Source organism: Pongo pygmaeus, chromosome 2 (assembly GCF_028885625.2).
Source record: "Pongo pygmaeus isolate AG05252 chromosome 2, NHGRI_mPonPyg2-v2.0_pri, whole genome shotgun sequence".
NCBI lineage: Eukaryota > Metazoa > Chordata > Mammalia > Primates > Hominidae > Pongo > Pongo pygmaeus.
The window spans coordinates 158,152,298-158,224,386 of NC_085930.1; the positions used below are offsets into that span (position 1 = coordinate 158,152,298).

The 72,089-nt window shown below is 39.3% G+C and overlaps 2 protein-coding genes and 1 pseudogene across 4 annotated transcripts; 1 reads left to right on the top strand and 2 right to left on the bottom strand.

The window, feature by feature from the left end:
• Window positions 1–1,243: 1,243 nt before the first annotated feature.
• Window positions 1,244–1,674, bottom strand: LOC129032938 (small ribosomal subunit protein eS25-like; annotated as a pseudogene).
• An 11,437-nt stretch (window positions 1,675–13,111) lies between these two features.
• TM4SF1 (transmembrane 4 L six family member 1) lies at window positions 13,112–21,913 on the bottom strand. 2 transcript variants are annotated; one of them, XM_054482970.2, is made up of 5 exons: window positions 21,431–21,913; window positions 19,745–19,834; window positions 19,508–19,653; window positions 15,787–15,967; window positions 13,112–13,962 (listed from the first exon to the last, which is right to left on the bottom strand). In XM_054482970.2, exons 1-5 carry the CDS (start codon window positions 21,605–21,607, stop codon window positions 13,948–13,950), a joined length of 609 nt encoding a protein of 202 aa, XP_054338945.1. In that variant the 5' UTR covers window positions 21,608–21,913; the 3' UTR covers window positions 13,112–13,947. The 2 variants fall into 2 exon arrangements, with proteins under 2 accessions (XP_054338945.1, XP_054338946.1); XM_054482971.2 differs by having other exon boundaries at window positions 13,857–13,962; window positions 15,767–15,967; window positions 21,431–21,797.
• LOC129033858 (uncharacterized) lies at window positions 21,838–29,751 on the top strand. Of its 2 annotated transcripts, XR_008501690.1 has the most exons (3): window positions 21,838–22,375; window positions 28,162–28,338; window positions 29,537–29,751. XR_008501690.1 is itself a non-coding variant. In XM_054482972.1 (2 exons), the coding sequence occupies exons 1-2, from the start codon at window positions 22,203–22,205 to the stop codon at window positions 29,721–29,723; spliced, it is 360 nt and encodes a 119-aa protein (XP_054338947.1). In that variant the 5' UTR covers window positions 21,838–22,202; the 3' UTR covers window positions 29,724–29,751. The 2 variants fall into 2 exon arrangements, 1 of the variants encoding a protein (XP_054338947.1); XM_054482972.1 differs by lacking the exon at window positions 28,162–28,338.
• The last annotated feature ends 42,338 nt before the right edge of the window (window positions 29,752–72,089 follow it).

A 72,089-nucleotide genomic window follows, 5' to 3' on the forward strand; every position in this document is an offset into this window, starting at 1 on the left:
AGCCTAAGGCAGTTCCCAGCTACTTAGAATAACTGACACTGAATGTCTACTCCATGCCAGCATTCTCACTTACGTTAGCTGAGCCAGACATTATCATTCCCGTTGGACATATGAGGGAAGAGAAGCTGAAGGATGCTATGAAACTTGCTTAAGATCACAAAACTAAAAAGTGATAGAGGCTGGAGTTCTACCAGGCTGTTCTCACTGCTCCCCTTCCCATGTCACTGCACCTTCTCTAAAGAATGGTGGTGTGGCCCGTCCCTTGGCCTTAAAGGATTTTCACCGCAAAGCAAAAAAGGCAGCTAAGTTGGGCGAGAGTTTTCAGAGACCTCTCAATGTGCCTTTTACATGAATAACATGCTGTCTCTCATCTTGGGAACACAGAGTGTTTCATAAACATTATCTCGTTAGACCTCACAACGCCAGACATTTTCAAACAAACGAGTTAATGTTTGCAGAAAGTCCTTGAGATATGAAGATTGTAGGCACAGTATGAATGTACAGCATTGTCCTAAAGCCTGAACAGCTGTCAAAGGGTCATAGCCTTGGAGAGCTTTCCTATGAAAATGTCAGATCTTTCAAGTCATGGAGATGGAGGCAGGAATGGAGCTGGTCAGGTCCAACAAAGCCATCTCTGGTTTGGGGGATGGAATAGATGTATAATTCAGAGATGCCAAAGGGGATTCCACTGGCAACTCAGATCAATTATTGATCCTGCTTGACAGGCTGAGGAGAGGTGGATTTCAAAGCCTAGGCTCACTGGCAAGCAGAATGAGTAGCGATGTTTGCCATGGGGGTAGAACTGAGAGTTGGAAGCATATGTTCTAGGGATTTACCATTCTTGAGATCAGTGATTCTCAATCGTGGCTTTATACTAGAATCATCTGAAGAGCTTTTAAAAATACTAATACCCAGGCGTTGCTCCAGATCAAATGAGTCAGAATTTCAGCAAGTGGGGCTTGGTCATCTGTATATTTTTTTTTAAGTGCCTGGGTAATTCTAACTGGCAGTTCTAATCTAACTCTAAGTGAGATTCAAATGGTGAGTCTAACCTAACTCTAATTGAGTAGCATTCTCTAGGGCAGTAGTTCTCAGCCTTGGCAGTACTTTGAGATTCATGGGCTCTATTAAAAACTTACTGATGTCTAGGTCGCACCTCATATATCCTGAGGTAACTGATTAGGGGTTTGGCCTAGGCTTTGGGAATTTTGAAAGCTATTGGGTGATGTTTTTAACGCAGACCTTATTTTATTTTATTTGGTTTTATTTTTCCAAATATACAATTGGTTCTACCTGTTCCTGCATCTTCACCAGAAGCTGGAGCACCTCCGCACTAGGTGTTTCTGGTGTAAATTATTTGAGCTCTGTGCACTGAAACTAGTTTGATAAGTCTGTTACTAAATGGCTCCTGAAAGGCTGCCCTGGACAGACAACTTTTAATCTTCAGTCTCTCAGAGACCTCAGTTGGGGTTATAAGCTTACTGCTGGGACTTTCTTACTGAGTTTGTCATATGTAGCTTTGTCAAACAAGACTAGGTTATTGAGCTTGTCCCAAACTTTGCCTTTGGACTGCTGCTTCTTTCTGTCCTTGCTACCAGATTTGTTCATTGGGTCTCTGTCTTTCTTGTCTGACTTTCCAGTGTCTTTCTTCTTCTTGTCGTCCTTGGGCAGCATCGCAATGCCCAGGGGGCAGCAGCAACCACTTTAACCTCACTAAGATGTCAGACAAAAAGCTATTTAGTTTTAAGATCACTTTTAAGTTCACAGCAACATTGAACTGAAAGTAAAGAGGGGTCAGCTCACATATACCTTCTTTCCCCACCCCCAACCCTGCAGCCACCTCCATACACACAAAGTCTCCCTCACTTCCAACATCCTGCATCGGAGCAGTAAATTAGTTGTGATTGATGAACTTCCACTGACACATCATTATCACTAAAAGTCCACAGTGTACATTAGAGTTCACTTGCTGTTGTACATTCTATCAACTTGGACAAATGAATAATGACATATATTCACCATTATAATATCATACAGAGTAGTTTCACTCTCTTTAAATTCCTTTATGCTCCACCTATTCCTCCCTCCCTCCTCACTAACACTTGGTAACCACTGATCTAGTTACTGTCTCCATAGTGTTGCCTTTTCCGTGGCATTTATAGTTGGAATGATACCACATGTAGTATTTTCAGATTGGCTTCTTTCACTTCATAATATACATTTAAGGTTTCTCCATGTCTTTTCATCACAGATCATTTCTTTTTAGTGCTAGATAATATCCCACAGTCCAGAAGTCCAGATGTACCACAGTTTATTTATTCATTCACCTACTGAAGGACGTCTTGGTTGCTTCCAAGTGTTTTGGCAACTATAAATAAAGCTGCTATAAGCAGCCTTGCATAGATTTTAGTGTGAACATAAGATTTCTACTTATTTGGGTAAATACTAAGGAGTGTAATTATTGGATTGTATGGTAAGAGTATATTTAGTTTTGTAAAAAACTGTCAAACTGTCTTCCAAAACTGCATTCCCATCAGCAACGGATGAGAGCTCTTCTTACTCCACATCCTCACCTGTATTTGGTGTTGTCAATGTTAAGGACCTTGACCATTCTAATAGGATTATAATGGTATCTTGTTTTAATTTGAAATCTCTAATGATCTCTGATGTTGAGCATCTTTTAATATGCCTATTTGTCTTCTGTGTATATTTTTTGATGATGTGTCTGGTCAGGTCTTTCACCCATTTTTTAATCAGGTTGTTTGTTTTCTTATGTTGAGTTTTGAGACTTCTTCGTATATTTTGCATAACGGTCCTTTAACAGATATGTATTTTGCAAATATTCTCTTCCAATCTGTTATTTGTCTTCTGATTCCTTTTGATAGTGTCTTTTGTAGAGCAGAAGATTTTTATTTTAGTGAAGTCCAACTTGTCAATTATTTCTTTTATAGATTGTGCCTTGGGTGTTATATCTTAGAAAGTCATCTCCATAGGTCATCTATGCTTTCTACAATGTTATCTTCTGGGAGTTTTATAATTTTACATTTCACATTTAGGTCAATGATCCATTTTGAGTTAATTTTTGTGAAAGGTATAAGTTCTGTGTCTGGATTCTTTTTTCTGGCATGTGACGTTCAGTTGTTTCAACATCGTTTATTGAAAAAAAACTGTCTTTTCTCTGTTATATTGACTTTGCTCCTTTGTCAAAGATCAGTTGACTATATTTATTTGGGTCGATTTCTGGGCTCTATTCTGTTTCATTGATCTATTTTTCTATTCTTTCACCAATACCATATTGTCATGATGACTGTAGCTTTTATAGTAAGTCTTGAAGTCAGACAGTTTCAGTGCTGTAATGCTGCTCTTCTGCAACATCATGTTGGCTACTGCGGATCTTTTGCCTCTCCATATAAACTTTAAAATCAGTCTTGACACCCATAAAATGACTTGCTGGGATTGCATCAAACTAAAAAGCTTCTGCACAGCAAAGGAAACAATTGACAAAATGAGAAGGCAACCTATGAAATGGGAGAAAATATTTGCAAATCATATATCTGATAAGTGGTTAATGTCCACAAAATATAGGGAACTTAATAGCAACAAACAAACAAACAAACAAACAAACCCAAATAGACATGTTTCCAAAGAAGACATGCAAGTGGCCAGCAGGTTTATGAAAAGGTGCTCAGCATCACTAATCATCAGGAAAACGCAAATCAAGACCACAATGCCATATCACCTCACACCTGTTAGGATGACTATTATAAAAAAGACAAGAGATAGCAAACATTGTCAAGGGTGTGGAGAAAAGGGAACCATTGCACACTGTTGGTGGGAATGCCTTTAACATTAGTACAGCCATTATGGAAAACAGTATGAAGCTTCCTCAAAAAAATAAAACTAGAACTAATATATAATCTAGCAATCTCAATTCTGGGTTTAATACATTCAAAGGAAATGAAATCAGTACCTTGATGAGATATCTATACTTCCATGTTAATTTCAGTATTAAGTGTCCATTGACAGATGAATAAAGAAAATATATATGTGAAATATTTTAAGTCATAAAAAAAAATTCTTCAACTTTCAACAACATGGGTGAACTTGGAGGACATTGTGCTAAGTGAAATAAGCCAGATATAGAAAGAAAAAAATACTGCAGGATCTCACTTATATGTAAAATCTTAAAAAGTTGAACTTATAGAAGCAGAGGATAGAATGATGGTTGTCAGGGGCCTGATGGTGGGGAAAATCAGATGTTGGCAAAAGATACAGACTTTCTGATATAAGATAAGTAAATTCTGAGGATCTAATGTACAGCATGGTGCTTACAGTTTATAACACTGTATTGTATACTTGAAATTTGCTAAGAGGGTAGATTGTAAGTGTTCTCACTACACACATACACACACACACACACACACGCACAGAAATGGTAACTATGGGGAGTGATGAATGTGTTAATTAACTTAATTGTGGTAATCAATTCACAGTGTATATGTATATCAAATCATCACATTCTACATCTTGAATATATAAAATTTTTATTTATTCAGTTATACTTCAATAAAGCTGAGAAGAAGAATCCCAAAGTCCTATGAGGAAGGGGAAAATGGGGCAAGAACTAAGGAGGCAATTGTATAACAGAACCACAGTTCTAATTTTTTGTGGCCAAAATAGTCATACCTGACACATAACTTTATAGTTTATGATGAATTTTCATATGGGATCTAATTGAACCATCCCAATCTTGGTATTCAGGTAGAGGTAATATTATAATCTCTATTTTACAGATTAGGAAACTGAGGCTCAGAGAGAAAACGTGACTTGTCCAAGATCAGCAACCATGACCCAAACAAAAGGTTCTTGAGTGAAGCCCAGCACCCTTTCTGTTTCTTCAGTTATTCAAATCGTATGGTTGCTCAGCTACTTAAAGCTAATTTCTATGTACTTCACAGTTGTTATTTAATTCCCTGTGACATTAAGAACACAGTTGTCATTTAATTCTCTGTGACATTAAAGAGAGAATAATTTCCAAAGAAAAAAATTAATATTCACAAAGCCAAATGGGGAAAAAAAACGCCTACTTCTGGTCTACAGGAACTGTTTAGTTTGCTGTACCTTCAAACCTGTTTCTGAGTGTTGCCAGTGGAAGAGCGGAAGATGGGGAGCCATGGAAAGGGTGGTGGTTAAGGAGGACCCAGGGAGCCTCTGCAGCCTTCCTCATTCTTTTTCTCTGTACCTGAGCCCAGTTCTCCCACCTGGCATGGCTCTACAACCATGAAACCCTGATGCCCTCACATGCATAAGGAGCTCTGACAATGTGGATGTGGATATTTCTCTCACTCTGCAAAATGAGACTCACGATGGCCTGCAGTGTGATGCTTCTTTGGGCCAAAAAAAAAAAAAAACACCCGATTGCTTTCAGGTTGCCTGACTCACAGGGCACCTTGATGCTCTGGCCAGGGACACTGAAGACTGAATCACCTAGTTTGCCTTTGCAGAAACTGTTTACTAACATGTCATTTCATTTCTGTCTTTTTCCAACCTTAAGCTTTGTGTGCCCCTCATCCACAGCATGTCCTTGCCCCTGATACCTCTACTCCCATGCATAAAAGGATGCGTAGGCAAATGTACATGGAAGTCTCTTTTCAACCTGTGCAGGGGATTGTAGGTGACATATACTATTGCCCACACCTATGTACAAGGATACCCTATGATAAGCATCATTGGGATTAAGAAATATTGAGTGGTATTTCTATCTCTGAAATTCTGTTGTCTCTCCCACTTAGAGAAGACTCTTACAAGTCAGCTACAATAGGACTTTTTTTCTCCAAATTTGTGACATTGGAAATCAGGACTCCCCTTACAAACCCAGGTAGATGATTTGTTTAAAGGACACATAGTATTTTCCTAGAGAATTGGAGCAAGAACAGCAGGGTAGAAGCCCTGCAGATCTGTTTGAGTGCAGAAGACATGGACAAAGCATATCCGTGTTCCCATCCTTTGAACAGGCAGCAGCTAATAACGTAATGAATTTTCTTCTCTCATCCTAAGCTTTTGGTTGTCGTTGAAGTACTCTTCTGAATTCCACCTATTGTCATTTAATGAGAGTTTGCTATGTTTCCAGCTCAGTGCTTTTTGTTACATCTGCTATTTGTTCTCTTTCCAAAGCTGTAGCCCCACGGTCTTATAGTTAAGTAATTCAGATGTTTTGAGTTAAATAGGTTTTTACAACAAGACTTTTCAGAACTAGTGGAAGGTCCCTGTGTGTAGTGAATCTTTGGGAAGATTTATTTGGTATATATTATTTCCCAGATTTTTTCAACGGCATCTCATAAGACGTGTTTAGTTCAGAAGATGCTACTAAGGTCTCAGAGACTGCTCTCTCTTTCTCTGTTATGAGTTGAGTTGTGTCTTCTTAAAAAAGACATGTTGTCCATACACTTCAGAATGTGACCTTTTTTGGAAATACAGGCTTTACAGAGGTAATCAAGTTAAAATGAAGTCATTAGAGTAAGCCTTAATCCAACATGACTGGTGTCCTTATAAAAAGGAGGAAATTTGGACAGAGAGGCAGACATGAGGGATGACAATGTGAGGAGACACAGGGAGAAGATGACCATCTACAAGCCAAGGAATGTCTGACATTTCCTGAAGCTAGGAGAGAGGTCTGTAACAGATCCTTTCCCAGTGCCTTCAGAGGGAGCATGAGCCTGCTGACACCTCGATTTCAGACTTCCGGCCTCCAGAAACATGAGACAATATATTTCTGTTTTTCTAAGCTACCTACCAGTTTGTCGGACTTTCTTTTGGCAGCCCTAGGAAACTCATATGTTCTTTTAGCTGGGTGGTGGGTAAATCAGGCTGTTTCTCCCCTCTTTACTTCTTTATTTTAAAAAATATATTGGAAAACTTCTATCATAAGTATAAAATTAACAAAAATACCCATTTATCTCCTTTTCCATTGTAATAGAAGTATCCATTTTTATCTAGGCAAATAGCCAGCTACATTAGAAACAAACTTTTTCCGCAAAAGACCACAGAATAAATATTTTAGGTTTTGTGCGACATGTAGTCTCTGTCAACTGTTCAGTTCTGCCATTATAGGGGAAAAGCAACCATACACGACATGTAAACAAATCAGTGTTGCTGTATTCCCATAAAATTCCATTGACAAAGCAGGCAGCAGACCAGATTTGTCCCATGGGCCATAGTTTGCTGACCCCAGATTACTGAGCACCTACTATACACCAGGCACTATTTTAGAAGTTGGCAATGCAATAGTGAGCAACATAGTCAAGGTCTCTGCTCTCATAGATCCTGGAAAATCTTGTTCACAGCTGTGTCCTTAGCACCTTGTGCAGTGCATGACATACAATGAGCAATCCATAAATACTGAATCAGTGAGTGACTGGAAGTCCCCCAGGCAGGGAGAGATGAGCCAAAATTGAGAGTGCTAGGCTAGAGGAAAACTCTGGGAACCCTGGGATGCTAACTAATGCAAAACAAAAGAAGCTTCACTAACAGTTTGATTCCTTGACAACAAACAAACAAACAAAAATCAGTGAGTTCTCATATGCATCAAATGCACCAAAAGACTTGTTCAAAAATGATCACAGCAACATATTTCCTCAGATCCCTGAAAACAACTAAGATCCCTGAAAACAACTCAAATGTCCATCAATAGAATGATGGATATTATTCTACCCCATTGCAACATTTCACACACAAGTTTTGCGTTTTATTTTTTTTTATTTATTTATTTTTCATGTCAATGAATTCAAAGGAATCACACATAGGTTTTTGTGTAGAAACAACCTGTACAGAAATGCTCTACATTTCTGTAAGAGGTGCTTTTTCAAGATATCTATGTTCACTAGTTGTAGCCTACAACTAGAAGGCTCTGTGTCAAACATTCCACTTGCTACTAATTCCTACCACACCCCTCTTTGTTCCCAGAACGTTGTACCCCACATGTACCCCAGAACTTAAAGTATAACAAAAAAAAAATAAAAAATAAAAATAATAATGAAAAAACTTAAAAAAAGAAAAAATGAAAAGAAAAAGAAAAGGAATGGCGAGAGGAGATAATTTTGCTTTGTACACAATCTTAGTGGGAAAGTTTCTAGTTCCTCACCTTTAAGTATTATGTCAGCTGCTTTTTCATAGATGTTCTTCATCAAGTTGAGGAAGTTCTTCTCTATTTCCAGCTTGCTGGGAGTTTTTATCGTTAATGAGTGTTGAATTTTGTCAAATACTTTTTCTATATCTAGTGATATAATCATGTGATTTTTCCTCTATAGCCTGTTGGTGTGATGGATTACATTACTCAATTTTCAAATGTTGAACCAGACTTTGAGAGCTGAAATAAATACTATTTGGTCATGGTGTTAAAAAAAAAAAAGAACAGAAACCCAAAGACAGGAAGCCTTCAGTAAAGATTATGATATGATTGTTTAAGACTGGGGGAAACAGCAAGGCAGGACTTTGAGGTAGGGGGTTCAAAAGCTCTTGAGATATAAACTGTTGATGTTTTCTATTGAGGAGATGGTGGATCTTTCAGAGATCCCAATAATAAAGTCATTTGCTTAGGAAAGAGTCTCCTGGAATAGTAAAACTCTGTTCAAGAACAGTATGGAATAATAAAATCATGAGAATGTTAACAGTAAGCTGTGGAGCAGTTTACGGTTTCGGTTCTCCTTGCCCAAGTTATGTGAGCCTTAGTGGAGGAGGGAGTAGATGGTTTGGGTTCTTAATATTTGTGGGATTCTTTCATGTATTGAATATACGACAATTTATTATATGGATATCATCTATCATCTGAGATAGGAGTGGCCATTTCAATTGGCCCTTAGTCTTGCACACGAATCAAGGATATCTGTACACATGTAACAAAGAGGGGTGTGGTGAGAATTAGTAGCTAGTGGAATGCTTGACACAGAGCTTTCTAGTTGCAGGCTGCAACGACTGAACACAGGTACTTGAAATGGCACCTCTTGGGGAACTGTATTATTGCTCCTATAGGAAAATCTGTGTGTGAAATGTTCATAAGAGATCTACTGTCTCTGTCTCAAGGAGTTAGCTACATTAGCTGAGATGACATCCAGAATTATTGTGTCCTCAAAATTGGGGAGCAGGGAGGGAGGAGAGATTGTTTTGATTCTATTTATTTATTTATTTAAGATGGATTCTCGCTCTGTTACCCAGGCTGGACTGCAGTGGTGCCATCTTGGCTCTCTGTAACCTCGACCTCCTGGGTATAAGCGATTCTCCTGTCTCAGCCTTCCCAGTAGCTGAGATTATAGGCATGCACCACCATGCCCGGCTAATTTTTGTATTTTTAGTAGAGATGGTGCTTCGCTCTGTTGGCCAGGCTTGTCTTGAACTCTTGACTTCAGGTGATCTGCCCGTCTTGGCCTTCCAAAGTGCTGGGATTACAGGCCTGAGCCACAGCACCCGGCCTTGATTCTCATTATTAACAAGATTCATCCACGTTGTCTCATGCAGCAGTAGTTTGTTTTTTTTAATTGCTATATATTAGGAAAGTGTGTGTGTGTGTGTGTGTGTGTGTGTAAGAGAGAGGGAGAGAGAAAGACAGAAAAAGAGAGAGAGAGAAATGAGAGCAAATAATTGATTCTAGGAAGCAACATGAAATCTAGCTCCAGAAAAACCTAGTAGACTTCTTTAACTACAATAATTAAAATATGTGTCTAAATTGGCCAGGACTTGCATACACAAACTACTTAATGTTAAGAGAAGGAGGGCCGGGTAGGGTGGCTCACACCTGTAATCCCAGCACTTTGGGAGGCCAAGGTGGGAGGATCACGACGTCAGGAGTTCGAGACCAGCCTGGCCAACATGATGAAACCCTGTCTCTACTAAAAATACAAAAAGTAGCCAGGCATGGTGGTGTGAGCCTGTAATCCCAGCCACTCCGGAGGCTGAGACAGGAGAATCGCTTGAACTCAGGAGGCAGAGGTTGCAGTGAGCTGAGAAAATTAAAATAAGGAAAATCCAAGCTGTAGTACACAAAGCCCTGATAAAAAGCCAATGTTCAAAGTAAAGGTATGCCATTTCATTTTAAAATACAGAAAACAGATACATGGTTGATATTTGTAAAAATCTTACTTAGTGGCTAGTCTAAGTAGAAACTGTGCACTTAACATTTCCCAAACACACAATTGAAATTATGGGCTCCCCATTATATTTTTAGCCTATGGTTACTGCCAGCCTCACCTGGCCCATCCCTTCACCTAATTGCAGGCATAATTATTCCCTCGTATTTACTGTAGGATGACTCCTCTGTCCAAGCACAAGAACAATGGTTTTCTTATATACTTGGGGAGTTTCCCTTAGACTGCGGGCTGCTCCCTGAATTATTTTAGGACTGAATCTTTCTTCTCATCTCATTTTTGATTTATTTCTAAAAGTAATATGTGCTTATGGTAGAAATTTCAGAAAGTATAGATAAGCGAAATGAATCAAGACAAAAATCACATTGAATCTGAGTGAAATTCCTTTTCAGTAATATATTTAAATGGTATTTATAATATACATATACCTAGTAGAGAGAGACATAGAACCCTTCTTTTCTATATTTTTGAAACTTTCTCTTTCATGTAATGTTGTGCGGTTCATACATTTACCCTGATTTAACAGCCACTGACTACATTTATCAAACCAATTCCTTGTTATCACAGATTTAGGCTCTTGTCATTTTTCCTGGTGTTACAAACAATACTCCCATAATTATTACTGGAAACTGAACTATTGTGAACATCCTTGATGATTTTCTTAAAATAAATTTCTACAAGTAAAAATACTTGGCTAAAGGATGTGTAGGCTTTATATATTGTTGACACAAATCACCAAATGGCTTTTCTGAAAAGTTGCATCAAATCCCACACCTGTTCTCACCATGGGTAAGCGTCAGAGAAAACAATAAAAAAGATCTCACACACATACAAGAAACTCATACTGTGGTAAAGGTAACATTCTATCAACTGTCTGAGATGTCAATGCATGAGATTTCCTTTATGTAGGAATGTATTTGTAAATTTGGTAACTATGGCAAATTGACACTCAGAGGCCATGTGTACTATTCAAGTGATTCAGATTCTACAGTAATTTTTATTGTTTTAATGTTGTCAGATAAGAATGAGCTGTTTTAGTACAACCCCTGAGGGAGTTTCCAGCCAAACTGAAAGGCCTAGAATATTACAAACCAGGAGCGTAGGCTATAAACAGAACTTAAGGAGGGTGTAAGGTAATTTGTGTAAGCTATTTCCTTTGGATGATGACAATGTCTACTATTAAAGGATTCACAAACAAGAGGAAATGTTGAGTCACTCAAACTTAGGCTCTAGGACAGGGATGACTGAGGCTCTCAGGGGCCTGTCAAAGTCCTCATTAAGTGGGTGGAGTATCTGAGTGCCAGTGTAGGATAGGAGGAAGACTCTAGCCCCTGGGCCCTGGTGGCAGAGCAGGTAGATGAGGCAGAGGAGAGGAGCAGGGAAAACACAGTGTTCATGTTACACCGACTTGGATTCAAATCAGTGTTTTTTTTTTTTTGCTACAGTTTTTTTCATTTGCTAAAGATGTGGCCTTGGACACATTACTTAACCTCACTGAGCTTTGAGTCTGTAAAATAGAGAGAAGTAATACCTTCTAGGGCTGCTGAGAGATTTCAGTGGAATATTATGTGTAAAACTAATTACAATAAGTGACATACTGAAGGGACTCAAAAATGGTTGCTCTTATTATGATAATTGTTGATAATGATTATTGCCATGTCCTTTGAGGATAGATTTAAGAAAAAATGATGCTTATGACTGATTGTTATGCCTTTTATCTTGGATCCTGTATTGCAGGGGTTTTTAATCTGGTGTCTAAGAATTCCCAAAAGACCCCATGGATAAATAACTGGGGCAGTGTTAAACTTAGATGGGAAAAAAGTGTCATTTTTTTACTAACTTATAACAAAAATTTAATATTTCCTTTAATTATGACTATGCAACAAACCAAAGTAGCATCAGTATTACTGATCTTACTTTGATCTACAATAAAAATTTGCACATGTTTTCATATCACATTAAATTTGCTGCAGGTATCTCCAAATATCATTTAATTGAAATTTTATTTCAAAAGTATGATAGTTAGGGGGCTGGGGGGCAAGGGGAGGGAGGGCAAATACCTAATGCGTGTGGTTGATGATGGGTTGATGAGTGCAGCAAACCACCATGGCACATGTACACCTATGTAACAAACCTGCACGTTCCGCACTTGTATCCCAGAACTTAAAGAAAGTAAAAAATAATAAAAATAAAAATAAATAAATAATAAAAGTGCTTAGCATATTGGCTAACTCTGCTCAGTGAAAAAAAAAAGTAGGATAGTTCTTAGACCCACTCATTAGAAGGCTGTTATGACACACGTTATTGCTGTCTGTCCACAGGTGTTGAAGTGACAGAGCTGGCTGTCAAGACAACTACACTATACGTTTAAAAAAACATTTTCATAAAATATTCTAGTGTATTGGTTTTCTTCACAATTCTATGCATTTTGTGTATTTATGAACATTATTCTTCAAAGGTGTCTGTAGGTTTCACCAGCCTGCCAGAGAGACTGTGGTAGAGAATACGCTGAAACCTTCAGTCAGGAGCGGCCCACCGCAGGGCAGCTTGCCCATAGGAGAAGCTCTGCTGTCTAATAGCTGGTTATGCTTCTTTATAAATTTGCTTGTCTGTTGTCCCGACCAATGAACACCAAAAACGGAACACTTCTATAGAAAATTCCCGATAAGTCCGGGAATCCCGTCACTTGAAAGAGCCTAACCCTGTACAGCAAGGAGAAAAATGCCTGTTACCCTTCCAGGGAAGCTGATACTTGCAGCACCTGGTAGAAAGGACCACTGCCTAACTGGGGTGATGATCCCACAGGTACAGCAATGGCAATTTACAGACAGCAGAGAAAGAAGAGGAGAAAGAGGATGAGACAGTAGGATAAAGAAAAAAAGACAGGAAGCCGTTAGCAACAGGGGCCACATAACTTGCAAACTGGGAAGAAAAAAGAGAAGTTTTAAGGACAATGAAACTAAACAACAACAACATGGTAGTGAATACTTTATTTTGTTGTAAACAAGTTAGTTTTGAGGGTATTTCCTCGTAGTCCTCCTGCTGTCACTCCTCCCCGTGTTCCAATGATGCTGATCAACTGCTTTATTCAGTTTCCCATCTTTCTTCTTGCCCAGTCATCTTAGCCTTTCTTTTTTTAAACACATGATCCCTAGTACTCTTCTTTGGAGGACAAAAGGCTTTCCATATGTTAGAAAAATTTGAATCTCATAGTACTCAAAACAACGAGCAGCATTGTAAGTTGTGATGCATTCATTTGGATTGGAACATTCTCAATCGGTCCTTCCACTCTAAGTAAATATTTGTTTCTCACAGAACACAAGGCAGTTCAAAGGGCCTCTTGTTAGAGATTTATAGGTGTATGAATAGGAAACATCATATAAGCAGTGAAAACAAAAATCTTTCCAGGTTGTTGGATTTTCTCCTTCTTGGTCTTATAAAAAGCAATTAGACATCTTTAATTTAAAAAATACATGCACATATATACAATAGTGATTGGAATGTTATTTTTATCCAAAACATTATAGAGTTTATCTCAGATATACTGAGGACTGTCACTCAGTCTGTAAATTACCCCCAGAGGGTGGTTTGTTTCCTCATTCCTTAAAAAAAAAAACAAAAAAAAACAAAAAAAGTTTACTAAATTTAAACACTGACATCCTGTGAAGATGCCAGTCTTTATAGGAGTTTGTAAAAGTAGACTACGGGGAGTATGTTACACTAGTACAAAGTTTTACAAATGAATACAAGTGAAATACATAAATTACAATGAAATAGAGGAAGATTGTGGCTCTGTCCTGGGGTGGTTCTTTTAGCAGTCATATTGCTGTAAAGAAATAAAATACCATTAGGTTATAATCAGGATAAATAATGATGACATTTTAGTCCTTTAAGTTCGTATTTTAAGTAAACATAAACAGACTGATCTCAGCTTCAGCAAAGCTTAGGCCAACCATACTTAAGGCTTGGACAATGCTCACAAAATGTTTCCTAAACAAACCCAGATCCCTTGTCTTCCATGAGTAAAAGCCACAGAAAGGGCCCATAGAAACTGCAGGATACTGATGTTGGGTTGCTTTGAGTGCATTTGTGTGGGGTTTTAATCTTAGGGATTTAAAAGATAATGCCATGGAAGTTTCACACTGGTATGAGCTCAATGTGGGTAACCTTTCAAATTAAATGCTACCGAGTTATGGACCTGACTCTTCTACATGAAAAGCCCTGCCCTTTGAAAGTGTCTTTTGTCTTATAAACAAAGGTAACAGATCTTCCCTGTAGCATCTGGGAAGAAGCCATCCCTACAGTGACTCAGCTGGGAAACCCGGTGTATTTACTACCCCAGATCAGAGGAGAGTATCATTCCCTGCCAAATCACTTCAGCCATTTTGGTCATTGGCTCTTTATGCTTGTCCCCAAAATGTACTAAGTGTACTAAGTGAGTACATTCAGTGCAAGTAATTACTTTGAACTCTGCCTTGTATGAAATTCAAGGCTAAAGGTAAACTGCATGACAGCAATCCCTAGAGGATACTTCTCTGCCCTTCCCCAACCACATTGCTTGAAAGAAGCTCCATATTGAAGGTTTCCCACTCCCTTATTTTCTTGGAAATTTGCCAAAGAAATTATTAATCTTGCTATACTTGCCTGATAAGGAAACCTAGAGTTTCATTTTAACCTTCCCCCAAAATTACAGAAAGTTTCCTTTTATTTTCAGCAAAGTTTTTCATGATAGCAATGGACTTTCAGTTTTCATTAGGTTTTTGTCTTATTTTTAAAAGAAAGTTAAATCTGGCACCAGAGGAGTAAATGGTTTGAAAAATATAAGACATCAAATAACCCTCTCAAAGACAGGATCAAAGCTGGACTTTCATCAATTCAATAATATATATATATTTTAGGAGGATATAGAAACAAGAACTTTCACTGCTACAAACAAATGCATTTTTTTTCTCCTAAATCATATCCCCAGGAAACAAGTGCTTCCTGGTTTTCTTTCACAACGAAAGGCTTTTCATGAGCTGCTGTTCAAAGATTGCTAGTGATTCTCCATACTTACTGCTTAGGCATTTTTATGACTCCTTATTAGGAAGGAATTGCAGAAAATCCAACCAAACAGCAAGTGCGCAATACAGGTTAAAAGTAGGAGCTTTTGCACAAAATGACTCAAGGTTTGAAGCCTGTTATTTCCTGAGTAGGTGATCTTAAGCCTATTGCTTAATATTTGAGTCATAGTCTCATCTAAAAAATGGGTTTAGCATAGTGCCTGATGCATTGAATGGTTGGCTATTACTTATGTATACTAGCTGGGAATATAACAGCAAACAAAGAGCAGACATCTCTTTTTTTCTGTCTCTGCAGCGAGAGCAGAGGCAGTGAATTAGATCCTGAAGGGAGCGCTGTGTCTATGGGCAGCATGTTCTTGTGTACATAGAGCCAACTGCAAAGAACTAAGACAATCCTGTGACTGTGAGACTCGAGGAAGCTTGTTACTGACAGCTGAAGTGAATGCTATAATTGTGTTGCTACAAAGATGATATCAGAATAAATGCTGGTAGGTCGAGCATGTTTGGTTTTGCCTTTTTCTTTATGATGAAAACAATGGTATATTAACGCCAGGGCCAGACTACAACATTTTCATGCAGGTTCTTACCTGTTGGCGAGAGCAGCAAAAGCCACATATGCCTCCAAGCACTCCATTTATTACTTGAATAAGACACAAGATGAATTCAATTCCACCAAGAGCCAAGAGGATAGAAAACAGAGATACATTCCATTCCACAATGTGCTTGGGTTCAGTGCACTGGGACCATGTGGAGGTATCCAGAAGGTATCTGTGGGTAAAAAGAGAAACTTCTGACACATGTTCATACTTAAGGGGATACTTCACAAACTACTTTTGTTTGGTGGTTTTTCATTCAGAAAAAAGGAATGAATTATTCAATATCCTATGTAAGTTTCTTCCAATGCATGTCATTCCACAAAATGGAGGAATTTAGCCCAGATCCTACTGTAATGATAAACATAAAATTATAATTTATAATTTTTGACCCCAATCTAGGATTACATGGTCAGAAATTCTCACCTTATAATGATGTTCATATTCCCTAACAGGCATCTGAATTCTTATAAACAAAAATAAAAATGCAGAACTGTATTTGTGCTGTGTTTAAAGCTAGGTAAGATTCATGTATGTATATGGAAGTAAACTACCAGCAAATGTGGAAAAATGAAAATAATTCATGTGCTAAAGTAGAGTACATGTAGGTGTTTTTAAAAACTGTTTTCCAATTTTCTTGTTGTTATTGGTATAAAAGATGGGTATTTGTATTCAATATTGAGTGAATATTTAGAAAATACAATCTCTTTAGGCTAGTTTTTTTTAACTTTAAAATATTAATTTAGATCGTTTTATTACATCTCAATTTGTTACTTTTGAAAATTATCCAAATTCTGGCAAGTTTGGATATTTAATATGCTGGAATTTTTCAACTGAGACCTTTGGAACAAAGCTATTTTTTGTTTTTAAGGAATAAATTAATTTGCAACATGAAGCAAATTCATGGGATTAAACCCAACTAATCTGATAGCTCTTTACTTTTTTTTGAGATGGAGTCTGGCTCTGTTGCCCAGGCTGGAGTGCAATGGCGCAATCTTGGCTCATTGCAACCTCTACCTCCTGGGTTCAAGCCATTCTCCTGCCTCAGCCTCCCAACGTGCTGGGATTACAGGCGTGAACCACCATGCCCGGCTGATAGCTCTTCACTTTCATGATGCTGTGCCCAAGCATTGATAATAGCATGTAGCACACTACATTCTCTCATTGAACAAAGATTATTGAGCACTCAGTGTAAGTCTGACACTGAGCCAGAGCTGGGGATATGATGGAGCACAGGGCACGGGCTCTGTCCTGAAAGAGCATAGCTTCTAAAGGAAGAGACAAGTCACAAGTAATCTCAATGCAACAGATATGCTGATCGGTAAACAAACAATGGAAGAGTTACAGAGGAAGGGCACCTAACCTAGTCCAGGGAGAACACCTGCTTATATGTCTATTCAATAAGGCTGAGCTCCATAAAGGTAGGAGCCAGACCTATTCATCATTGTATATCCAGCCGCTAGAACAGTATCTGACACACAATAGCCACTCAACACATTTTAAAAGCAGTTGAATGATAAATAACAACATGAAGTTGCTTTGTGAAATGTCAGCAAACCATACTGAGGTGGTATCTGACTATAGATTCTAGGATTTAGTCGATTTTATAAATACCTGGATATTCTTCCAGTCTGAAAAATTCTACTTCTGATAGCTCTCCTAGAATTTCAGCCTTTGCTACACAGTATTTGGATTCTTAATGAAATATAATACAATCATGTGGGAAAATCAAGGTTTGACTTAACTCCACAAAGAGGCCTGGTATAATTCTTTTCTTATCACGACTTCCTGCCACAACAGAACAAAGGGGCTTGGAATTTGAGACCTAACTTTAGAATAGCTCATTGAGCCAATCAGAGATTATAGTTGTTCATTTCAAAAAAAGTTCTGTTTTTGTGGCCCTGTCTTTCTGCATGTCAGCAGAACAAAAATCTATATTTTCAGGTAGCAATGTAAAAAAAATTCTTTGGCTCTACCTGGCTCCCGGGCAACTAACCTGTGGCTTGTGACTGTTAGTTATTTCCCATATTGAAATCCTTGGACAGTTTTAAATGAAGAATGACATAGAAGAGGAGGAAGGTTTCTTGTAGAATCCAGGGTGGATAATGGAAGGGGCAAACAGTCAAATAGCTATAAAAACCATTTAGCGATACTACCACCTCTCCCTGTATTCTGGCTGCAAAAGTCATGACTTTTCTTAGAAGTCTGTTTGTGCAATAGTTTTGTATGTTTGTACATATGTGAATAGCCATTTTCTACTAGTACATCCAGTATGTTCTGATAAAAGCTGAGTCATGATTGATCACAGTTTTGAACACCAAAATTTCAAACTTCTGTAAGTATCAATTTTCCTTCAAAGGGTACCATTGGGTTATGTTTATTGTAAGGTGATAATATTAACAGCTAACAGTGGCAGTTGCTCACAATGTGGCAGCCTCTGTGGGAAACATTTTACATATTATTTCATTAATTCTCATGACAATTGCCATTGATTTTATTTTACCAGTGGAGTAACTGAGATGCAGAGAGCTCAGTTCACCTTTTCCTATACATAGGTGCAGAGCTGTGATTGAACCCAGCTAATTCAAATTCATGATCTCATAACTATGCTAAATTTATGAGATTCATATATCCTCACTACATGCTTTAAATTCATTGGGACAAACATTCTTGATAATATAATTCATTATTAATATCATTTTTAATCATGAATCTCAAAACTAAACCTTTCAAATTTCAACTTCAGAAAGTTGAGTAAGGAAAAGGTAAACTCAGAATCAACTCCTGCTCAAAGAAACATGTCATCCATTCATCACCACATACATCCGTTTCTATCAGCTGTGCTGTTTCTGTTCTTTTCTTGGTAACTGATTTAAAAAAATAAGTATAAACATAGAATGGCGGAACAGCACAAATTATCCTGATATTATGACTGTGAATAGGCCTTATTTATATAGATTAATAACTAAAAAGGGGGCATTGTACATAGTTTGTATGTTTTATATGAGTATATGTGTGTATAGGGGTAAGAGCATGATTTGCCCTGGGCTTAGGTTACATTCATATAGTTGCCATTCTTATTATATATGGATTCTATAATACTTTCTTATAAAATAGTAAAATGTATTACACTTAATAAGGCAATTGTTCTGGTATAATGTATGAAGTAATTGAGATGCACTGTATGAACACAAACTCTACATCTAGACTGCCTGGGTTCAAACGCTAACTGCCACTTTCTGGCAACGTGACCTTGGATGAATTACTTCATCTTTCTGTGATTTTGTTTCCTCATCTTTAAAATAGGAAGTCACTTCAAAGGGTTATTATGAGGACTGAATTATTGAATCTATTCAAAAGCACTTTGTATTTGGGAAGCTGAGGAAGGAGTATTGCTTGAGCTCAGGAGTTAGAGGCTGCAGTAAGCTATGATTGTGCCACTGCATTCTAGCCTGGGTGACAGATCAAGACCCTGTCTCTGGGAAAAAAAAAAAAAGAAAAAAAAGAAAAGAAGCATTTAGAACTTGTTTAGGTCAGGGACTGAACATCCATCCTTGGATACCTATTGCCTAAACCATGCCTGAGTCAGTGAGAATAAACACTGGCTAGGTGGGTGGATGGATGGATAAGTGGATGCCTATCTGGTTTGATAGAGCTGCCACTATATACATGTGGTGGATAAAAATGTGTAGCCATGTAGAGAATAATTACATACTGGCCCTCGGTGCTGGCAAAAGTGTAGTTCCACTGGCCGAGGGAATCAAGACATAGTGGTCCTTCTGCTAAGCCGAGGGCTGCCACAATGACACAGTAGCCAGATCCTGCAATTCCAATGAGGGCAGCCAGTACAGAAGAAAGCATCTAGGGAAAAGGAGAAACACAGGAAGTGAGCCACAGAGTGCCACAGCTATATCTTAGGAGTCATTTTCACCACCAGGGCAGGAGGACCTACCGCACATCGTTTGCCACAGTTTTCATGGCCACAGCAGCCGCAGCAGTCATCCTGTTCCAGCCCAATGAAGACAAATGCTGGCAGGAGCATCTGGTTAGGAAACAAAGTCAAGTCATTGACTTGCTCAGGCTCATATGGGTCGGGTTAGGCATCTCTTGGTAAAATATATTTATTTCCAATGATGTTAACTGGCTTTGATTAGGTTGACCAGATATCTCAAAGAATGTAAACCTCTGAGGAGAAAAAGACCATCTAAATGTCATATCTGCTTGTTTTCATGTAATCTGTCAAAGCATTTTTTAGGGTGAGGGTGTAACATGGGAGGAGTAAAATAATAAGCTGTAAATGTGTTTATTCCACAAGAGTTTATCACACAACCCCAGATACAAACTCTGTTTTGGAAATATTAAACCCTTTTTTTAAATCTGATTTTTTCCCCTTGTAAAATGCGGAATATACCAACAAATCTTTAATAGAATAACTAAAACTTTTTTGTTAATGGGAGACATGAAAGCTATATATAATAAATATGAACTGCTTCCTTGATTATACAAATGCATAGTTTTAACTTAACAATATTAAGCTCTTAAAATATAGTAAATATGAAATACTTCACGTTCAAGATCGAAAGAAACTTAAGTGTGATGTTATGTTTAAGACAAATAATCATGTTAACATGATACTAATGCTTAAATTTGAGGCAAACGGGCACTGTGGCTCATGCCTGTAATCCCAGCACTTTGGGAGGCCAAGGTAGGAGGGTCACTTGGGCCCATGAGTTCAAGACCAGCCTGGGCAACATGGAGAAACCCCATCTCATTAAATAAAATAAAATCAAATTAAATCTCATTAAATAAATAATCTAGGGCAGATTTGCCATGCCATAATCAGTGTATTAGGTTTAAATGTTTTACTATCTTTTCTTGATTAAGAAAATTTATCACATATGGTACCATTCCATAAAATTTCTCTTTAAAATTTTTAATCCCAGCACTTTAAAGTAGCAAACTTAAGTTTGTTCACATTCTTTCCATGCTGTGGTTGAAGCTAATGCTTTCAGCTCCCAGGTTGGCAGGGAAATTCCTCTCACTTCAATCAAAAACAAATCTTGGAAAAAACAACACATTCCACTATTAGCTTCAGACACCGACCTGCTGCTAACTGTAGGGTTTTTCCTAGACACCACACCCCAGCATTACATAAAGGAGAAAGCTTAGAGTTCTTTTAAAATAGCAATGCGCTCACAATTCATTATTTTTCCCTATCACAGATGGCTGAAAATAAACAGCAGAGAATTTGGATTCAAAACTGTTGATTTAGGCAGAGAACCAGCCAACCCCTTCCGGCTACCCAGAGCAAATGTTAAATGACTACCCACTCTAGTGAGAGAAACTCTATAGTCTCTCAAATCCGATTTAAAAGCGAATCTGTTTCCTACCTATAGAGTTTAGCAAAAAGGCAGTTCACTTTTAGCTGAAAGAACGTTTTGTAAAACAACATCTAACAAAATTACTATGCTATACTATACTAATCTTGCTTTTGTATAATCTGCTTTCAAAGGAATGAACAACAGCAAAAAAGTCACTTGATTTGGACGTATGCATTACAAAAAACTTTCCATGAAAATACATAATGAAAACATGTAGGAAACAGGAGAGAATTCAGTAATAATCCTGAATGACTTACCAGCAGGCCACCTCCTACGATGCCAGAAAAGAACCACACGAAGCGGCTGAGGTGGTTTTCAGAGGCATACCTTGTTTCCCCATTGGGAAAGTAAAGCAAAATATTAGCTGCAATGCACAGGAGGGCGAGCCCCACCAGAGAATGTCCGATGCACCGTGCACACTTCCCGTAGCACATGGTGGTCTGCTAGGTTTTCTCCCCCTTCTCTTTGTCTTCAGCTCAGTGATACCCCAAATTAGATGAAAGTGTGCCCTTCTGGTGGAGAAAGCAAACACCACTCTCAGCCCATTCCTGCTACCTCTTAAATACTGCGATTCTTAGTCACTGAGTGGATGAGGTACTCTGCTTTCATTGGTCCTAATGGCAGGCTCTGGCTGTGGTGCGAAGAGGCAGGGGAAATGTCCCGCCCTTCAAATGAAATCCTTGGGACAGGCAAAACCAGGGGCAGGACGTGAGAAACAGCCTCAGTCATAGGCAACAGGGAAAATGATTAATCTTGAACAAGGCATTGACTGTGCAACTCCTCCACAAGATAAAGAATCAACAGGAAAGCCTAACATGACTTTCCAGTAATTGCCAAGTGTCCGAGATGCAACAGCCCTGGTTGAGGCTTTGAAAGAGAGTGGGCTGTGTCCCTGCTCCATGAAGCTGTCTGGACAGCTTCCAATCTGAGAGCTCTGTGTTCATTTCTACCTTTGTGCTGATTTAATTTACAACCTGGGGCAAATCTCCTGAGCTCATTTCCTTGTCTATTAAATACAAGGTGTCTGAGATGTCACCCATGGATTTGAGGAGGCTGTTGGGAAAACTACAGAGCAAACTTCTTTACTCTGCCTACAGCAAGCTCTGCAGGACGGATTTCAGTGTTCAGCGTCCCTGGACATCTGCCTCTAAAACAAATCTGCACCACAACAGAGGTGGCATCAGTCAACACAAAGGGCTCAGGTGCTTTTTAAAAATTATTGAGTGTTGCTGTCAGGAAAAGCAATGCCAGGAAGGGCCAAGGAAGGCCTAAAGCATGGGACAAAAATAAAAAGAGGAAGGAGAGAGGGGGAGGAAGAGAATGAGAGAGAAGGAAAGAGGAAAGGGGGAAGGAAGAAAGGAAGGAAAGAAGAGAGGGAGGGAGGGAAGGAGGGATGGAGGGAAGAAGGAAGGAAGGAAAGAAGGAAGCAAGGATAGAGGGAGGGAGAGAGGGAAGGAGGGAGGGGGAGAAAAAATAAGAGAAAGGGACTTGGCAAGCCGAGTGGAGAAACAAGGTTCGGAGAAACAAGGTTCAGAGAAACAGAACTGGCTAGGAGTGTCAGAACCCACACAGAGGTAAGCAGATGGTTTACCCAGCCAGATCCTGAGACCAGCTTCCACAGGCTCCCCACATAGGGCAGAGAAAGGGTGTTAGACTAACTTTCTAGGTGGTTACCTTGCAGAAGGAGGGGCTGGGCACTGAATAAATTTATGCCTTGAATAGCAGATTGCACCAGCCAGTGGATGGCGATGGGAGGTGGACAGGGTGGCCGGGTGGGGCCAGGCCTGGAGGGCCTTGTCACCAGGACAAGATAGAGAGTACAGAAAATAGAAAAGTACCAAGGTAGGGAGGCATTACCTTAGAAGAAGAAGGTGAATGAGGTTCATGAATCTAGAGTCTGAAGGATTTGGCCTGAAACTAGAGGGCGGGACACATACCAAATTTGAGGAAACCAGCTGTGGTTAGTGATGTGGCATGGGATTGGAGGAGGGCCCAAGAAGTGTGGCCTCAGCACACTAACAGGGGTGAAGCCAGAATCCAGGATGGCCTGAGGAAATAAATCAGTGGAGTTGGGAAGCCTGGAACCGCCCACCTGCTAGGCGGAGGCAGGCAAATCCTCACATGAGCGTCATTGGGTCACCACCATGTGTCCAACAACAGGGAACATGTGTTCAGCCTGACGGCTTGGAGACAGGATTCCACTGGTGACAGAGCCTGGGCACTATGGGTGAATGATGGCATCCTTTGTTGAAGCATAATCATTGCAGCCCTCCTGTCTGCTGATCTATCCCACCTGGGGCCAAAATGGGGGAAAGTGATTCTTAAACCACTGATATGGTTAGGCTTTGTGTCCCTACCCAAATCTCATCTTGAATTGTAATCCCCATAATCCTCACGTGTCAAGTGAGAGACTAGGGGGAGGGAACTGAATCATGGGGGCAGTTTCCCCCATGCTGTTCTTGTGATAGTGAGTGAGTCCTCATGAGATCTGACAGTTTTATAACGAGCTCTTCCCCCTTCTCTCGACGCTTGTCTTTCCTGCTGCCTTGTAAAGAAGGTGTCTTGCAGCCAGGCGCAGTGGCTCACACCTGTAATCCCAGCACTTTGGGAGGCTGAGGCAGGTGGATCACGAGGTCAGGAGATCAAGACCATCCTGGCTAACATGGTAAAACCCCACCTCTACTAAAAAAAATACAAAAAAATTAGTCGGGCGTGGTGGCAAGCACCTGTAGTCCCAGTTACTGGGGAGGCTGAGGCAGGAGAATGGTGTGAACCTGGGAGGTGGAGTTTGCAGTGAGCCAAGTCAGCGCCACTGCACTCCAGCCTGGGTGATAGAGCGAGACTCAGTTTCAAAAAAAAAAAAAACAAAAAGAAGGTGTCTTGCTTCTCCTTCACCTTCCGCTATAATGGAAAGTTTCCCAAGGCTTCCCCAACCATGCAGAACTGTAAGTCAATTAAACTTCTTTCCTTTATAAATTACCCAGTCTCAGGCAGTTCTTTATAGCAGTGTGAAAATGGACTAATACAACGACTTCACCCTCAAGTGCTTAAATTTCCATTTGTCTTCTTTCCCCCATCTCCAAGTCAGTAGGGCATGGAGAAGAGTGAGGGGCTTGGAAAGAGAAAGCCTGGAGTGAGAACCCCAACTCTGCTATATTCCAGCTGTGTGGACTCAGTCCAGTCACTTACATTCCAGGACTGTTTCCTACTATAAGACAAAAAGCAGGGCTAGAGGAGTGGTTCTTAGCAGGTTTTTGAGAATGTTAAAATAAAAAATAAAAGATTTTTTTGAAAATCTTACAATAAAACCCTCTCCCCAGAAAAAAGAAACATACATGCGGCAGGATGCTGCTCATACGTAACTTTGTCAAAGAAGTCCTCTCTGAAGACCTATTTAGTGAAGATATTCCCCCTATCTCTAGTTACGCTCCATCACGTTACTCTGCTGTATTATCATCACAGAATTTATCAGCCTCTGAAGTTATTCTGTGTATTTGCTTGTTTCCTTTTCTGTTGTCGTCTTCCCTCCCCTCCCCACTGAGCACAGACACCTTCTGCCTTGTCCACCATTGTTTCCCCAGTACCTGGAGCATGTCTGGTGCATAATAGGTGCTCAGTAAATAGTATTGAATAGTTGGAGACTAAAATAAGTGAATCTATGAGTTTTTAAGTGTCTTTTTAACCAGGCTGATGCTCCAGTCTCCCCACCCTCAATTTCATCATGCCTCTCTGTGAGCCCAAGATCTCCCAGCCACTCACACCATTGCTCCCAGGCCCTAACACTGCCTGGTTGGTTGATTTGGGGCAAGCCATTAACCATTGTGTACCGTGTATCTCTATTTCTATAATTCATTCATTCACCAACATCTATTGATTCCTACTATGTGTTATAAGTGCTGAGGATATAGCAGTAAGAAAAGCAAACAACAAAATTCCTGCCTTTAAGGAGTATCCACTCTATCAGAAAGAGAGAGGCAAATAAAAAATAATAAGTAAAACACGAAGGGTATTAGATGGTAATAAGAGCAGAAAAGGGGAATAGGTGGGAGAAGAAGAAGGCCTTACTGAGAGGACCTCTCTGAGACAAATAATAGAATCTGCCTCATAGGGTTGTGGTATGCAGAAATGAGTCAATGTGTGTAAAGCTTGAAGCATCTGGCATTTACCAGTCACTCAAAAATAAGTTACTTATGATTATTTACTATTTTTATCAGCCTGCTCTCTCAGAGGAGATGTCTCTATCTGTGATTCAATATATTTACTTTTCTGGGATTCTATCACTCCAATATATGTTGGATTCCTTTGTTATCTTTCGTGATAAATTTTAAAATACTGGACTTCCCCCGGTTATAGTAAAACTCATTTCTAGCTCCCTCATCCCTTCTGGAATCACCCTTAATCCATGATACCCTTGGAAGCAGTGGTTTTTACTGCATCACAGAACTGCAGGTTCCAGAGCATGAGCTGCTGGTTCTCAGCCCCATGTTTTGGATATGCCAAAACTGCCAGAAAGGCCCTGCTATTCTTGCCCAGCCTACCCTACCCCTGCCTTGTTACCCTGACTGAATTTGTTACTTCATCCATGATGCCTTTCGTCACACCCCTGCCTGCTTCCCCCACCACCCCACCCTCAGCCTGCTCATGACTCCCGCTTTGTTCTTACACACACCACACCTGCATGGCAGCTCTGATCCGACCATAATGCATGAGTGTGTATCCTCCTTAGCTTCCCCACCTTCACTGAAGTCTCAGAGAGCAGGGACCTTCTATTTTCTTCTTTGAGGGTACAGCGGCTAGCATAGTGTCAGGCATTTCATTGGCTCTCAATTAATATTCGCCAAATTATGTTCAGATGAAGAGGGAAGTTGAATGTGCTCAGTTCTAAGAGTAGTGTTTAAGCAAAGTCAAAACATCTTATGAAAAGTTAGGGAACATTGACATTTACTATATTTAAATTGGAAAATGTTCAATTTTACCTATCATTAACGTAAGCAGCTGGTATATGCTTCTTAGGGTTAGCTCTTTCAACCTTTTCATGCACAGAATGTGGCTTCAAGAATAATTCCAGGGGAAACTCCTTTTGCTTATATCAAGTGCTACATAAGCATAGATTTTCATGCTGAAAGAAGCCTCAATAGAGTGAATGGAATCATTATGGCCATTTTATAGTTAATCCCACAGGGGTTAAAAACTCTTCCCAAGGACATCTAGCTAGTTGGCAGTGGAACTGGGTTACCTTTAAGAATTAACATAAACAGTCTATTGTTCTGTGGTTGTGAGATTCTAGAAGGAAGATTTGAACTCAGATCTCCTGCACCCCAGTTGTGTTTTTCCACATGTATTTCTCCTTCCTTGTAGTTTCTTACTCATTTGAACATGACAAATGTAATGATTCCTATACAGTAACAATGCTCATTAGAGCATTCTGATTATAGTAACAGAAGCCAGTTGAGTTACCTAAAACAAAAGGGCATTAATTATAAACTTCAAAGGTGGAGATGCAGATAGGATGATGGAACTCATGGACAGGGGAACAAAGGTCTGGAAATTCGGAATGTCATACTCCACATTTTGCATTTTTGACTCTTTCTATCCATATACTTTATTCTTCTTAGTGCAGTCTCATTGTCTCTGGTTCTCAGTTCACACGCAAAAAATATGGCTACTGACAGTTCTGAAGTTTATAGTTTTTTCAGTTCAAGAGATTCATCCCAAGTCCAGATTGTGAGAGAAGGGACATGCATTGGACAAGACCAGGCCAGGTGTCCATGCCTGTGGGGTCAGGTGCCCATGTCTGTGGGGTCAGGTGCCCATGCCTGTGGGGCCTGCATAAACATGGCTGCTGGGAGCCATCCCTGCAACCAGGTACATGCAGGAGAAGTCGTTCTCAGGAAAAGGTGAGTGTGGGACCAGGCAGGGAAGCCAGTTGCTGTCCTTTATTTGGAACTATAATCAAGGCAGACAACCATAGTAAAGAGATGCAGAGGGAGGGAGCAGTGTAAAACCACCTTACACACAGCTTCCTGGCTTTCCCTTCACTTTAGGTTGTAGCTCAAGTTATTCTTGGGCTAAAAAATAAACTCTGTTGGCCCAATTAAACCAGAATTAATCACCAATTCGCCATCTTTATCTGGTAATTTTAGTTCAACATTGCTCAGCTGATGGCTCATTAAGCCAAGAACTCTCCCAGGTCTCAGTTGCCATTTTCAGACAAGACACCTCCTGGGGTGCCTGCCCTATGGTCTGAAGCTCAAGATGTGGCTCTGGCAGTTGCCATTTTCAGACAAGACACCTCCTGGGGTGCCTGCCTGCCCTATGGTCTGAAGCTCAAGATGTGGCTCTGGGTCTCCCTTCCTGAGGGCTAGCTACCCAGAAGGGCTGGTCTGACTTCCTGTTGAATGGGTGAGCTGAAGGCATCCAGGGCAACTAGGACAACTAGTGCACAAATACTTGAAGGGGAAAGGACTCTCGTGTTCTGATTTGAGTATCATTTCCTTGGGTTGAATAATTAGAGCCTGGCATGTGAGATGTGGAGGGCTTCAAAGACCATTTGACTTTCAACAGAAAATGGTCTATGGTTTTCTAAAATGACACACCCTGATTCAGCCCAAGGGAAACAGAATGTCTGTGGGTGAGGCCAGGAATCTGCATTTTAAGTAAGTCCTCCAAATGACTCCAGTGCCCAAGCAGAGTTGAAGTCCACTGATGTAGATGGCCCAACTTTCTAGTTGTATACATGAGGCTACACAATTCCAGCAAGGTTCATTTCAGTTGAGAAAAAACCATTGATTAAAATTTTTAAAAACCCTAAAAAATTTAAACTGGTGAATTCATGTGTTTGCGCCTTTTGAACCTGGTTCGCCAAGTGGTTCTCTTTGTGAGGTAAGAGAAGTAGCAGGCCACTTGCAGCTCCTCTCTCTGTCTGATGGGAGACCAGGTCCTCCCAGGGAAAAGTAGCAAGTTCTCTCCTGCTGGCCTCCTTCCACAGATCACAGCTGCCTCTGGGGAGAATGACAAAAACTGTTCAGGGTTCCTGGGTAATACGTATCCAGTTTCTGTGCATTCAGGGGAAGAGGAGCGTGGAGCAGAAGGAGAGTGGGCACATGACAGTCACTCTGATGCCGTAATTTAACTTTACAGCTCCCTTGTGCAAAGCTGTTTACAGGTGAGGAAACTGAAGCTCATCTGGGTTAAGCATGCAGGCCAAAGTCACAAGGCTGGTGAGTAATTAGGCCTGGATTCCTCCTACGCAGGGCTCCCTGACTCACGTACCCATGCTCTTTCCTTCACACATTGGGCTGATTTTACTACAATGTTGATCAGATGTGGGGACTGTTTCTTTGGCATTTCTAAATAACATAATTTTGAGACATTAATCACTTGGATTCTACTTTAATTCGACGAATGATTTCAAGGTTAACCTGATGTCTCAAAATTAAAGCTACAGCTGCTGTTCAACAAACTTGGTTTTATTGTAGCAAAATAGAACTATCAACAAACAAGAGATGTGTGCAATTAAAAGTTTTTAAAATAATTGTCTAGATTCAGTAGAGGAGAGAAATAATAAAGCCTATTTTCATTTCCTTTATCCAGGTCTAACTTGTAAAAGGATTTCCCTACCTGTGTCACTGGTCATGATTGCAAGTTGTCCAGGTTCTTGGCGTTTTGAACAAAGAATTGGACAAAACGCCCAGCAAAGCAAAGAATGAAGCAACAAAAGAACAAAAGCAGGGATTTATTGAAAATGAAAGTACACTCCACAGTGTGGAAGTGGGCTCGAGCAGCAGCTCAAGGGCCCGAATACAGAATCTTCTTGGGTCCAAATACCCTCTGGAAGTTTCTCATTGGCCACTTAATGCTCACCTCATATAAATGAAGTGGTAGCCCGCAATCAGTCTGATTGGTTGCAGAAAGCAGCCAACCAGAGGATGAAGTGAAGTTACAAAGTCACACTCCTGTGCAAACATCTGATTGGTTGCAAAAAGCAACCAATCAGAGGGTACGGTGAAGTTACAAAGTTGTACTTCTACGCAAACTGAAGACTCCGCCCACAATCAGTCTGATCAGAGCCACAGTCAGACCATTCAGAGTCTGGAGTGAAGTTACTAAGTTGCAAACGAAGTCTGTACCAGCAATCAGTCTGATTTTTCGCTTACAGCCAATTTCCCAACTGCCACGCAGAAAAGGTCAAAGGGAGTAGCCTCTGGTCCTTTTGTTACTGAGGCATGGAAAGTTAGGGTTTTCCTTTCAATTTAGTTCTAGGAAGTCGGCGTGAAAACCCTTAGGTTCCCTGCCTCCAGACTCTATTCTCCTGCCTTACATGGCCTTTTGACCTTATAAAAAATATGCTTGCTTTTTTGCAGAAAGGTTGGGGTGAAACGCTCCACTCCTGCTTTCATACCATTTGAAGTTCAGACCAGCGAGACTTCTATCAGTTGGGAGTTGAAGATGCCCCAAGGACAAGAACTGAAGATGGTTTGCTCAGAGCTGATTTTTAGACACCATTTTCCAGGGATCCCTGGTGACAGAGGAGCATTATTTGGTGGTTGAGTTCTGAATTAAAAAGTTTCCTCCTATACATGTGTTTGGTCATTTCTATGACTTCAGCACTCTCAAAGACTTGGACGGAAGCATAAATAAGAGGCAGTGCGAGCATTCTCCAAGCAATCATTCCAAGTTGGTGAGTTCATACTCCGCCTAGACCTCATGGCCTTGACACTCTCAGTCAGACTGGTTTTTGTGGCTGTCAAAGTTCAACATGGCAAATTTCCCACTGATACTAAGTGAGCTGAAAACTCAAGTTACAGTTGATTTTGCCCTAGGGAATTTTACCAAGAACAGCTTTACAGCAGGGGAGAGTTGAAACGTATGTGTGTGTGTGTGTGTGTGTGTGTGAGAGAGAGAGAGAGAGCGAGACAGAACGAGTGAGCATATGTGTTAGAAAGACAGACACCCCAAAAAATGTGACAGATTTGGTTTGGCTACACTTCTTGCTCTTCTGGCCCAGGTGGACAGTTGACCTTCCTTCCCGCTACCTGTTCATAGTCTCTGACTGGCTTTGATGCGGGAGAACTGAAGTCCAAATAAGCATGACCCTAGCCTCTAATACAAACACCATGCTTCAGATTTCCTCCCCAGAAAGGGAGTTGAGATTCTAACTAGCTGAATCATCTAGTGACAACTCCCTTCATTGTGTTACGTTACAAAAACATAGTTGTTCACTATGGGAACCCTGATGGGAAATCCATTCCACTTTCAGGTTAAACCATTAGCCTGGCCTGTTTCAAATGACTGTAAGATTCTACAAGGTCCTGATTTTTCAATAATGCCTTCACCATGATTTGGAAATTACTTTTTCAGACTTAGAAGGTGAGGAAAACTTGAGCAAGAATTGCAAAGGAACTGAAAAATCAATTTGAAACACAAACGTTATCTGGAATGTTTATAATGCGTTTATTCCTTGCCCAATAGAAACCAAATAAGCTTCTCTGATGAGACCCTTCAGAATAGCTGTCCCTAAGAGGAACTAAATCAGGAATTGGGGATAGCTGGCAAGAAGATATCAAAGCAAGCTCAGGATGTGGAATCCCTACATTGCCCTGGATCTTCTTTTGCAGGTGCAGGTTCCTAGATTTCTTATTCACTATCCTGAGGACACCAGGGGAATAAAAAGGATTGCAGAGCCTCGTCCTTCTTGACATTCTCCCCCTCTGATTTCCTGACTGTCTTCTCAATGGTCCTGATGTCTTCTATAATGACTTGATGTTTTTAGGAATCAGAGTCCTGGACACAGAGACACATCCAGGTTTGGCACCAGGCTTGTGTGAGTTCTTTTCTATTTTTTTAATGAAGAAGGAATAACATAAACAATTGTAAGTGGAAAGCATTTTTTTTCTTCTAGGATCACATATGTGACATTTTACAGGGATTTCTTCTAGGTTGTCAATACGTTAAAGACAACTAAAAAGATTATTACAGGGAATTCTTAAAGTCTTAAAGGAAGATAGTCTCACAGGAGGATGAGATCTCTGACAAATCAATATGTTAATTATTGTCTGAAAAGGATGTGGAGCAAGATTTTCCTCTCATTTTCATTCTTCAGTTAGAGCTTCTGATCAACATAAGGATCATTCACCCAATAAATATTTACTGAGCAATCACTGAGTGCCAGGCATGAGTCTAAGAGCTTCACACTCATATCTTACTACGTTCCACAGCAACCTTCTGAGGTAGATGCTATCGTAAACACTATCACACAGGGTATAAAACTGTAAGAGCTTATGTGCCTTTCCCAAGGCTTCACAGATTGTCCAGGGTGGCCAGGATTTTAATTCAGGCAGTCTATATCCAGAGCCTCTTAACCACTATATGGTGTTGCCTCCAACCTGGGGGAACTGGTCTGAAGAGAACAAGTATTACCACGAGTATTAATACCATTATAGGTAAAATACACGTAGTGCCCAGATATTGGTTTCTAAATATGATTTTTCAATGAAAGGAACCAAGGCACTTTGGACTTTGGAGAAGTGGCTGACTTCAGGGCTGAAACAAGAATAATATGAGATGATTATGGAATATTTTGTGCTGGTGTTCTGTGTTCTTTCATGAGATGATCATTCAGGTGAGGTCACAAAAGGACATACAAGGAGGCTCAGGAAAACACAGTTTACTGTACTCACAGATCCTAGAGACAAGAGGCACAGGACACCACAAAGGGCCTCGGGGGAAAGCTCCGGGGTGGCAAGGAGGCAGAGGGGCAGGAGTGAGAGGAGATCCAGGCCCATGGCCATGGGAAAAGCAGGGCAAGGTGAACTGTTTAGGTTTGAATACTTTCCATAGGCTCTAAGCCATAGAGGTGTCCCCTAGTTGCCTGGTACCTGGCCTTGGAATGACTAAAACACAGAATGGTTACCTCTTGTGTGTATAGCCAAATAGAAGAGATAAGGATCTGGTCTGGTTAGTTTGCATATTAGAGACATGCTCCTGGCTGAGAGGGGTGTTGGTCTCTCTCCCCAGCTCTACTGGGAAAGGATTCACTTTGAAGCTTACTCAGGTCATTGGCAGAATTTATTTCCTAGTATTTGTAGGACTCATGATTTTTCGAAGTCAGCAGGAGAGCAAGATTCTAGAGTGAGTCTACCAGCAAGACAGATCCTTACATAATGTAACACAATCACAGGAGTGACATCCCATCATCTTTGCCTTATTTTATTGTTAGAAGCAAGTCATAGGTCCCACCCACACTCAAGAGGAGGGGATTATATGAGGATGTGAATACTAGGAGTCAGGGATTTGGCAGGGACATGATAAAGTTGGTCATGGTGATGCTGTGTTCTCATTGCATCCTATGAGGTGGTTTACCATACCCCTTAGTCTACTACAAGTGATGTTAACTTGAATCACTTGATGAAGGTGGTGTCCACCAGGCTTCTCCAGTGCACTTACTCTTTTCCCCCTTTGTAAATAGTATTTTGTGGGGAGATGCATTCAGACAATGTCAATATTGCTTTTTCATCAAACTTTTAGTTAATATCTCTATGAACTCATGAAGTCCTATTTTGTTCAATGAATTATAATCCATTACTAATGCTCAAATTGTCCCAGATTTGGCCTGTGAAAGCTCTTTAAAGCTGGCTCCTGTGTCCTTTTCACAGGACATTATTCTTTGGCCACTTCCTTACTTTCTGGATGTATTGTTTATATTTTTTATTTTCTGTATATTATAATGTTTTGATTTCTTAAAAATCTTGATTATAGCCTCATAGAATACCCAGCTAAACTGCCCAGTCTTGATCCACAAGAACTGTGAGATAATAATTATGTGTTGTTTTTAGCTGCTATGTGAAAATTGATTGACTGCAATATAGAAAACCAATATAGTTGCTCCTATTTTATTCTTGCCAAAGATGCCTGCAATCTTCAGTTGCATCAAGATAACAAAAGTAAGGAAAGACTGAGGAAACATGCTAGGTTGAAGGAGACTAAGGACATATAACCACACAATGCAAGATACTATTTTGAATTGGATCCTGGACTGCAGGGAAAACTATTGCTATTAAGGACATTACTCTGACAATTGATAAAATTTAAATATGGACTGTGGGTTAGATAACAGCATTTTATAAATGTTTAATTTCCTCATTTTGATTATTATAGTGTGGTGGTTATGTAGAAAATTATAAAGTGAATATGACAAGATGTTAATTTGTGAATCTAGTAAAGGGTGTATGGGAGGTATTCGTACTATTCTTGCAACTTGGTAGTAAGTTTCAAGTTATTTCAACATAAAAAGAACAGTCCAGCCATGTTTGTTCATACCTGTAATCCCAGGACTTTGGGAGGCCGAGGCAGGAGGATCTCTTCAGCCCAGGAGTTTGAGAATAGCCTGGGCAACACAGTGAGACATCGGGTGCACAAAAATATCAAAAAATTAGTCAGGCATTGTGGCACACACCTGTAGTCCCAGCTACTCAGGAGGCTCAGGTGGGAGAATTGCTTAAGCCCAGGAAGTCAGGGCTGCAGTGAGTTGTGATTGCACCACTTAAGCCTGGGTGACAGAGTGAAAAAATAAAAAATAAAAAAATTTCTAATGTTAGATTTTATTTTTAGAATAGTATTGGAAATCATTCAAATAGCTCTTTTGCCTCTGTGGGAACTTTAGGGACTTGGGGAGCACTAACATATAAGATACTCACCTACCAGTGTCACATAGGTATAAAGAGCATGAATGATACATAACCTTTTATCACATTATATAGGTTTCGTGTGTTGTTGGGAATTTGATGTCAAGACTTGCCCTTTATGACTAATTCTTATGTGTCATTCACCTAGAAGCAATAATCCTTGGATTGGTGTGCAGTAAATTTGGTGTGACAACAATGTTGTCATTGGTAGACCCTGATGGGACACAGTCCAGCTCTCTTTCTGGCCTGAGGCCCTTGTTCCTCCTCCTGCTGACAGCGTGTTATGCGTGTTAGCCATCCACAGCCCAGACTCTCTCAGGGACTGCTCTCTGCCTAAGGAAGCTGCATCACCCAAGGTATGACCCCTCCCTGAGGAGAAGCCATCTCTAATCACTGAGGTGGCAGACTACACCTGGTTTCCTTGCCTCAACTGACAAACTTGGTAGGGCCATCCTAGCTCCACAGCTGTCTGTGGGGTTTGCCGAGGCCTCTGTTGAACTGCATCAGAGTTCATCTGCTGCCCAGCCCTGCTTCCCTCGCTCCGCTCCCCTCATAGGGATGATCCTGAGGGCACTCCCTGAGAGACCACCTGCAAGTTCATCTCCACCCAGAATCTGTTTCCCAGGGAAGCCCGTCTTCAGCACATGCCTTCTCCAAACCCATCAACTCACCTCTCGAACCCCAGGCTGCCTGACGACATTCCTGCTGCTTCCTATGGAATGCAGACAGGAACATTTTTGATCCATAAGGAACATGAATTTTTAAATTCCGATTAAAAGAAAACCCAACACATGTATAGGACCTAAAAGAAATGAGTTAGTTCAACTCCCTACTGCCAAATTTGGCAAAAAAAAAAACAAAACCATAACAAAAGGATATTTCTCAGACCCTCTTGTGATACAATGTCCCTTTTCAGGACAAATTGATCTTTAATGATTTTGTTTACTTAAAAAAATTTTAATATATACAAAATTAGAATGATATAATATAAAGCCCCATAGATTTCCCTCACCTGGCTCCAACAATTATCCGTGACCAGTCTGTCTGCTTTGATACCTCAACTATTCCCACATTATTTGAAGCATATTCCAGATATAGTATTATTTCATCTGTTTTTTAGTATCTTTAGAAGAGAATGAACTCTTTGAAAAAACATAATCCTCATAGCATTATGTAAAATATTACAAATTAGTAAAACAAGTTCTTTAGTATCAAATATCCTTTCAGTGTTGAAATTTCCAGTTGTTTTGTAAATATTATAAAAGTTGTGTTGTTTATACACTTTATATATTTGAATCAAAATCCAAATAATGTCTGCGTATCATGATTGGTTGATAGTCTCTGAAGGTTCCCCTCCACCTACCTCTTTTTCTCTCCCTTTCAGTTTCTTTGTTGAAGAAAGCTGTAGAGTTTCCCGCAGTCCACAGACTGGAAACCTCTTGTATTGCTTAACATGCCAATTGGCCGTTGGACATGGGTGCTTCATCAGATTCAAAGTTTTTTGGTTCTTTTTTTTTTCCTGTATTTGGCAAAACAACTTTTTATGTGGGATTGCGCTTTTTCATTAGGATGCACCTAAGGCCAAGTTGTTTTCCTTTTGGTAAAGCTCACAGCTGTGGGTGGCCAATGCCTGGGTACAATCATTCATTAGGAATTATGAATTTTCTCATTCTGTTTTAATTTATTAGCTGGACTAGTTTTTATGAAAGGAAACTTCTCCTTGTCTATTATTTGATGACCTGGAGACTCAGTTTGTATTAAAAAGTTAGAATAGGGCCGGGTGCAGTGACTCACGCCTGTAATCCCAGCACTTTGGGAGGCCAAGGTGGGCAGATCACCTGAGGTCAGGAGTTTGAGACCAGCCTGACCAACGTGGAGAAACCTTGTCTCTACTAAAAATACAAAATTAGCCAGGCGTGGTGGTGCATGCCTGTAATCCCAGCTACTCGGGAGGCTGAGGCAGGAGAATTGCTTTAACCCGGTAGGAGGAGGTTGCAGTGAGCCGAGATTGCAGCATTGCACTCCAGCCTAGGCAACAAGAGCAAAACTCTGTCTCAAAAAAAAAAAAGTTAAAATAAATACTAGATTCTTTGCCTGGATTTACCAATTTTTAAAATAATTCGTTGGTTCCCCATCATCTACCCAGTATGACCAATTAATTTTCATTTTGTTTAATATTAGTATGAACTTTATGCATTCATAATGTATTTCATCATAGCCATTGCAGTTATTATCTTTATTGATGCTTAAGTTGCTCTGTCTTTGGTCAGTAGAAGCCTCTTCAAGTTAGTTCATGAGTCCTTTTGCCATGGCCCTAGTCATCTTCGTACCTTTCTTGCTATGTGGTATTAATGAGAGGTGCCAGGCTCATCTTGTACATTTCCTGCCCGAGACCTGCAATCAGTCATTTCTCTAAGAAGTCCTGGTTCTTTTTGAATGGTATTTCAAAACCATCATATAGGCTCAAGGAGGAGTGCTCCGTAATTTTTTTAACTTTTATTTGAACTTTTGTCATGTATATTTATTATTTTATTTATTCCACACAAATTATACATAAGTGCACAGCTGAAAAAAAAGTCAAAGTAAAAAATTTTCCCACGCCTTTCCCATGCTACTTCCTCTGCCAGAGATAACTATAGTTAGCAATTTGTTGTGAATTCTTCTAGAGTTTTTCTTAGATAGTATTGTTACCTAAATAAGACTAAGGCACTTAGGATTCCAGGTTATATTTTAATCTATTTGGAATATTCAAAGAAACAGAAGTCTGAGAGAAAAATATAATGGACTGCAATTTAAATCTTCTTTGGGATCAACAGCCAGGGCCTCCGCGTTGCCAACTCCAGGGGGTGCTGTGTACATTCAGGTCTCTGTGACTGATGTCCCCTGGCGTTTGCAACACAGCAAACCTGCTAACAAACCAACAGAACAATGAGCAAGGGGTATGAACACACAGAAAAGAAGATGGTTCATAAATATATGAAAAGATGTTCAAATTTGCTTTTGACAAGAGAGTGCAAAATAAAACCACCAAAATATTACTTTTCATCTCTAGGATTGGCAAGGATTAAAATGCTTGTTAACATACCCTTATGCAGTGCTGGTGGAACGACTGCATTTTCAGCAGTTTGGCAATATGTATTCAATTATAAATGTATTTGCAGTTGCTAATTTAAAACACTTCTAAAAATATACCCTACACATACACTTGAGTGTTTGGGAAATGATGTATGCATAAGGCAGGGTTTCTTAACTCTTAAGTAAAATTTGTCATTTCCTTTAATTATGAAAGCATGCAGAAAACCATGATAGTATCAGCCTATGCCTTTGTTACCAATAAAATCACAGATATTTTACATCACATTACAATTGTTGCAGATATTTTGAAACAGCATTTATGCTCATTCATATTTTGAAATTACAGGAATTTGATCCACTGCTAGATCTTATTAAGTTTTAATAAATAAGTACATATATTTCTAAATAAGTGTTTATATAAGGAATATTTTGATACCTATATATCATCATAATTGGTTTCCTTTTAATCCTGAGGATTTTGCATGCACTTGAAAATATTTTATTAAGAAGAAATTAATAGGCTTCACCAGACTGCCAAAGGGGTTCATGACACAAAATAAATTAAAAATTTATAGCATCGTGTATAAAATAGCAAATGATCAAAGCAACCAAGAGTGGAAACTGACCAAAAACCATTTGTACCTTGCTATAGTGAATACTCTGCAGCTGAAAAAAAAAAGGAACGAAGAATCTGTCTAATAAAATGAAACAATATCCAAGATATTTTACAGAGAGTAAAGCAGGATACAAAATAATTTATGTAGCAGGCTGCTACTTGTTTAAAAAAAATGAAAGAGAGAGTGAATATATACAAATGTCTGTTTGCTTGTATGTGCATAAAATAGCTCTGGAGGACACACAGGCAACTGATAATATTGGTGGCTTCTGGGGATGAGAACTGGGTGGTTTGGGGCTGGAGTGTTATGGAGACTTTTTCCTGATAAACCCTACAGGACCTTTAAAACTTTTGAAACTTGCAAACATATAATCTATTCAAAAATTAAATTTAAAAAAGCGAACACTTAAGAACTCCTTATTGGAGTCTGTACAGGAGATTCATACATAGCCCCAAGGCAACACCTGGTTGAGTCCTCTCTCCCCTCCTCTGTGGAGCCTCAGCCTGCTCTGCAGCAAGCCCTGTAGCTTCTATGCCCTCAATCTCCTATTCTGAACTCCCAATCGTAACTTTCTAAGCCTTCTTTGGCTCTTGCTTTTCCCAACACCTTTAGCATTTTCTCATTAGCCTAGTCTAATGCAAAACAAGCACATTCCAGCCCTGTCTCTCTATTTTTGCTGCATACAAATTGTTACAAGTCAACTAGGCATTGGTGGAACTGTTCTTAATGGGCAATGAAGTATGTGAATATTCACAAGTTTTTTGTTTCAAATATTTTTTATGTTTTCATAATATAATTATTTTAAAATGAAATCCTATTCATAGAATGAGGGTAAATTTTTAGTTTGTTGATCACAAGTGGGGCCTAATCACTACTATTTGTAAGAGGGCATAAATATTATGGGATTAGATCACTAAAATATTTCATCTTCCCAAAACTCCTCTGATAAATTTTCTACTATTTCCAAAATGAAGCCAAGTTTCAGCACAGTACAGTGATGACCACCCTTGTCCAATACATCTTTGTCAATATAGGGTACATTTATACTATAAAAGTAAAATATTTAGAAGAAAACGTTGATGCCAAGCCCTGAGTGATGATACTAGCATGAGTAATGATTGCCAAAATCATGCAAGTTTCAAAACAAATTTAAGCAGGGTTTATAAATATTTTTTTAGAGCCTTATAACAAGTGCTGACTCTTCTTGAGATTTGGGTCAGCAGAAGGAAGCCTGCTATACTTTTGGAAAATATTTTGTTTAAAAGGTTCTTTGTATGATCAACAAAACTATAGCAAGTTCTTTCCATAAGAATCTGCATGAACAAATAATTTAAAATTAAAATATAACCTTATTATTTTTATGGTGGACTCTGGGAAAATATCTGAGTTCTCAACAGAAACTGCCCGTTTGTTTTTGAGTGAGAAATGTGTTTTCTTTGGAGTCATGAACAGGATGAAGAAAACTGGGACAATTGCCAAGACTGGGCTTTGGGCATCTCCATGCTGCAGAACAGAACAGGGCAGCCAGTGGATGTGGTAGGGGTGGGATTTAGAGAGGAGAGGGATAAAATTTCCTGTGGCTTCTGAAGAGCTGAATAACAAGGTCAGTTATTAAGAAAAGAATAACTGGTATTTCCAGCTTCTTTTCTCATTCATGACACCTAGTACAAAAGTTTTCCCAGATTGCGTTCACAAAGGAGGGGCATGGAGGTTAAGTCTTCGGAGTTGAAGACACAGAAGCTACCTAATTTAAGGAAACATTTGATTTTCCTCAGGCTAAGAGTGGGGAGTGTGCACAGGAATCAGGCAGGTTTCTGGAAGGGCCTTGGCTCCCTCATACACATGTGCTGGCCAGGAATTATTTCGGGATGTGCTTTAGAGGCTCAACACTTAACGCCAAGCTCACAGGAGAAATTGAGATCCTGAAGGTCTCTGTGAACCTGTGTGGTCAAGGAGTGGACCACCATGAGGTGCATCTCTGGTCTGGCTGGAACATATGGCCTGTCCAATACTTTCAAACACTGGTGAGCCACAGAAGACTCTGACAAGGAACCTGCAAGCTTCTGTCACTCCAAACACTAGGAGATTTTTGGATGAACACCAAAGCCCCCAAATATTACTGAGATTGAATTTTCTACCATCACATGAGTGACAGTACAGAACTAATTTTTCTGTCACATTTACACACCAGAAAGTGGCACAGTGACATTTGTACCTGCTAGATTGGAAGTATTTCTATGCAGTCAAGTTTAAAGTTCACCTTCCCTGGGCTACTACTGCTCCCATACAAACACGCATGTACGCACACACTTCTATCAACATCTTAGAAGTAAGATCGGCTGCGGCTGGCTAACGTCCCTACCCTTCTTTACATACCCCTCAGTCTTCATGTTGCCTGTCTCATTTGTCTCCTTTTACTTGTTGGCCTCGTTCACTTTTCATTCAATTAATTCTGCAGAAAATCTAAAGAACCTAATATTTGCCTGTAACTCAAGGGCATAATTTCGGTCTCAAAATGGTCACGGTCTAGAATTTGATGTTGAGTAGAGGGTAGAAGGGTATGGTGGGAGGACATGAGAGCAGTGCCTGCCCATGGAAGGAGGACAGGGGATTTTAGCAGTACAGAGGGGTAGATAACCCAATCTGTAACAAGAGGAGGCGTCAGGTGAAAATTTTACAAGAAACTGATGGCTTAGTATTAGCAGATCTTAAGTTGCAGAGAGTAAATAGGGACAAGAAGAGCATTCTAGGGAGATAGATTGGTCAGGAAAATGCTTGGGGACATGAAAAATATGGTGTGCTCCCTGAACCTCAGAGTTTAGCATTGTAAAAATATAAGCTCCAGGGGGAGCAACCAAACACTCTTTCTCCCCATTCTTGTGCGGTTTCTAAACATGCTCTACAAACTGCCCTTAATAGTCATCTAACTCATTTTTCCACCTCTCAAGAGTCTGCCCAGTGTGGATCCATGTAAGAAGAGCAGCAAACCAAGCAAAATGATTTCTAGCAGCAAAATGAAAGACTAAACTAGACTGTTGGGAGAGTTTTATCAGACAATTCCTGAGCTTCTCCTGCTATATAGGATTAATCAATATATATTAGTCAAATGCCTGGACCCTTTCATTTCTGTACCTAGATTAAGATTTGTAATATAATCGTTTTCTGAGAACAAGCATATATTAACAGATGTTACTGCAAGAAATATATTATCTTATGTGAACAGATTGAATGTATAATGTAGTGCTTGTCAGTTGAAAATAAAATTATGAAATTATTTCATGCATAATTTGATTACCTAGGCTGACAGGGCACAGAGAGTTAGGTCAGGGCATGGATTTTCACATAAAGACAAATGTTGTTTTCAGACTCAATGCAGAAGGTCTTCTTCAAGGTAAGATCTTATCGTTGGCTAATTCCTCCATATAGATATTCCTTCCCTTTCCACTTTATTCTGTCTTAAACTGTCATTCCTTTCAGGAAATGTCCCATGAACCAAACTCATTTTGTTTTCAGCACAACGCTAATTTTGCCAAGAATAAAAAGGGGCATCATTTCTATGAATGTTTATTGCACATGTGCTATTTGTCAAGAATTCATTCAATCAAGTAAATAAATGGAAGAGATGATGAAATTAAGGAATTGTTGCACTAACATCTCTCTTCCTTAAAAAAAAAAAAGGTTTGAAAATTTTGTTCCTAGAATAATTTAAGATTTTCAGTGAATGTCTTTTTAGAGCAAGTTTTTAAAACCTTTATTTGCACTGTGGACCCATGTGGTAGCAGAGTGATACCTGTACCCCTCTCAGAGTAATGTTTTTAAAGGCATAAAATAGAATACAGAAGATGACAATTGAAATAGAAAAATAATTATATGGAAATACAATTATCAAAATGACTCTTAAAACTTCATTATAAAATAACATATGTGTGTTTCTTAACATATTAAATAATAAGATCCAGCTTGCAAGTCTAGTAGCTACCATATTTTGAAGTTGTGATGAGTGCAAAGGATAGTTTTAAGATACAGTCGTTCATTGCTTGATGGTGAAGGATGAGGGTACATCCTGAGAAATGTGTCATTAGGTGATTTTGTCACTGTGCAAATATCCACAAAGTGTACTTACACAAACCTATCATGATATAGCCTGCTACACAACTGGATGTATAGTATAGAATATTATTCCTAGGCTGCAGCAAGTTACTGTACTGAATACTGTAAGAAATTGTCACACAACAGAAGGTATTTGTGTATCCAAACATAGAAAATGTACAGTAAACATATATAATCTTATGGGACCGCTGCTGCATATGCAGTCTGTAGTTAACTGGAGTTTTTATGCATCGCATTACTATATTTAAAATTATGTGATAGGAAAGTATATTGTATTTATCTTGGTGACATACTTATAGGAAGAGCTAATAACTGCCGTGGTTTGGAGTCTCAATTCATAACTGAGAGAAATGCTAGAGGTTCAGGAAATCAAAAACAGGAATTTTTTTCTTCATCCAGGCCCATGGACTGCCTGAATTCTATCCTTGGACCCAAAGAACCCTTGTTTTCAGGGGCCCGAGATCAACATATTGACTCAATTTCTGCCATTAATACAGAGATGACCCTAATGCGATCAATTTCTTCACAAGAAGGCAAGGAGCTTCTTAATCCCTGATTACAAGATATGAGAAGGAAGAGGAGGTTTACTATTGTGTTGTACCTCTAAGATGCTTCACTGCAAACTCATTCTGCACTCTCTCCTACCATAATCCATTCTAACTATTTCAGAATTTACTTTTAAAAAAGTTTTAACCCAGAGGCAGCCCAGAAGAATGAAACAACCATGAGCTTGACAGAGGCCTCTTAAGCCCCAGCCTCATCTCCTGCGTGACCTTGGTATGTCCCTTAACTTTGATTGTCAGTTTATTCACCATAAAACAGGTGCAATTATGCCTACGTAGCAGTGTCATAGTGATGTTTAAACATGATGACAATTATGAAAATGATTTGTAAGCTATGAAGAGCTGTGCAGTCTTTTCTATGTCTTTTTCTCACCATAGTACAGGACTATGGGATAAGAGAAAGGCAAAGCTAATGACAGTACATTAAGGAAGAAGAGCCCGGCTTAGATTGGTACAGAGCATGAGAAAAGCAGAGAATATTCCCTACACACTGGAGGATCTCAGAACTTTTTTCCCTGCTACTTCATGGCTACATAAAAGCATTCTGTCCCACCAGCCCTCACAAGAACAACAAAAGTCCATGTTTACTTTAACCACCCAAGTGTTCATCCTTCCATCCACCTGCAGTCATGAGAGGACGTTAGAAATGGCTTTGCAGGTGCCAACTAATTGGAATTACATAGGCAAATGATCCAAATAGACATACTAATATCTCAAAAGTCAGACAAATGACCACAAATGTATATATATGAAAAAATTCTCAACATCATTAATCATCAGAGAAATGCAAATCAAAACCACAATGAAATATCACCTCACTCCTGTTAGAACGGCTATTGTGAAAACAACAAAAAATAACAGATGCTGGCAAGGATGCAGAAAAGGGGGAACCCTTATACACTGTTGGTGGGAGTGTGAATTAGTAAACCCATGTGGAAAATAGTGTGGTGGTTTCTCAAAAAACTAAAAATAGAACTACCATATGATCCAGCAATTCTACTATTAGGTAGTTATCCAAAGGAAAGAAGTCAGTATATCAAAGGGATATCTGCATTCCCATGTTTATAGCAGTACTATTCCCAATAGCCAATGTATGGAATCAACCAAAATGTCCATCAACAGAAGAATAGAAAGAAAATGTGATATACACAATGGAACACTACTTGGCCATAAACAAGAATAAAATTCTGTCATTCATGGCAATATGGATGAGCCAGTAAGATATTATGTTAAGCAAAATAACCCAGGCACAGAAAGATAAGTACTGCATGTTCTTACTCATGTGTGGGGGCTAAAAAAATTCTGTGCTAATAGAAGTAGAGAGTAGAATTTTGACTATTACAGGCTGGGAACGGCAGGGGACTGGGGAAGTTGGGGAGAGGTTGGTTAACAGATATAAATATTACAGCTAGATAGAAGGAAGGAATTCTGGTGTTCTACAGCACTGCAAGGGGAATATGGTTAATGATAATTTATTGCATATTTTTAAAAAGCTAAAAGAGAGGGTTTTGAATGTTCACAATACAAAGAAATGATACATATTTGAGATGATGGATGTGCTAATTACTCTCATTTGATCATTATCCATTGTATACATGGGATCGAAATATGACTGTATCCCATAATATATACAATTATTACATGTCAACTAAAAATAAAAAGAAAAGTAAAAAATAAAAATTCAATCATGTACACATAGCACTCAAGGGCACATTTGCTTAATCCTTAGAGTGACATTTTGTTCAGTGCAAAAGAGTGATGCAAGAAGTTAAAAGCAATGTGCTGGGTATACTCCTTACTAATAATACTAACAATACTTCTATTTATATAAACTTCTATGGTCTTCAAAGCCCTTCTAAATGTACAACCAAAATGTTGAGAAAAGGCTATATGACTGTTACATTTACTGACCAGAATTGAGCTATTTTTTTGATGCTCAAAACAATGTTTGATATAGTAGAGAAGGTGTTTTATTACTTCATAGTTATTATTATTATTTTACGACTGGAAAAACTAAGAGAGTTCAGATGACTTGCCCAGAATCCAGAAAAAGGAGCAAGACTAGAAGTAAACCTATGTCTCCAATCCTAGTACCTTTTCTCTCCTAATATATCATACAGTTTCTAAGATAATTATGAAAGGTGATTGACTTGAAATCACTTGTTTACCTTTGAAGAGAGATTTTCTTTCCAGATCTGCAGTTGCCTGTCACCAACCCTCTGTCAAGACTCTTGGAGTCATGACTAACAGGAGGGGAGCAGGTGGCAGCGTGGCCACCTGCCATGCAGAAAGACTGGGTCACTTCCTGTTGTTAAAGGGTTTCCTGGTTCAGGTTTTTCAGGCATTCTAAAATAGAGAGAAAAACAAATGCACCTCTAAAGCACATGGAAAAATAAACACCAAAGTCAATGTTTTTGTGTTCCAAATGAAAATGTCACTCTAAAGAGAATCAGCTGTTATTTTTAGAAAGAAAGAATAAAATTTCAGCTCTGTATACCAAAACTATAGCCTCATCCATTAGGGACACTGATGTAGAAGCAAGTAGAAACTATCCAAAGTCTTCAGTTCCTCCCTGACTAGGTAATGCTTAAATAAATAATCGGTTCCCATCATGCAACTCAATGTTTAGCTGAGTCCAAACATACTGCTGCCAACATTTTTAAGTCAACAAAGATATCTAAAATAAACATAGGCTGACTAACACACACTGGTACTTTAATGAAAATATATTGTGAAATAGCTCCTTGCCAATAGAAGTTCTTGGGCTCTTTCTTTGGATAACTGTGGACTATTCAAAAGAATGTTAAGCCACTTATATTTTTTAATTAATTAATTCAACAACCTCCCTCCTTTTTTGAGCACTTACTCGTAAGAATTTGAAGGATCTGAGATTTTATCCTATTTTATCCTATTGTGAAGCTATTTGTTAGCTTGCCAGTTTCAGAGGAGCTGGTAGAAGTCATGAGATTCTTGGGTCAAAGACAAGTGACTTTGTTACTTAACAGCAGTAGCAGTAGCCGGTGTCAGCATTTGAGAGGAACTCTAAGCTTAGGGAAATCAGGCCTTTTACACCGAACAGGAAGCATGCTTACTCATTACTCTTGAGACACTTTTTCACTCTTCCAAGGTGGTTTGCTAACAAACACCCTTGAAAAATAGTCCAGAACAAAGTCAGTCAATCCCTTTACTCATGAGACATGTAGAAACGTGAGAAATCCAAGGAGAATTGTCTCCAGACACTTACTCTCTACCAGACAATGTAATGGATGCTAAACATACGAAGATAGAAAGATAGAACACTCTACCTAATTCTTGATAAATATAATAGTGCTAATAAATTCAACTATGACATTAAACTCTCAAGTTCTGTCCATAGAAAATGTGGGAAGTTCAGTTTGTTTAGTAACCCTCTTTAAATTCTTCTAATCAAGAAAATTGGGGAAGGATTCACAAGGCAGAAAGCCTGCCTTTTCATCACCAGCTTGTTTGCCAGTGAAGTGTTAAAGTACTATGTGTTGGCAAAATGGAACTAACGCATTACAATTACATTAGAGTGCAATATCTCAGCACTTTCCAAAGTTTTCAGTCTGTGGCATAATGATCAAGATGACATAAAGGCAAAGGTCACTAGCAGGGGAAGTAGATAAGAGAAAAGTGAAAGCCTATAGAAAAATATTATCAGGGAAACCTTTCTTAATTGTGCTGATAGGACTTTGCTATAAAAGAAATTAGAATTAAGCCACACCAAAATTCAAACCAAAACAGCTGACTCTAGCAAATGCATGAGTTATAAATGCCTTTAGAATACAATTTAGAGGTGAGTTTTTCTTTTTTTTTCTAAAACAACAACAACAACAACAACAAAATGGGATACGTGTGCAGAACGTGCAGGTTTGTTACGTAGGTATACATGTGCCATGGTGGTTTGCTGCACCTATTGACCCGTCCTGTAAGTTCCCTCCCTTAACCCCCCACCACCCACCCCCCACCGCCCAACAGGCCCCGGTGTGTGATGTTCCTTTCTCTGTGTCCATGTGTTCTCATTGTTCAACTCCCACTTATGAGTGAGAACATGCAGTGTTTGGTTAGAGGTGAGTTTTTCTATGGGGACTTGAGCATTATTATCAGAATGAATTTAAAAACAAAATTTTAAAATTCCACCGAAAATATACAGTCTGAGCCTCTGAAAAAGACATAGACATGTTATCTAAATCATTTCAACTTCAGTTAACTCTTTACAATGCCATTTATCCCATTATTCTGATCCAGCTCCCTTTAGGCTCACTCGGTTTTTAACAAGGAACTTTTCAAAAGTAAATTGACTTCCTAGGCAGACTTTTCCACAAGTGAGAGAAAATTCTGACCTGACAATATGGATATTTTAGACTCCTTAATAGCACTCTTTTTTTTTTTTTCCATTGCAAATTAGTTAATTGGCGGTTTGATTTTTCAATAAGGCTCTTGTGAATTTAGTCAGCATAAGCCACTTCCATCAGAGTCTTTCTCCTGGGTAAAATGAACATAACTACTGGATATTTTGAAGATGCAAACAAACTGTTGAGAAATACTTTGTTCCTAAGTGGGCTCATGCTGAGGCTCCACTGACAAGTGCAAGTCCTCTGGAGACTGAATGGCTTACCTGATGGCTGTTCTCCCTTTGATTTTTTTTCAATATAATAATAATTTTGTCTTTTTCCTTTGATTTTTTCCTGAAAGTTAAAATTTAAGAACCTGTTGAAGATCTATCTCTAGTATAGTACACAAAACACCATTTCCTACATCTGAGCTAATATTATTCTCTTGGGCTACCTACAAAACTGGCAGTTTCTATGTAGGGTAGCATACAGTCATGTCTGTAATTCTTTGATCTGTCACAGGTACAGGAGTTCCTCTAAGATTATAGATGTATGTTTATAAAACTGGTAACATATACTAAACTTGATTTTAGTCAAAATGCTGAGAAATGATTTTATATATATGTATGTATGTATGTATATGTATGTACACACACAAATACATATATACATATATAGGATTGCCAGTATATATACAAATATAGAATTTTGAGACATAGTGAAATAATATTGGATAACAAAGACCTAAGTGGAAATACAATGTATGTTTAGATTACTTAAAATAATTTAATAATAGTAAATAATTATCCCCAAATTAATTTATCATACTGAACTATTTGAATCATTTAGCACTTAGGAAATTTTTTAATTTCCCAGTGTTTCAGGAACTTTTCCCAAGAGTATTGATTCCAGTGTACTTTGATTGTGAGGAAATGCTGTGAAACAAGTCTTGTTATCTCCATATTCAGAGGCATCGAGTATTCTGATTGTTCTTAGAAAGATTATAAAAGTCATAAAACTTACCACTGTGAAAAGAATTAATAAAATACTTTTATAATATCTCTTGTCTGTGTCTGAAAGAGTTAATGCTAAGGGTAATGTGGCTGTTAGGTGGGGTTCTGAGGAAATGGTGAGAGAGGCCCTGGTGAGGCGTCTCCATGAGAACCTACCCCACAAACTCATTCACTTACCCATAGCAAGAGATTTCCAGAGCAAAACCTCCTTGGATGTGTAAGGAGGAAGGAAGGAAAAATCAAACCAGTGGAGCCAAATTTGCTTCTCTATGATTTCTTTTCGGGTCGCCATCAGTCAGAGGTGTGTGCCTTTTCCCAGCTGTCAATAACCTGAGTCATAAGAGAACGAAGACAGCAGATCACCCAGAGGAGGTGATGAGCCATAGCCAGTCAATTTTTGCAGGAAATGCTGTGGACATTTGATTTGAAGAGAGATTAAACATGTGCACAGGGGCCAGGGGGAGGTCTGGTGTCTACCCCCTGAATGGAGTTTCCAAAAGTTGTATATTTTACAAACAAATGTGGCACATCTTATAAGGCTTAATGTTTTTAGGAAACGACTTTGATATGACAATTGTGAAGGCTATGATGAAAAGACAAAACAGAAAACAGTGTAAAAGTAGGAGCCTGACATTACAAAGAATGACACCTTTGTGTGTTTGCTCCCCCAACAGCCAGCACCAGGCCTTGCTCTCCAGCCAGCGCTACTGCAGGTTTGCACTCTCTGAAGTTAGACGCTGGTTATTCCCCCAAGCAAAGCAAGGGATATAAACAAAAAAGAAAAAAGAAAAGAAAAAGGAAGAAAAGAAAAGCACCCGTCCACCTGAGTTAGAATCTTAGCTGCCATTCTCTGCCTTGACTCAGTTACCTGGCTGAGTCTGTTTCCTCACCTGTAGGATGGAGTTTTTTAAACACCTATCTCCCAGAGCACTATAAAAATTTAATAAAATAAAGTTTGTGTCTCAGCTTGGATTCCCAGAGGAGACCTGAAACTAGGACTTGAGTGCAAGTAGTTTATTTGGAAGGTGAAGGGAACACTCAAAGAGGAGTGGGAGCTAAGATAAAGGAAAGGAAGGAGCTCTTCAAAGGAGCATTAGCTGAGCCTGGGCAACATAGTGTAACCTTGTTTCTATGAAAAAAAATAATAAAAATAAAAATAAAAAAATTAGCCGGGTGTTGTGGTACATGCCTGTAGTCCCAGATACTCAGGAGGCCAAGGTGGGAGGCTGACTGTAGCCCGGAAGGTAGAGGCTGCAGTGAGCTGTGATCGTGCCACTGCACTCCAGCCTGGGCAACAGAGCAAGCCACAAAAAATTACACAAAAAAACTATTAGCAAGCCACATTTCCCTGTGTGTTACTGGAGCTTAGAATATCACTAATAATTCTTTGAAAGAAGGAAAAAAGTCAGAAAATATATATGCATATATACAAATACACATGTATATTTGTTCATGCAAAAAATATATTTAAACACAAAAATGTGTTAGAGAGGTTGCCTCTAGGGAAGAAAATTGGAGGACAGGGAAACATGAGTAGGAGGCATACTTAAATTTGCTCATATCACCTCCCGTACCTCAAATTTTCTGTGCTTATGTATACTTTTAAATTAAGAAAATTCACAAAGTGCTAATACTGATTTTTCCCTAGCCCACTCCCTTTTCTTCATTAATCTTGAGGTTCATTACCTGACAAACTCAGTGTTATAGAATAACTTTTAAAAGTTTTAAATGAGAAGCTGGGCTGAGTGGCTTGCATCCCGTAATCCCAGCCACTCGGGAGGCTGAGGCAGACTTGCTTGAAATTAGGAGTTTGAGACCAACCTGGGCAACATAGTAAGACCCGTCTCTATTTGAAAGAAAAAAAAAAAAAAAGAAGAAAGAAAGAAAGAGAGAGAGAAAGAAAGAGAAAGGAAGGAAGGAAGGATGGAATGAAGGAAGGAAGGAAGGAAGAAAAAGAAAGAAGGAAGGAAGGAAGGAAAGAAAGAAAGAGGAGAGAGAGAGGGAGGGAGGCAGGCAGGCAGGAAGGAAGGAAGGAAGGAAGGAAAGAAAGTTCTATATGGGAAACAACCCAAATGTCCATCAATGGATGTATGAATAAACAAGTCATGATCTATATGAGGGAATGTTATTTGGCCATAAAAAGAAATGGAGTACTGACACACAGTACAATGTGGATGAACCTCAAAAATATGCTAAGTAGAAGACATCAGACACAAAATTCACATATCTTATGATTCCGTTTATAGAAAATATCCAGAAGAGGTAATCCACGGAGATCGAAAGCAGGTTTGTGGTTGCTAGGGACTGCGGTTAGGGGAGAATGAGGAATAACTGCTTAATAGATATAAAGTTTCATTTGGGGATAATGAAAATGTTTTAGACTTAGAGGTAGTGGTTGCAAAATACTGTGAATGTACTAAATGCCAGTAAATTGTTCACTTTAAATGGTTAATTTTATGTTACGTTAATTTCACCTCAATTAAAAAAATTAAAAAGTCTTATAATCATAAAAGGAATAAATCGATGCCCACTTTAGGTTTAAAGAACAGAGGTTTAAAAAGAAAGAAAAGAGACAGGAAAGAAGGAAGAAAGGGAAGAAGGGAGGGAGACACAAAGAAAAGGAGAAAGGACCACTCCTATATCCACCACTCAGGGAAATTCATCATTAATATTTTGAGTTAATATTTTGGTATATTGGTATTACCTTGCAGTCTGATAATAATAGTCAAATATATTCCAGACGCACAATGCTTGGTATTATATAACCTTCCAGTCCTTTTTTCTCTACACAAATAAGCTTTTTTTAAAGAAAATAAAACATGATATTATGTTGTATATATGTTTACATCTCCTGCTTTGTTCATTTAATATAGCACAGGTTTTCACATCATTAGTCTTCCACATGATGTTTAATGCTGTATTGTACTCCAGAGCATAATATACTGTAATCTATTCAACTAATCCTTTAATGTTAGATGTTTAGGCATGCAGAGTTATTGTTGAGAGATGAAAACATAAAGACTATAGTTATGAGACTGGTTTTTGTGTGTGACTGGAGGTACTAGTTTTTTCCCTGATAGTGTCACCTCATTCATGTAAAGTCAGCACAGCTCCCTCTACTTTCTCACAAATGAGGCACCCCCCACTTAGCCAAAATCATATGTAGAGTGTTTTATTTATAAAGAAGTCTTTCGTTAATACTGGGAAACTGAAAAAAACCCGGTACATTAAAAATATTTCACAAATCATTCACTCATGATTATGACACTAATTGGAAACTGTGGAATTATCTTTTAAATGTCAAGATACAAGGAGGTGCTCATTTTATTTTATAGAAAGTATCACAAGGTTTGAGCAAACTTGCCCAGGAACCAGAACATTTGCAGAGCAGAAATGCAGAGAGAAAATGGAGCATGTTTATCAAATAATGTAAATAAAGTTATCAGTGGTTTGATAGCTTCTGAAAACAACAGACTCTTGCATTTAACAAAGTCATTTCAACCATCTGTTCAAAAACCACGATTCCATACAAGGTCAGGCTTCTAAAGGTACAAAGCTGAAAGGAATTTTACAGGCTTAAATTCTCAGTTTCCCACAATGTCTGTACCATAGGGGCTTGGAGGGATGCTGCTGTCTACTGCACCGTCTCAGAAAGTGGGACTTGAGCAACTCAGAACCTGCCTTGTGGTTTGAAGACTTGAAGGCTCTGAGAAGTGCTTCCATAGCAGAGTAGTGACCTTGGGAGCTAACTGGCTAAATGTGTGATTGAAATCATTATGAAAATAATACTTATTTTTAGAAACTTGATGTTGCAGTCAACATTGTCATATATATTAAATTTGACCCAACTGTTTGAAAATCTTTTGATATATGTCTTATACCTTAAACATAATGTTAATATATGCTATTCATTCATGCAATAAATATTTATTTGGTGCTTGGTGCCAGACACCCTTCCCAAGAAAAGAGCAGAAAAAGCCCTCCTGTCATGAAGCTTACATTCTCATATTAGGGGCTGTCCATAAATTAAATAAGCCAACGAATTAATAAAATAATTGCAATGACTATCAATAAGTGCTAGGAAGAAAATAAACATGGGCTGAGTCGAGAAAAATGAAGTGAGATGTCCTTTAGGTAGGCAGCCAGGGAGGAACTCTTAAAGGAGATGAAGTTTAACCGGAGATCCATCTCCAAGAAGAGAGATCTAAGCTTGGGAGCGTGGGAGGAGGGGCATTCCAAGTAGAGGGAACAGCCTCCCAGGCCTCTGACAATAGATCAGACCTGGCATATCTGAAGAACTGAAAGAAGACAAGCATGGCAGAGTGTGGTGATGTAGGACTGGGACAAGATGAGGCTGAAGAGATGGTTAGGACCCTGTTAAACAAGGCCTTGTATGTAGGCTGAATAGGAACCTGGCTTTTTTTCAGAATGCTAAGTCCATCATCACGTTTGTAATGATGCTTTCCTAAAGGCCCTACTCAAGAAGTTAAACAAACTCAAAGTCAATGAATTGTTCTATTTTAAGAATAAAGACATAAGAGTTCTTTTAATGCCAACTCAGGAGACTTACAGCATCATGTAGCTAAATTCAACCAGTCAAAGTGGGTTAGGGCTAGGGTGATCATATACCCCAGTTTGCTCAGAAGAGTCCCAGTTCACACCTGTATTTCCAGCATCTTCTTGATGTGTACCATTTGTCCCAAATACTTCACTTTTTAATGGAGTGTGCTTGTTAGTAGTTGCATTAAAACAAGCCAGAATGCATTGGGCAGACAGCTACTTTACATTTCCAGCTTCTCTCCTTTCATGGTGTTATGGAATAGTGTGTGAGATGTATATATAATGTTGACTTTTCACTTTAACATATGGTAAAATCTGACAGACACTAACAATAACCCATTTCTCTTTTTTCAGCTCTTTCCAGCAGCACTGTAGCTAATATTGTCTTTTCAGGAGAACCATACAGGACTGTTGCTGATAAAATGAAGTTGGCAGTCATTCCTTGGAGATATTGCAGGTTCAGTTCCAGACCACCACAATAAAGTGAATATTGTGATAAGCAAGTCACATAAATTTTCTGGCTTCCTAGTGTATATAAAAGTTATGTTACATGCCAGGCATGGTGGCATGCACCAGCTACTTGGGAGGCTAAATTGGGGGTATCACTTGAGCCCAGGAGTTTGAGACCAGCCTTGGCAACATAGTGAGACCCTGTCTCTACAAAAAATTTTAAAAATAATTTGCCAGGCATGGTGATGCATTCTGGTAGTCTCAGCTATAGGCTGAGATGGGAGGATTTCTGGGCCCAGGAGGTCAAGGCTACAGTGAGCCATGATCATGCCACTGCACTCCAGCCTGGATGACATAATGAGACCCTGTCTCCAATAATAAAATACCAATCATCTGAGCCTTCATCGAGTCATAATCCTCTTGCTGGAGGAGGGGTTTCCTACCCATAAGAAGCAACTCCTCATCTGTTCAAGTTTGATCATGAGATTGCAGCAACTTAGTCTCATCTTCAGGCTCTACTTCTAGTTCTAGTTTTCTTGCTATTTCCACCACCTCTGCAGTTACTTCCTGCCTGAAGTCTTGAACCCCTTAAAGTCATCCACGAAGGTTGGAATTAACTTCTTCCAAACTCCTGTTAATGTTGATATTTTGACATTCTCCCATGGATCACAAATTTTCTTGATGACATCTAGAATAATGAATCTTTTCCAGAAGGTTTTCAATTTACTTTGCCCAGATCCATCAGGGGAATCACTATATATGACAGTTTGTGAAATGTGTTTTTGTATAATAAGACTTGAAAGCCAAAAAATTATTACTTGATCCATATGCTGCAGAATAAATGCTAGATTTTCAGATGACAAATAAGAATTGGCTTCAACTTAGAGTCACCAGTTGCATTATCCCCTAACAAGGGAGACAGCCTGTCCTTTGAAGCTTTGAAGCCAGGCATAGACTTCTCTTCCTCTCTAGCTACAAAAGCCTTAGAAGACATTTTCTTCCAATGGAAGAAGATATGTTTTACTTACATTGAAAATCTGTTGTTCATTATAGCCACGATCATCAATGATCATATCTAGATCTTCTGGCTGACTGCAACTTCTACATCAGCACTTGCTGCATCACCCTGTACTTTTATGTTATGGAGAGACAACTTCTTTCCTTAAACCTCATGAATCAACCTCTGCTAGCTTCAAACTTTTCTCGTGGAGCTTCATTACCTCTTTCCGCCTTCATAGAATTGAACAGAGTTGGGACCTTTCTTTTGATTAAGCTTCGGCTTAAGGGAATGTTGTGGCTGGTTTGATCTTCTATCCATACCACTCCAACTTTCTCCATATCAACAAGAAGGCTGTCTCACTTTCTTATCATTCATGTGTTCCCTGGAAGTAATTTTCTTCAAGAACTTTTCCTTTGCATTCACAATGTGACTAAGTTTGTGGCTCAAGAGGCCTAGCTTCTGGCCTGTCTTGGCTTTCCATATGCCTTCCTCACTAAGCTTAATAATTTCTAGCTTTTGCTTTAAAGTGAGATGTGCGACTCTTCCTTTCACTTGAACACTTAGAAACTATTGTAGGGTTATTAATTGGCCCAATGTCAATATTGTTGTGTCCCAGAAAATAGGGTGGCCCAAGGAGAGGGAGAGAGATGGGGAAAGGCTGGCTGGTGGAGCTGTCAGAACACACATAGCATTTATTGATTAAGTTCAATGTCTTATATGGGCATGGTTTGTGGCACCTCAAAACAATTATAATAGTAACATCAAAGATCACTGATCATAGATCACCATGACAGATATAATAATAAGGAAAAAGTTTGAAATACTAATAATAAGGAAAAAGTTAGAATTACTAAAACGTGGCACAGAGACATGATGTGAACACATGCTGTTGGAAAAATGGCACCAATAGACCAATGGAGGGTTGCCACAAACCTTCAATTTGTAAAAATCATAATACACAGCTCAATAAAGTAAAGCACAATGAAACAAGGTATGCCTGTACTCAGTCATGAGCAGTTAGGGACAGATAACTCCTGGTCTCGGGTGGTGGTAAAAGAGATATTCTATGCTGCTGGCCCTGCCAGACAGTCTATCAGCTTGTGCCACTCTCTATAAATGCACAAAGTCAGCAAGTCACTAAGTTAGTGGAAAACGTGGGAAATTATGGGTTAGGTACATATAAAGTATGTACAGAAGACAGAAGACAAGCAGTCCTGCCATAAAACTTACTGTGTAGTCTGAATGCTGCAATTGTTTTGCCATTTATTGAATTGAATGGCATAAATCCAAATAAATCCATGACGATTTTGTTGTTCTGCAATGCTTTTTTATTTTACAATAAACCCTTTCAATAGCAATGACCTCAAGGAAATGAAAACATGAGTTTACTACAAAATCAAGTACAGAATTACCATTTCTCAAGAAAGTAAATGATTAAAGTGAAACTTGCACAAAATGTAGACATTTGCCATCCACCGTGGGACCCATTGTGATATCACTGACCACTTGAAAACAAGGAATACAAATCTGCTGAAAAATCATCAGGGTCTACTTCGAAAGTTAATAGTAAATTTAAGAAGATGCATGTTGAATGTGACAACAGTTGAGCAGGTGGAGCTTCAGAAGGTGCATTTATACAACCTCTTTTGAAGCATAACTTTTCATTTAGGTTAAATGATCCTTTATCTATTTTAATATTGTTCTTTTTAAATCCCGTTTCCTCATGTACATACACTTGTAAAGTGATAGTGAATAATGATAGTGGATAGTTAGCATAAGAAGAACTTGCCAAAATGGCCTCAATTTTGTATCAATGTAATCTGGTGATTCAAGTAAAAATCTAGTTAACTCTGATGACGGTTGAAGGCTCTCATCCAATTCACGGAATCAAAGTAAAACTTTTAGGATTTTCTTTTGTTGGACTATAAATCATGCTGCTATAAAGACACATGCACACGTATGTTTATTGTGGCACTATTCACAATAGCAAAGACTTGGAACCAACCCAAATGTCCAACAATGATAGACTGGATTAACAAAATGTGGCACATATACACCATGCAATACTATGCAGCCATAAAAAGTGATGAGTTCATGTCCTTTGTAGGGACAGGGATGAAATTGGAAATCATCATTCTCAGTAAACTATCACAAGGACAAAAAACCAAACACCGCATGTTCTCACTCATAGATGGGAATTGAACAATGAGAACACATGGACACAGGAAGGGGAACATCACACTCTGAGGACTGTTGTGGGGTGGGGGGAGCGGGGAGGGATAGCATTAGGAGATATACCTAATGCTAAATGGCGAGTTAATGAGGGCAGCACACCAGCATGGCACATGTATACATATGTAACCAACCTGCACATTGTGCACATGTACCCTAAAACTTAAAGTATAATAATAATAATAATAATAATAAAATGAAAAAAAAAGAAAGTGAAACATCTGAAATTATTGCAAATGCTATTGTAAATTTGGTTACAGAGTACAGCATTGAGGATTAAATGTTTTGTTTTTGCATCCATAATATGCTTACAAATTCTGGCGATGTACAGCATTGTGGAAAAAATAATGCTCTTACTAAATTAAACTTGTAGAACAAAAATGTACTTGGAATCGATTGCCATGTACATGACTCATAATTGGGTTAAACAAGCTATGATATTCTACCAATTGACATAGAAGCTGTATTGCCAAAACTCACAAATATTTTTACATGTACACAGATAAAATAACTGAACTACATAATTTTCATGGTGATACTGATATTGAAGAAAGAAAATACTTGGGTATAGCAACGTGTGAATCCACTCTTTGCTGTTCATCATTAATTAGATTTTAGAAACATTTGAGTCTTTGAAGAACAAGTTTGTAACACAACATAAGTATCCTATATTGGCATTGACATTTTTTGGTAAATGTGTCCTTTAAATTTTGGTTGCATTTCATTCAAAATCAGCTGGAAATCTTTAATCAAGGTATCAAATGAGTAGAGCACCCCAAAACTTCAGCTTTTAAATTTTGGCAAACGCAATTATTGAAGGCAAAGCTTATGAACAAGAAGATATTAAAATTAAGCCATAAAAAAGTATGGGAGGAACTGAACAAAACAATAAATGAGAGTTTAAATGGTTTATAAGATTTAGTTTTAAAGCTTCATGATTGTGCTCTGGGCTATTTTAAGTTATATAAAAAATGTTTGGTAAACCTCTAATTTTTAGTTGCATAAGTTTGTATTCTATACTAGAATAAAATGAAATGGAAAGGACCTGTATTTTTGCAGTATCTATATTTGTTCAAACACTCAAAGAATCATAGCGAACTTTTAAATAATTTTTGCCTTTTTAAAAACGTTTGCCAAAGGTACCAAACTGATAGTCAAAAGAGGCAAAAATGACAGTATTTATAAAAATATTTGGACTTAAATATTTACATATATTTCAATACAAAAAAATAAAATTAGGGTTAAAACTCTTCTGTTTATAATTTTCTCTGCACTTACCAAGTATTATGTAGACCTTACATTTAATTATTATTATTATTATTATTTTTGAGATGGAGTCTCACTCTGTCACCCAGGCTGGAGTGCAATGGCACCATCTCGGCTCACTGCAACCTCTGTCTCCCAAGTTCAAGCAATTCTGCCTCAGCCTCCTGAGTAGCTGGGATTACAGGCACCCCCTACCATACCCAGCTAATTTTTTGTATTTTTAGTAGAGACGGGGTTTCATCATGTTGTCCAGGCTGGTCTTGAACTCCTGACCTCAAGGATCCTCCTGCCTTAGCCTTCCAAAGTGCTGGGATTACAGGCATGAACCCCTGCTCCCAGCTGTAAATTTAAAAAATTTGATATATAACTACAGAAAAGAGGTGCTAATGGTTTCAAATTAATTAATTATAAGATATAAATTTGAAGGCTATTTCAGATAATTTTATGAAAAATTAAAAATAAAAAGACATTTTTGAAAAAGAATATATACAGTCTTCAGAAAAAACATACACTGTGATATGGTATTAGAAACAAAGTATATCTAGGAAATACAGTTAAGTATGTTACTGTATACCAAGAATAATTATTCTTATGTGATTAATTTTCAAAGGATCGATATGAATAAGTCCTTTTACATTTTGCCTTAGTAAATATGAATATGTTATTTTTATTTTGGAAGCAATTTTACTTATAAAAATAGTTTTTGAATAGAACTATTATATCTTATAAGTTCAATAATGATGAAACTAATTTTTCATTCAACAAATATTTTTAAAACTATATAGTTTTAATTATTTTTCACAATCCCTTTTATTTTTAGAAGTGTCCTGGTCTGTATGATAAATTATATAGTCACCTTAGTTAGGGCAGTGTCACCTTGAAGAAACGAATCTAAGGCACAGGGCCTGAAATTTCTGGGTGCCCAAGCCGGCTGCGAGCCCCTCTAAAGAAGTTAAGCCTCAGGAGCACAAATGCTCAGCTCCTACCTGTGCTGAGGTTGTCTGCATTTAAAACAATTTTTGACTAAAGATTTCCTTGGTGCACAGCTCTTTCATGAGAAGAGGTGGATAAATACTCATCTCATGCTCCCCCAGACTTGATTCTCAATCTACAGTTTGTGTAGGTCACACAACCCTGAGCGCCTCATCAATTGAAGAGCAGGTGTTGGACAGGTCTGCCCTTCTTGTGTGGGTGCTTCTGTGGAAGGCAAGAATGGGAGGAAGTAGGCCAATGAAAAACAGGCAAGAGTCCCTTGAAAACCCTGCTTTGAAAACTTGGACCAAAAAGAAAGAGCATGAGGGCCAAATAGAAGGGAAAAAAAAAACCATGGGAACTTGATCTTTGCTGATGGTTTTTGAGTTTAGTTTGAAAGTGATTGAGGAGGGGAATGGGAAATTCACAATTTTGCTCAGAAGCCGTTTGACTTCAAAGGTCTTGCTACACAAATCACATATGACTCCAATGTTTTCTCAACTACAAAAAGTCAGAAGGTCTTTCGCTGAATGGAATGGTATGTCCTGCTCCACCCTGAAATAGTGGAGTTCAAGGGTTCTTAGCACTTTCCATTTCTCATGGTTTCTGTCTCTCAGAAGTGAAAACTCTGGGATAAGATGGGTTATAATTCCTATTAAGGAAAAAAAAACCAAACATTTTAACTAAAGCTAAATCCCCAAGAAAATTATATAAATCACATATAATTCCTATTTTAAAGGAAAGGAAAACTCAAATACACCCTTCACCATGTCATTTCCATAAAATTATTCCAATTTCCCTTAAAATACAACTTCTGAGATACACTTTTTCTAGGCTTTTTATAATATGAACCAATCAACCTCTGCATCTTATGTTTCCTTTACTCTTAGACATGATCTTTCTCTCTTGTCACCTGGCCCTCTCACTGTTTCTTGAATACTCATGCCCTTCTCTCTGTCCCCAACTAGAAACCCCTCCAACAACTTTGCTTCTAGAATCTAAACACTACCCTTTCTTCAAGTATCAACTCCAATCACTCTTCTGCCATGGAGTCTTCTCGGTCCACTCCAGTTCACCACGATTTTTCATTTTGGAGAATTTACAGCACTTTTTAACAAGTCACTTCACCTTTGGGCATTCTCATTTCCTTTTTTTTTTTTTTTTTTAAAGTATTTATTGATCATTCTTGGGTGTTTCTCGGAGCAGGGGATGTGGCAGAGTCATACGATAATAGTGGAGAGAAGGTCAGATAAACACATGAACAAAGGTCTCTTGTTTTCCTAGGCAGAGGTCCCTGCGGCCTTCCTCAGTGTTTGTGTCCCTGGGTACTTGAGATTAGGGAGTGGTGATGACTCTTAATGAGCATGCTGCCTTCAAGCATCTGTTTAACAAAGCACATCTTGCACCGCCCTTAATCCCTTTAACCCTGAGTTGACACAGCACATGTTTCAGAGAGCGCAGGACTGGGGGCAAGGCCATAGATCAACAGCATCCCAAGGCAGAAGAATTTCTCCTAGTACAGAACAAAATGGAGTCTCCTATGCCTACTTCTTTCTACACACACACAGTAACAATCTGATCTCTCTTTCTTTTCCCCAAATTTCCCCGTTTTCTTTTCAACAAAACCGCCATCGTCAGCATGGCCCGTTCTCGATGGTCGCTGTCTCTTCGGAGCTGTTGGGTACACCTCCCAGATGGGGCAGCCGGGCAGAGGCGCTCCTCACATCCCAGACGATGGGCGGCCAGGCAGAGGCGCTCCTCACATCCAAGACGATGGGCAGCCGGGCAGAGGCGCTCCTCACTTCCCAGACAGGGCGGCCGGGCAGAGGCGCTCCTCACTTCCTCCCAGACGGGGTGGCGGCCAGGCAGAGACGCTCCTCACCTTCCAGACAGGGCCGGGCAGAGGCGCTCCTCACTTCCCAGACGGAGTGGCTGGGCCTAGGCGCTCCTCACATCCCAGATGGGGTGGCCGGGCAGAGGCGCTCCTCACATCCCAGACGATGGGCGGCCGGGCAGAGACGCTCCCCACTTCCTATACGGGATGGCGGCGGGGCAGAGGCACTCCTCACTTCCCAGAAGGGGCGGCCGGGCAGAGGGGCTCCTCACATCCCAGACGATGGGCAGCCAGGCAGAGACGCTACTCAGTTCCTAGACGGGGTGGCGGGGGGGCAGAGGCTGTAATCTTAGTACTTTGGGAGGCCAAGGCAGGTGGCTGGGAGGTGGAGGTTGTAGCGTGCAGAGATCACGCCACTGCACTCCAGCCTGGGCAACATTGAGCATTGAGTGAGCGAGACTCCGTCTGCAATCCCAGCACCTCGGGAGGCCGAGGCGAGCAGATCGCTCAAGGCCAGGAGCTGGAGACCAGCCCGGTCAACACGGTGAAACCCCGTCTCCACCAAAAATACAAAAACCAGTCAGGCGTGGCGGCACGCGCCTGCAATCCCAGGCACTCGGCAGGCTGCGGAGGCAGGAGAATCACAGGAGCCCAAGGCAGGGAGGTTGCCTCGGGAGGTTGCAGGGAGCTGAGATCACGGCAGTACAGTCCAGCCTCGGCAACAGAGGGAGACCGAAGAAAGAAGGAGAGGGAGACCGAAGATAGAAGGGGGGAGAGGGAGACGGAGAGCTCTCATTTCCTTATCTGCAAATGGTGACATCATCCACTTCATGTGGTTTGGGAGCACTGAATGAATGACAGAAATAGCCCTGTGGCTGGCCATAGTAATTATCAATCACTGTTTGCCATTGCATTTGGGGATAGAGTGATATTATAATATGGAGGGACAGAGTGAAATTATGGAGAAAGTCCTTTGGGTCTGCCAGCATTGGGTTCCAACATCACTTAACCCCCTGAGTTTATAAAATGCAAATAATAATTTTTATCACATAGAGTATGGTGAAGACCAAAGACGAAAATGTAGATAAAGGTCTTCCTGGCCTTAGCACACTCAGTGTTGTCCCCCTGCCCCATTTCCTTAAAGGCAATTGATTCATTTACTCATTTCCTGAACATTTATTGAGAGCTTAGGATACAACTGTGAACAAGACATAAACAGTTTCCCCTTCCATGACATAGCAATGGCAGTCTCCTGATGGGGACTCTCAGGAAGTATATAGGAAAGGCACCTGATCTAAACTTGGGAGGTCAGGAAATCTGGGAGCTGAAGAAGGGTAGGGATTGGTGTGACTGGAAAGGGGGGCTATTGTGGTTGTGCCTTCTAGGAGAGTCACACTGCATATGCAGAGGCCTACATGTGGAGGGTCCGGACATATGTAAGTTCAACACAGCTGGACACAATGTGGACAAGATGAGGCAGGAGAGGTCATGTACCCATAGATATGTGTGGTCTTTTAGTGTTTGCAAACATGGTCCACTCTGATTCTCAAAACAACTCAAAGAGGTGGTCAAGGCAGGAATAGTCATCTTCATTTTAAAGATGAGCAAACAAAAGTTCACAAGGATTGAATGACTAGTCCAAGCTCAAAAGCTAATTAAAGGTGAAGTCTTGTGACAGTTCCTAGGCTGCTATCTGGATCATTACTAAACTCTTATTTTCTTAATTTCAAGCTAGGTGACAAGAGTGTTAAGACCAATCATGTTTTAAAATTTTATTTTTGCATCCCTCACAGTGCAAGTCACCTAGTAGGTGTTCAGTAAATGTGTGCTGATGTTTGCATGAATTGACTCACTGTCTGTAACGTAATGAGGAGAGACACAACAAATCATAACCAGGTAAAGCAGATATACGGATACTAAAATACATGGGTTAAAATTAAGTCCTGTTGGAAACCATTACAGTGTCTCTGCATTGTAGCTAAATAATAGGTAAATAAATGATACTACATCCATACACGATTATATTATGCAGCCATGACACTGATGTGGATAGAGCTTTATGATATATTAAATGGGGGGAGAGCAAAGTACAAAATAGTGTATTTTAATATTTTATAGGTTCATATGTATACCAAATGCGGTGGCAGAAGAAGACTAGATTATATTACTTGTTTATATATAGACCAGCTCTTAAAGAAAACTCAACAACTGGTAATAGATATTGCCCCTGAGGAGGGGAACTACATGGCGGAGGGATACTGGTAAGAGAGAATTTTATTGTATACCTTTTTGAGCCATTTTACTGTATTATCCAGTTTTTAAATTATAACAAATTTTAAATATTTTCTATTGGCAGCTCTGATTTCACTGTTTTCTTTTTTTTTTTTTTTCTTAGAGATTTTGATTTCCTATGAGATCTAAACAGAAACTAGTCTTGTAGGCTAGGTTTTGTTTTGTTTTGTTTTTTGCATAGGGTTTAATTTCAAAGGCGGTGGTTTGCTGGTAAATGTTTAACACCTGGCTCCATAAATAGTTTCGCTTTGAATATTGGTTGGTATTTTTGTTTATGTTAATGAATAAGATGAAAGTAAAATAAGGAAGATATCTATCAGAACCTCATTCATCAATGATGTGAGCAATTTCTTTGCTAAATTGTGTAATGGTTTTCAAATACCAAAAAAAAATTTCTTGGTTTTTGTGCTAGTTACAATGTAATAGTTAGAGATCACAGATTTTAAATTATTACCCTTTTCTCTATCATGTTCTTAAGTCTAGTCAATCAACAAAATAATAAATTCCACTTTGAGTTTTGTCTTTTGCCAATCTCCATCATGTAAATAGTCCCACCAAGGCTGATTTTGAGCTACCAATGTTACATCACTGCAAGTAGAATTAAGAAGAAACAAAATAACTTTAAAAGCCTAGGTGTTAGTAAAATGTAGTAAAATAATTAGTAAGCAATGAATTTTTAGAATGTTTTCAACTTTGTTTTTAATATCGTATATTTAATTGAAAGTCTATATTATTTAATTTGTATAACAACTGTGTTTAGCTTTTAAAAACCTAACAAGCAGCTCTTATGAACCTGCAAAAGTAAGCTCCAACACACTCCTGCTCCTGTGGGACAGAAGGCCACCTTTGGCTGATAGAACATTCCAGAATATTTTCCTATGGTAGGAGCATATTAGGAATGAATTTAAATAAAACGGTACCAGCATTTAGCTGACAAAGAAGAACCTGCTGACTTTACCCTGAAAAAAGAGAAATACTTAATAATTCATGTTGATCACAAATCAAATCTCAACACCAAGCAGTTGAAAGAGCAAGAGGGCAAGAAAGAAAGAAAGACGAGAGAGAGAGAGATGCCTTAGTGTTCCTTTCAGCTCAAACATTATAGTAATTTAAGGCTCTATGTTCTAAGTACTGTCTTTTTACCTCAGACAAGTTACTTGGCCTCTGAGAGTCTTTTCATTTCTTCATCTGTAAAATGGAGAGATATGATTGTGAGAAAAAAAATGATATTGATGGTTCATCAGAAACAAACCAATGCCCATCAGCAGGTGAATGAATAAACAAATTGTGATTAACCATATGATGGACTACTATCCAGCAACAAAGACGAATAGACTTTGGATACACACCACATGGATAAATATCACACTCCTTTAACTTGAGTGAGTTAAAGAAGCCAGACCCAGGCCAGGCATGGTGGCTCACACCTGTAATCCCAGCACTTTGGGAGGCCAAGGTGGGCGGATCACGAGGTCAGGAGTTTAAGACCAGCTTTACCAACATGGTGAAACCCCGTCTCCACTAAAAATACAAAAATTAGCTGGGCATGGTGGTGTGTGCCTGTAATCCCAGCTACTTGGGAGGCTGAGGCAGGAGAATGCTTGAACCAGGAAGGTGGAGGTTGCAGTGAGCCGAGATCGCGCCACTGCACTCCAGCCTGGGCGACAGAGCAAGACTCCATCCGAAGAAGAAGAAGAAGGAGAAGGAGAAGGAGAAGTAGACCCAAAAAACTATACACACTGTGTGAATCATTTCTATAAAATTCTAGAAAATGCAAACAAATGTATGGTAACAGAAAGCAAATATATAGTTGCCTGTGGGGAGGAATGGGAAAGAAGGATGACAAAGGAATACAAGGAGACTTTCGGAGGTAATGAAATGTTTGTTATTTTGATTGTGTTGTTGGTTCCATGTATTAAAATGTATCAAATTGTATTCTTTAAATAGTGCAGGTTATTGTATGTCAGTTATACTTCAATAAGCTATAAAAGGTAGGAGAAACCAAAAAGCAGTTTTTTACTGCATGATTTTGAGTTCGTAGTGAATCTTGTCATTTAAGAAGTCACTAAGAGTTATGAATCTGTTTTCCTTAGCAATGCTTTCTCACTATGAAGGGAATGTAAAGTTTTCAAATGGTTTGTGCTCTTATCATGTCCCATGAGACCGATTCACAGGCAAAGGATCATAAGCTATCATGTTTCAGACACTCAAAGACTTACGCGAAGGTGTAGTGTGTGTTCATTGTTTCAGTTCGTGACTACATACTATGAGCTCTTCTCTTTTCAGAGAGATGTCCACCCTTACACAAGTTTAGCAGTTTTGCAAACTGTTATTTGCCAAAATACAGACCTAGTTTCTGGGAAAAGGTAAAAAAATATACATATGACTAGCTTAAATGACAAAACTGGCTGTAGTCAGTGTTTCTATTAAAGGTTCAGTAGAGATAGGTAGATAGATAGATGAGATAATTTTATGTTTTTGAAGTGATATATAAACATGGTGCATATTTAAATACAAAACAGTATGTGGGAAAAACCTGAGTCATACACCCCTGCCATTTCTGGCCATTCCCTAATGGTGACCAATGTTAAGAGGTTTTTACTACCTTTCTAGATATAAATGGAATTATGCATTTGTATATTCTTCTCCTTCCCCATTAAAAAAACAAAACAAACAAACAAACAAAAACCCCAGCAATCTCTGTTTTAACAAGCCTTCCATGTAATCCTGATGCACACTGAAGATTGAGAACCACTGATGTTTATAGACTGAATTATGTCCCCCACCAAATTCTGCGTTGAAGCCCTAACCCCCAATGTGACTGTAATTGGAGATAGGGGTTATTACAGAGGTATTAAGGTTAAATGAGGTCATAAAGTGGGGCCCTAATCCCATAGGACTAGTGTCCTTAAGAAGAAAGAAGAGGCCAGGCGAAGTGGCTCATGTCTGTAATTCAAGCACTTGGGAGGCTGAGGTGGGAGAATGGCTTGAGGCCAGGAGTTTGAGACCAGCCTGGGCAACATAGAGAGACTCTTTCTACAAAAAATAAAAACTAAAATAAAAGAAGAAGAGGGGCAGGGCATGGTGGCTCATGCCTGTAATCTCAGCACTCTGGGAGACCAAGGTGGGTGAATCACCTGAGGTCGGGAGTTCAAGACCAGCCTGACCAACATGGAGAAACCCTGTCTCTACTAAATACAAAATTAGCCAGATGTGGTGGTGCATGTTTGTAATCCCAGCTACTCGGGAGGCTGAGGCAGGAGAATCGCTTGAACCCAGGGAGCAGAGGTTGCAGTGAGCCAAGATTGTGCCACTGCACTCCAGCCTTGGCTGCAAAAAAAAAAAAAAAAAAAAAGAGGAGGAGATACCAGAGATTTCTCTCTTTCCACATGAGGGAAAGCCATGTGAGGACACAGTGAGAATGTGATGTCTACAAATCAGGAAGAAAGGCCTCAGGAGAAACCAACCCTCCCCTGACACCTTGATCTTGAATTTCCAGCCTCCAGAACTATGAGAAAATAAGTTCCTATTGTTTAAGCCACCCAATCTGCAGTATTCTGTTATGACAGTGCGTGCAGACTAATACCCTGACCTTACATAATTGTATCCTTCTGGGTTTTATCAGTTGTGAAAGGTGGACATCTTTGTCCAAAATTCCCGAGGCAGAAATTACAAAGCCTGGTTCTGAGCTAGAAATGAGGATGAAGGATGGGAGACAAGGGACAAATGAAGGGAGAAAACTCAGATGACATTTCAATTGGTCATCCCAGCTCATGTATTATTCATTTACTACTTGAAACTATAAAACATATGAATGTATAATATATCAAACTTGTGAAACCTCACCACTCATAGATAACTACTTAACACATTGATATATCACTGAAGGCAATGGGACATTTTGAAATTTTATTTAATATTTTTATATGCAAAGATTCAATATTTTCTTTCCTCAACAGTGATCCTACCTTATATAATTTTGTATCTGTATTTTTTCACTAAAGTATATCTAAAGCATTTTCCCCATGCTGGGGAGGAAGTTGGATCCACCAGTTGGTGGGGAGGAGAGGAGGTCACAAAGCTTTGGAGACGGGTCTTGAAGGTGACCCAGGGTCTGGGCTGGATCTGCAGTTGTCCAAAATAGTCTAGGGCAGTTACACACTTGGAAGTCAGCGGGGAATTGGCCTGATCCTCACTTTGCAGGATCCTTATTGGTGAGCTATAGAGTTCAGGGGCTGGGTCCAAATTCAGGAAGGAAGAGTGGCAACAGCTAGGTAGGGGTACCAGTCCCAGGCCCTAAGTGTGCTTATTTATGAGTAAGGTGGCTGTGAGAAAAGAAATAAGGAGAAAGAAGGAGCAAAAGAGAGAGATGAAATATAGAGTGGCAGAGACAGAGAGACAGAAACAAAGAAACTCCTGGATACCCCTTCCAGTCACATCCATCAACATCCACCCCTGATTAAGGTTAAGCCTAGACTTAGTCTAGGCTGGATTAGGAAAGTAGTGGTAGGGATGGACAGGATGCGGTGGATTCCAGAAATAATCTGTAGATAAAATTGGTCTAACATGGTGACTGGTGGGGAAGGAAAGGGAGGAGTACAAAGAAGTTTCCCAACCTTCTCTGCCAAGAATCATCTGGAAGGCTTGTAGACCTACAGAATTCCCAATGGTTTCCCTGGATATTCTAATTTAATAAGTCTGAGGCAGGGCCCAGGAATCTGTGTGTCATTCTTACTGTGGGAAGAATGACTTCTGGGCCTCTGGCTTAGGTAACTGGATAGCAGCAACATAATTAACTGACTTCAGTTTTAGAGATATTAAGTTTAAAATGCCTTTGGAGCATCAAAATCATGGTGACTAAATCTGTTGAGCATTTACCTTAAATGCACTATTTAATTTAATTTATGTACCATTCTTCTGAGGAAATTACAGTACTATGATTATACTCACTTTGCAAGCGCAGAAACTGAGCTCTAGAGACATTAAATTATTTTCCATTATTTAGATAGCTATTAAAGGGCAGATTTGGGTTTTAAACCTAGGCACATCTTATCCCAAAGCCTTTAGCCTTTTTAACTATGCTTTACTGGGTATACTTTTAGGTAGTATTACCTGAGTCAAATTACAGATTAGGGCTGAAAATAATGTTTGAAAGCAAAAATTTGTTTCAGATTGCCCAAGGGAGCTTGCAGAGAGAGGAGAGTATTGGGCCAATGATGGAGTTTTGTTCCTGTTGGAAACGGAATGGGGAGAGGATGAAAGGCCTTGAGGTTCATAGAGATTCAAGGAGAACCAGGAGACAAGTGTCTTATAAACTAAGCAATTCAATTCTGAATTGCCAGAAAGAGTGAATTTAAACTCACCAGGGAGTTCCAGTAAAATAAATTATCCATTGACTTTGGTGACGGGGTATAATTTTTTTTTTTTTTTTTAGACAGAGTCTTGTTCTGTCACCCAGACTAGAGTGCAGTGGCATGATCTTGGCTCACTGCAACCTCCACTTTTTGGGCTCAAGGCATCCTCATGCCTTAGCCTCCCAAGTAGCTGGGATTACAGGCATGAGCCATCATGTCTGGCTAATTTTTGTATTTTTAGTAGAGATGGGGTTGGCCATGTTGGCCAGGCTGGTCTTGAACTCCTGGCCTCATGTGATTCACCCGCCTCAGCCTCCCAAAGTGCTGGGATTACAGGCATGAGCCACCATGCCAGGCCCAGGGTGTAATTTTTGATCTTCGCCAGGAAGGTGTGGGGAGAAGCCCAGTCTCTGAAGATTAAGGAGTGAAGAGATGAGGAAAAGGATTGTTAACTAAAAAATTACTCAATTACTCAATGATACTTATTAAAGATGGTAGGGAAGACTTTATTCAGGACCATTGTGATAGACTTTATTCAGGCACCTCTACAATGGGGTCTTGCAGGAAGGGAGAGACATTGGTCTCAACTCCAAGTACAGCATGGGCAAGTGGGAATTTATAGCCAAGGAGCAGGGTGGGGGTCAGTGGGCGGGAAATTACTAAGAAGAAACATCAGGGGGATTCTGACTAAACCAACTTAAAAGGATTCTTGCTGAAGTTAGACCAGAGTGACCAGGCATCACCTGGGGGATGGTGGAGGATGAGGGACCCATCAGATATCAACGGTGATCAGATATTCAGTGGTGCAGGGGAGTGGGGGGGCAGGGGCAGGCCTTGCTAAACTGACTTAGCAGGGCTCTTTGCTAAAACTGGGTTTTACATGGAAATACACAGATGGGCCTAGGAGAAGCTTCAGGAGCTTGATTAAGGTTTGGTTAAGCAAAGACTCTTCAGGAGACAGTGACTGAACACCAGTTTTCCAAGGGGCTCAGCTATAACAGAATAATCCCAGAAAGTTATATATTAGTTAACTGCACTCATCTCTAAGTAATATGATTATTACTTAATTTCCTGGCTTCTTTTTTTCTCCCTGAGGCTGAAGGATGCCTTTAGCCTTAGGAACCATTGTTTTGACTGAAAAGGGGCAGGGCTGGAGAAGGGGCAATTTGTGGAAAGCAAGGTTTCCCTTATGTAGCCTGTGGTGGATGTGAGGAGATAAACTGTGGTCCTACCCTCACCTGGGGGCAGACAAGCTAAGGAAACTAAAAAGAACATGCAATATCTTTTTTAAAACATGTAATTTCAACTTTAAAAAGTAACCATGTATTGATTATAAAGTTTTTTAATAGGAAACTTATTTAAGAACAAGTTTGAGATTCAAGGGCGAAAAGGACATAAAACTATGACCAGAGGGGCTTTGTAGTGAAGTTTTTCAAGCTGGGACTACTTATGCCTACTGACAGATGGAGGGAAAAGAGGGTGGAAAAGCAAGGGTTCCTTAGATCGGGATGTCAAAGGAGCAATCAAGCTGGGAAAACTGGAGCCTGGGAGAGAGAGGAAGCCAGACCTTAGGAATTATCATCCCATCACCTGTGGACAATCCCTCTAACATTTTTGATCTCTACTTCTAATCTGTTTTCCACATATTTATGTGAAGTGTTTTCATTACACAACTGATCATCATTTTGCAATGTAATTTTTTTACTTAGTATTATGTTTTATCATGTTGTTAAATATTAAAATCATATTTCAGTGTCTAATGATCCCTTACGTAGATGCTACATTTTTAGGGCTAGCAAAACATATTTTCAGATTACTCTCTAGAAAAAGCATAACCATTTCTTTCTCACCAGAAATAGTCTCACTTCACCACACTCTCACAAGCTGTTGTGTTATCATTTTTCTCCATCATTGCCAATTTGACAGGGAAAATAGGGTGTAGAGATGTAGATTTTAATTTGCATTTATTTGATTATCTTCAATGTTAGCCATTTTCATGGCTTTATTAGTTATGTATTATTTCTGCTTTAAAATGTTCATGTCCTTTGCCCTTCTATTAAGATAATTATGCTTTTATTAATTTGAAATAACTTTTTAATAGCAAAAACATTAATATTTGCCATCTTGATCACGTTTTTAATAAAAAAATTTTCCAGGCATAGCCAAACTCTAAATATCATATTGTAGCTATTGTAATGTGATGAATGACAATATTTGCAAATACCTGTATATGTTTTTCTTTGTTGACTGTGTGTTTTAAGTACCAGTAGGCATTATTATCATCATCATCATTATCATGCTTCATTTACTTCAGGTATTCTTTTATTTAATTTTTACTTGAACTAAAGATTTTCAACTATTATTGCTGTGTGGCATTTCACTAATGCCAATAAAAAGTGAGTTTCTTCATGGAATACCCAGGGTTGAGAAGTGGGCAATGGATGAGCTGTACTGCTTTTCTGTAAAAGGTCTAATTCCTTCAATGAATGAAAATGAAAATAACCTCAACATTTCACAGTGACTAGGAGTGGCTGCAGGCTTTGGAGCCAGAAAGCCCTTACTCCCCATTTACTAACAGCGATGTATCCGTGGGCTGTGCTTCCTCTCTGAGTTTCAGTTTCTTCCTGTGTAAAATGGGAATGCTAAGGAGGATTTTTGTGAGAGTTCAAAGAAAGGATGCATAGACAGTGTGTAGTTCTAGGCCTGACACATGACAAGTGCCCTGTAAGTGGTGCCATTCTTGGTTTGATTTGATGCCATGCCATTGTAGAGAGGATCCCCTCATGCTATGACGTGCTGTTTTTAATGTGATTCTGCTTTTCAAGCATCTTTTAAAAATCCCTACAACACCAGCCCTCTTAAGTTCCATTCTACACATAGATCTAACTTTGAATCTTTTATGGTATTATGATAAAATAATACATGTAGAACCTAACTATTATTTCCTGGTCATCAGCTCAGTGATAGTTTTTCTGATAAGAGACCTGGATAAACGGATTAGTTACCACTTAACAACATAAAAAGAAAATACTATGTGATTAAATGTTAGTACATGCATGAGAAACTTCCAAATATTCAAAGATACCAAGAGAACTTAGGTGTTGGTGAGATGGAAAAGTAAAGATAAAACAGGAGAGCTATCATCTGCCCATAAAAAGAGAAGAAATAAGTCTGAGATTCTCATAGCTATTGCTGATGGATGGGGAAGCATTTGTTCTTATGTAGGAACCCAACATTAGAAGTCTCATGGCAAATTGTAGTTGCCTAAAACGAAAAAAAAAAAAAAAAAAAAAAAATAGTAGCCAGCTTTTGATTAGTGGTTTGGTTTAAATTCTGTCAATGAGTTAAAACGGTACTATTTAATAATTCAGCTGGGCGAAGTGGCTCATGCCTTAATCCCAGCACTGTGGGAGGCCAAGGGGGGATGATTGCCTGAGCCTAGGACTTCAAGACCAGCCTGGTGACATAGGGACTCCATCTCTACAAAAAACAAAAAACATTAGCCGGGTGTGGTGGGTGCACCTGTAGTGCACCCTCCAACTACTTTGGAGGCTGAGGCGGGAGGATTGCTTTGATTGTGCCGCTGCACTCCACTCTGGGTGACAGAGTGAGATCCTGCCAAAAAAAAAAAAAAAAAAAAAAGCAAGTAGTTGGAGGTTAGAACAATATTTATTCTCCCTCTTTTCAACTTTTGAAATTTCCAGACAAAAAGAGACTGCTCCCTGGCTGGCTCTCCTTTACTGGAATGCAAGTTTCAGTTAGAGCAGGGCACGTGCTTCAGCACGGTACACTGGGGCAGGCACAGTGCAAGGGCTGGATGTGGCTCCTCCGTGCACACTTGTTGAATGAGAGATCTTCAAAGATCAGATAACAGTTTAAATAAATGATCTCTAAGCTGACTCTTCTCTTTTCATGCTGACTCCCCTTTGTATCTGATGGGGACACATACTTGAAATTTCTCCAGACATGCTCAGCTGAGCCCCTTATAATTCTCCTTTTGTCTCTATTGACTCTTTCCCATGGGGTCCCAGAGAGGCTAAATGGAACTCCAGGGAGTAATGTGGTTACACCCTCTCTCCTTACTGCATACTAGAATTTGCTCAGAAAATAAGCAAATTTGTAACTAAGCTAGGGTATCTTAATGACTTCAGTTGTGCTATACAGACAAAGCTAAAGATATTTTTAAAAAATAAAAATAAAAAAACAAGCTGACTCTTGTTCTCCCGCCCCCGTGAATGGCGGAGTTTTCCTTTCCTCTACACTACTCAGGATGAGTGCACCTGGGCCCTGGGAAACCTCACCTATAGCAGAGCTCTTAAGAGACAGGATTTTCATTTGTCAGGTAGCAAAATGATACAAGTTTGTGGTTACATAAAAACATGGTAACACATGGAAAACAGAGAAAAATGCCAGTCACACAAGTAGAAACACTGAAAGCACTGCCTTCCCATGGAAAATATAACCAGCATCAACTTCCTGGCATAACCTCTCAAGAGTAATTTTCTAAGTGCTTATTTATGTCCATAAGCACAGAAATAGC

Excerpts from the sequence above, each read along its gene's own strand:
- TM4SF1 (XM_054482971.2), bottom strand. The coding sequence starts at position 21,607 with ATGTGCTACGGGAAGTGTGCACGGTGCATCGGACATTCTCTGGTGGGG. Across the intron at positions 19,654-19,744 it reads ACTGTGGCAAACGATGTGCG|ATGCTTTCTTCTGTACTGGC; the intron begins GTAGGTCCTCCT and ends CCTTTTCCCTAG. Across the intron at positions 13,963-15,766 it reads GTAAGAACCTGCATGAAAAT|CAATATGACTGCTAAAAGAA; the intron begins GTTGTAGTCTGG and ends ATTTCTTTACAG.
- LOC129033858 (XM_054482972.1), top strand. The coding sequence starts at position 22,203 with ATGTCACCCATGGATTTGAGGAGGCTGTTGGGAAAACTACAGAGCAAA. Across the intron at positions 22,376-29,536 it reads AGTCAACACAAAGGGCTCAG|AAAGGTTGGGGTGAAACGCT; the intron begins GTGCTTTTTAAA and ends GCTTTTTTGCAG.